At 39.2% G+C, this 72,089-nt stretch overlaps 1 non-coding gene across 1 annotated transcript; it reads left to right on the top strand.

Annotated features, from left to right (window-relative positions):
• Positions 1–38,002: 38,002 nt before the first annotated feature.
• On the top strand, positions 38,003–38,109 carry LOC133807836 (small nucleolar RNA R71). The gene has a single exon (XR_009879726.1). It is a non-coding gene; the product is annotated as a small nucleolar RNA R71 (small nucleolar RNA).
• Positions 38,110–72,089: the final 33,980 nt, after the last annotated feature.

Genomic DNA, 72,089 nt, shown 5'->3' with positions numbered 1-72,089 from the left:
GTAATGGGACAGGGCATTGATAATGCTGAGTTGAGACCCTATAGTTTTTCCAAGTTTTGGAAAGGAATTAGAGAACGAAGAGAACAGAGTGGGAATCTGAAGTTACTGATTGATTGCAGATAGGATAGCAATCTGAGGGCTTAACAGTTATGTTAAGGGATTGGGCGTTGAGTGTGTAAACATTTGGGATATTAAGGAAAGTGTAATCTTTGATGAGACAGTCACGGTGTTGAATGCTGAAGTACAGCTAAGGTGACACGACATAGGGCTTGATAGGATAAAAAGCAAGGAGTGCTATGTAGAGTAAGAAGTGAAAGATAGTGGATACTACGGTTTAGTATTAGCTTAGAGGGAAAACCAAGAGATTGTTGGAATTCTTAAAGCAGGAGTGTCTACCTATCTAAAAGGACATAGGAAATTGTAAATTGTTAACTTTGGAATACAAAGTTCCAGAATCAAAGATTTGTATCTCTCCAATTAACTGCAGACAAGGAAAAGTATGTTATTCAAGGAAAGAAAGGGGAGTTCTGACTCCCGATTTGACAGGAAATCTGAAGTTGTACCAAGGGTTAGGCCGGGGGCCTATAAGCTAATCTCTCCCTGGTAAGGGTGATGATTCATAGGTATTTTTGGTATCAATGATAAGACAACGAAGTGATCGTTGTGAACTAAACCGACCCAAAAGTTTCAGCAGGGTTGTGGTGCAAGCGGAGGTTAAAGAAAGTATAGTTACCAAACAAGAACTTGTGGAACAAGATTGTTACTCACGTTTGAGTGTTATCGAAGATTAAGAGTAACGACGCTGGACCTTTGGAATTATAGCCAGAGGTACGAGTAAATTTCGAGGACGAAATTATTATAAGGAGGGGATAGTTGTAACGACCCAAAATTACTAATAAGGCTTAAGGGCCTTGATTAGTGTGCCAGTAGGTCATAATTGGAAGTTATGTGAATTAATGGTGAGAATGCATGATTATGTGATATGCATGATCCCATGATTATATGAATATGTGGAATGCATGTTTATGAGTATTAGATAAGCATGCAGGCCCTATTTAGCTTGTAAGGGCATAATTGTAATTTTGGCCCATTAGGGAATAAATGTGATAAACTGTTGAGACCACATTATTATGTGGATATATATATACATATATATATATATATATTTGCAGCATTCAGCACTAGGCGATCCTAGGGAGCAAATAGCGGGAAAGTCACAACGGGACCCGGTACTTGACTCATGGTGAGTCAAGGGGTATTTTGGGAAATGGATATTTATTTGGGTTATTGAGTTATGAAAATAAATAATTGGAGACATATTTGAGGTTAGGAAGCCTAGGTGGGAATACTGGGTGTTTACCCAAAAACGGCTGCTTATGACGTGACAAGGATTTCTCGCACATGGATGACACATGGCAGAGTCGAAATAAGGCGGTGTTGTTCGATTATCAACCAGCTATACATTGCTTCATCAAGCCTGGCTATTAGATACGGCTAGGCTGGTTGTATGATTCGGTTTATTTCCTTCTAAGATTGTAATCTTGCAATAATTACATTGATTATTTCATCTTTATTGCCTTGATGCACGGATATTAAAGAGAGTTAAGGCCCATTGGCCCATGTAACCCCCCTTGAGCCTATAAATATGCATGAAATAGCTCAAGGAGGGGACTTTTGATCTTGGAAGATTTTTTCTGAATATTGAAAGAGAGAGCATATAGTGCAATTATCTATCGTCTTGTTGTAGTTCTCCCAAGGTTTGTGAAACTCAAGAACCCTAGTTCCTTGATCACGACATTGGGACTCAATATTAATAATAGCACTAAGTGGACGTAGGTCATTACCATTCATTGGGGCCGAACCACTATAAATCGTTTATGTTTATTCTTTACCATTAGATTAAACTCTTAATTGTCATCTCATTTCCTGTCGTATTTTTGACTCCGTTTCGTTGGCCAAATCAAGGGCCAACATTCTGGTGCTTTGATTGAGGGATTGATCAAAAAACTGTAAGAAAATTTAATGGCAAAGACATCCAAGAAAGCTGGACAGACCGCTGGCGCTGCATCATCCCAACCTCCTCGCCCAAATGTGGCTGAGAATGAACAACATTTAGAGTTTGAAGAGGAGGAGTTAGATTCGGAAATGCTGAGGGAAACACTGGGGGTATTGCAGGACGAGTTGGCTAATCTGAGGGCCAATCAAGAGAATGCTGCAGAGACAATGGCGCTGCAACAGAGAGAAATTGAACGTCAGCGCTAGGAGTTGAGTGAGCAACAGGCGGACATGGACCGTCTGCAGAGGGATGCCATGGATGCTCTCGAAGCTGCCATCCAATTGGCTTGAAGTCAGGCTGCACCGGCCTCTTAGCCAGATCAGCCACCGAGTGCGCCGCCTCAGAGAGCCCTCAATCCTAGTCCTCTGCTCCAATCAGCAAGCCCTCAAAGGCCGGAGCAGCTACCTGTGGTTCAGGATGATGTCCCAGCTAGGGATTCTGAGCAGCAGCCTCCATCTCAGGTTGGTTGAGGCAATCCCTAGTACCAAAGGAAAAATAAGGCCGGGCAACCACCCCGCAGCCCTAGATGCCCAGGGGACGAAGAGCCAAATCCACCGAGCATGGGACAACGTCCTTCTGCCAATAGAAGGAACAACGAGTCAGGCTCTGTGGTCAGGGGCCCCCCACGGCATAACAATGCACGGGGACCCAATGACCATTGCAGGCCTCCCCCTGACGCTCGGGAAATTCCAGCCCGAGGAGAAAATAGCATGAACAGTCGGTCACGTCGTAGTCGGTCCCAATTTAGAGACAACTACGATTATAATGAAGCTAACTCTGACAGAGGGAATGTTGGTCGAAGGAATGAGGAAAGAGGTGGAGGCAGAAGCCCCCCACCTAGAGAAAATACGCTAGCTAGCCATAACTCTGGGGGCAACCCAAGCAGCAGAACGTCTCTAATCGGCTAGGAGTTAGTGAGCAGAAACGCAGGGATGATGATTTAAGGGATGTACTCAACGACCATCATGAGAGGCATGATGAGTACGCTCCCGTAGAACCGGTCACCCAAGCAGTCCCAAAAGCGGTTCAGGCTCAGATGATGCCCTGAACCAGGCAGTACAACAGCTGGTCAGGGGACGAACATCCCACATAGAGTACGATTGATGAAGGGGCACTCTATTTGTGCAAAGGATTGTTGTGGCTGAAACCCCCAGTAAATTCAAGATGCCGACACTGCCAAACTTTGATGGATACAGAGACCCAGTATCTCACATTAACAAATTTGAGATACAAATGGATATACAGAAAGTGTCAGAAGATGCCTGCTGCAGGATCTTCCCCGTGACACTATCTGACACCGCCCAGGAGTGGTTCTTTAAGTTCCCTCCTGCTAGTATAGTATCTTTGGAGATGTTCGTGAAGAAATTTTACGGACAATTTTATGCGGGTCACGTGCACCCCACAGAGGCCAACCAGCGGGTCGAGATACGCCAGAAGGAGGGTGAGCCCCTAAAGGAGTATGTCCAGCATTTCATGTGAGCAGCAGCTGGAGCCAAGACAGTGGGTGATGAAATCAAGATGATGGCCCTAACTGCTGGGGTTAGGCGCCATTCACCCGTCTGGAGTAGCTTAAGAAAGAATGGGGTAAGAAGTACGCAAGAGTTTTTGGATCGAGCTGATCGATATATCAAGCTCGAGGACGCGATTGCCAATGAGGGGAAATCACCAATGAAGGACAAGGGCCAAAGGAAGAGCCCACCAAGGCCGCCAATGGGTCGGAGAAACCCAATGGCAACGACAAAGGCAACGGGAATGGCAATGGTAGTAATGGTGGAAAATGGGCAAGCAATGAACCCTCAACTTCTGAGAATAAACGCCCCAAAGGAAATCGATACGAGCTGAGATTCACCCACTACATGGCACTTGTCGAAAGTCGAGCGGAAGTCTACCAAGCGACCAGCTCAAACGTGCCTTATAAACGACCCGCACCTATAAGGAAGGATATCTCTAAGAGAGATACGATGAAATTTTGTCGTTTTCATAATGACTATGGCCCACACCTTGCAGGGGATAGTGGGAAGGCAAGGGAACGATACGCTTGAACCCTACGCCACGACCAGGACAACGAGATGATGAGTGTGGAGGATCGAGCAGCAAAGAAGGCTCGAACAGACGAGGAATTGATAAGCTTCTCTGAAGACAATGCCCAACACGTACGATTCCCACACTCTGATCCGCTAGTTGTTGATGAACAAATTGCCAACATGATGGTGAAGAGGGTGTTGGTTGACACAAGAAGTTCAGTCAACATCCTATACAAGTCTTCACTGGAGAGAATGAAGTTGTCCATCAAGGACCTGGAGCCATGCAACCAAACCATCTATGGTTTTTTTGGCGAAGGGCTCGCCCCAACTGGGTCGATTAGGCTTTCAATTACAACAGGCACTGCACCTGCTAACAGGACATTACTCACTACTTTCATAGTAGTTGATTGTCCTTCGGCATATAATGCTGTAATTGGGAGGCCAATTCTGGTCGACCTACGAGCCGTCACTTCAATATGGACCCTTTCCATGAAATTCCCAACAGACGCAGGGGTAGGATGCGTATTGGGAAATCAACGGGAAGCAAGGGAATGCTACAATGCCTCGATAACTAAAGCGAAGAAAGGTGTATCGAGGGAAGTTCCCAGAAAAGAGTTGCAAATGGCAGATGATGTACAGGCCCAATCAGGTGATAATGTCACCAAATAGGGTGTTTCCCAAAGTGAGGATAGAAACTTAGATCCTCGCTTTGGGGATTTTGAGGAAGAGATAGGACCCATCGAGGACCTTGAAGAGGTCCAACTCAATGAAGAAAATCCGACCAGGGTTGTGAAAGTCGGTAAAAACTTAGAGACAACAACAAAACAAGCGCTGGTGGAATTTTTGAAGAAAAACCAGGAGGTCTTTGCCCGGTCGCATAAAGACATGGTTGGAATAGAACCTCCAGTCATTAGCCATGACCTTAATATAAACAAAAAATTTCCACCAGTGCAACAAAAAAGGAGGCTGATCGACAAAGATAGATGAAAGGCCTTAAAAGAAGAAGTCAAGAAGCTCAAGGAGAATGGATTGATTAGGGTAGCGTTTTATCCATCGTGGGTCTCTAATCCCATGTTAGTTCCCAAGCCAAATGGCAAATGGCGAACGTGCGTGGATTTCATAGACCTCAATAAAGCCTGCCTTAAGGATTGTTTCCCACTCCCTAGGATCGACCAACTGGTCGATGCCACTGCAGGGCACGAGATTTTCTCTTTCATGGATGCATACTCCGGGTATAATAAGATTAGTATGCATCCTCCTGATGAGGATCACACTAGCTTTCGGACTGACACCGGGCTTTACTATTACAAAGTAATGCCCTTCGGTTTGAAAAATGCTGGTGCACTGGTCAACCACATGTTTAGGGGGCTGATCAGCACAAACATGGAGGTCTACATCGATGACATGCTGGTTAAGTCGAAGAAGGTAGAAGGGCATATAGAGGATTTGTAAGAGTGCTACAACGTCTTGAACAAATATCAGATGAAGCTGAATCCCCTCAAATGCTCCTTCGGGGTAGGACCAGGGAAGTTCTTGGGATTTATAGTTAACTCGAGAGGAATTGAGGCCAATCCCGAGAAGATCAAAGCCCTGGTCGATATGAAATCGCCAGCAAAGATCAAGGATGTTCAAAGTTTGACCGGAAGAATTGCTACTCTGAGTAGATTTATTTCCAAATCAACAGACAAGTGCGTCCCATTTTTTAATCTACTTAGAGGCAATAAGAAATTCGAATGGACGGAGCAGTGCAAGTAGGCTTTCCAAGCATAGAAGACTCACATGGCGCAACCACCCATTCTATCGAAGCCGGTCGATGAGGAAACTTTGTTTGTCTACTTGGCGATTACAAAATACGCTGGTAGTGTTGTCCTAATTGGAGCGGAGCTGTGGTACCCACCTAGTTAAAAGTTAGCCTATTACTTAATTATGGCCTCTAGGAAGCCGCGGCCTCACTTTCAAGCTCATCCAATCATGGTTTTGACTGACCAGCCTCTACGGCAAGTTCTGCAAAAGCCAAAGATCGCGGGCAGATTATTGAAATGGGCAGTCGAACTTGGACAGTTCGATATCTCTTACTTGCCGCGAGCAGAGATAAAAGGGCAAGCCCTGGCTGATTTTATTACAGAGTTCACTGGAATTCCAATTAACGAGCAGCTCGAAGAGCCTGAGTCTCAAAACCGAGCTCCCTCATGGAAGTTATTTACAGACGGCTCCTCTAATGAGCATCACGCAGGGGCAGGTGTGATTCTGATTATGCCTGAGGAGCATCGATTTCACTGCACAATCAAGTTTGACTTCACTGCTTCTAACAATGAGGCTGAGTATGAAGCGTTGCTCACTGGGTTACGATTGGCCAGGGACATGAATATAAAGGTACTTGACATCTACAGTGACTCTCAGCTAGTGGTAAATCAAGTCATGGAAGAATACCAAGCCCGAGGTTTAAAGATGGTTGCTTACTTAAACAAAACAAAAGATCTATTGGCGCAGTTTGACAAGTACACCCTTCAGCAAGTACCTCGCGACCAGAATTCAAACGCTGATGCTTTGCCTTAGTAATAACATGGAAGTTTATGTTGACAACATGCTAGTTAAGTCTAAACATAACGATAACCATGTGGATGACCTCGAAGAATGCTTTGCCTTATTACAAAAATACAACATGAAACTCAACCCACAAAAATGCTCTTTCGGAGTATCATCAGGAAAGTTTCTCGGTTTTATAGTAAATGTGCAAGGGATAGAGGTTAATCCTGACAAGATCTTGGCATTAATCAATATGCCTTCACCTCAAAAGCATAAAGATGTCCAGAGTCTAACTGGACAGATGGCGGCATTAAGTAGGTTTGTTTCAAAATCTACAGACCATTGTCTTCCATTCTTCAACATTTTGAGAGGAGGCAAAAAGTTCAAGTGGACAGATGAATGCAAGCTCGCATTCCAAGATTTAAAGAAGCACCTAACGGAACCTCCGATCTTGTCAAAACCTATCACAAGAGAAGTCTTATATTTGTATGTCGCTACTACCGAGCACGCCATTAGTGCTATGCTCGTTCGAGAAGACAAAAAGGTACAAAAACCAGTATACTATGTCAGCAAAAGGTTACTGGGGGCAGAATCGAGATACCCTTTAATGGAAAAACTGGCTCTCAGCCTGATCCACTCATCTCGAAAGCTCCGGCCTTATTTCCAAGCACACCCTATCCATGTGTTGACTGACCAACCACTGCAACAAGTCTTGTCCAAACCAGAGGCCTCGGGTAGATTATTAAAATGGGTAGTCGAACTCAAACAGTTCGAAATCACTAATCACCTAAGAACGACCATTAAGGGACAAGTCGTGGCAGATTTCATCGTAGAATGTACTGGTGTGTCTGACGACGAGGTTATAACCCCAACCCGCGAGCTGTGGAAAATTTACATCAACGGTTCTTCCAACGAAAATGGATCGGGGGCAGAAATCATACTAATCACTCCAGCAGGAAATCGATTTCATTCGGCCTTGTTGTTAAACTTTGAAGCATCTAATAACGAGGCTGAGTATGAAGCACTGTTGGCAAGACATCGAATAGCCAAGGAACTCAAGGCAAAGGAAATACACTACTACAGTGATTCACAGTTGGTGGTTAACCAAATTTTAGGGGAATGTCAAACTCGCGGCATAAGGATGGCTGCTTACTTAGAAAAAGCCAAGGCTACACTCGAACAATTCAAGTTTTATGCCATACAGCAGGTTCCCCAAGAACAAAACACAAATGTGAATGCCTAAGCCAGGCTCGCTACGTCCAACGAGGTCGACACACTGAACGTAGTCCCAATAGAGTTCCTATCGGCCCCCAGTATCAACGAGCCTGAGGAGGAAGACGTACAAATAATTGACTCCAAACCAACCTGGATGACCCCAATAGTTGATTACCTCGAAACCGGCATTCTCCCAGCAGAACAGAAGAAGGCTCAGAAATTGATGTATAAGATTCCAAGGTACACTATTGTGGAAGGAAGGTTATATCAGAGAGGATATTCTATGCCACTACTCCAATGTGTGACCCCACCCGTGGCAAAGAAAATACTAGAAGAAATTCATGAAGGATTTGGTGGAGACCACACTGGGGGGGCATAGTTTGTCGAAGAAAATTATAAGACAAGGATACGTCTGGCCTACTGTCAAAGCAGATGCATTCGAATATGTCAAGAAATGTGATAAATGCCACCGATTCGCTACAATTCCGCGAGCTCCACCATCCGAGCTAACCATGATGACCTCCCCATGGCCATTTGCGGTATAGGGAATCGATCTTATAGGCTCGTTACCAATCGGCAAAGGTGGAGTAAAGTATGTCGTGGTCATGGTTGATTATTTTACAAAATGGACCGAGGCTGAACCCCTGGCAACGATTACCTCGAAATTTTTTTGGACTTTGTGGTAAAAAACATCATCTGTCGATACGGAATGCCCAGGATAATAGTATCAGATAACGGTACTCAATTCGACAGTGAATTATTTACCCATTTTTGTGAAAAAAATGGAATAATAATAAGTTTTTCCTCCATTGCCCATCCCAAAGAAAATGGCCAAGTCGAAGCAGTCAACAAAACCCTCAAAAGCTCAATGAAGAAGAGGTTGGAGGAGGCTAAAGGAAAATGGCCCGAGGAGTTACCTTAAGTTTTATGGGTGTATCGAACCACAACTCGCACTTCAACAGGGCACACCCCTTTCTCCCTGGCATATGGATGTGAGGCCATGTTACCAATTGAGGTTGAAATACCTACAATTCGAAGCCATGCTTACGATCAAGCCTCGAACCAATCCCAGCTCGAAGTAAGTCAAGACCTAATTGAAGAAAGGCGAGATGAAGATCAGCTGAAGAATTCGGCATATCAGCAACGAGCCACTCGATAATTCAATAAAAAGGTCAGGATAGAAAGTTCAGATTGGGAGACTTATTGACGTGTATTCCTAGCTACATGGGACCCGTCTTCTGGCGTACTCGGACCTAATTAGGAAGGACCTTAACAAATCGAGTCCATTATTTGACTTGGAGTATATAAATTGGCCAGATTAAATGGAGAATTGGTACCGCGAGTTTAGAATGGCGAGCATCTATGACCTTACTATCAATAATGTAGGAATGATGTCTCATTGTAACCAAGTGTGTTTGTTTTTACAGAATTTTTATTAATAAAATGTTCAATTTTGATCAGAGGTCATTTTCTTTATTTAATGTTGTATTTTTTGCAAACTCTCTTAATTCAATAACCTATGATCACACTCATAGGATATTAAGGGGGCATCAGTGGTATACAATGATACCATGAGTTTAAAAAAAAAAATAACATAAAATAAAAATGTATGGATGGTTAACCCAACACGAAAATGTTGTATACACGAAAACTAGCAAATGTCTGGATCATTAACCCGACATAAAGGTTATAAGTGTGTGCACGAACTAAGATGATCTGGGCCATAACCGGATTATTAAAGTTATAAGTGTTTGGATATAACCAGATACGCGAGCTAAGATGATCTGGACACAACCAGATTATTTAAAAAAAAATAAACAAATAAATACAAGTGTATGTATTACAAACCAAACACGACCTAAATAGGTTTGGAACAAACTAGCTAAAACTAATCGACGAAAGTTGGAGTGTAAATAAACCTACTTCGAGCTAAGTCAAGATCGAGGCTGGAATATTTTGCAAAAAAATAGTTTCGACCTCATAACCTTAAGAAGTTATTCGAGGAAGAGGAACGTGACTAGAAAAAGCAAGATATAACTAAACTACCTATCTTACATGCCACATAAAAACTTTCGAGTGCATGGTAAAAGTAAGGTACGACCTTGACAAATAACGAGATCGCACATGGATATATCGAGCAAACTGTGTATAAATGCATTGAAACTCAAGATTAAATCAAATAGATGTTTGTATGAATAAGCAAACATAAAGGAAAAAATTTAATATAAGTTACTCAAAATATTTCGACCTAGGAATGTGAAGCAAAAATATTAAAGTAAAATCTGAACATAAAATTAAAGATATCAAATGTAAAAGTTTGAACAAACAAAAAATAACTCATATACGAGCTGTAAATTGTTTTTGCCCCAGGGGCATAAAACAGAAAAATCAACTATTTCAAAAAATTTAATGGGACGCAGCCCATGATCTCGCTTCTAGGAAGCAGGAGTATCCCCCCGGCGGCATCTGGCATCTCCTTAGCCTTTTCAGCCTCCTCCTCAACTTCCTCTGCCCCCAATCGAGCTTGCCACCTTGCCAAGAACTCATCCTCGAAGGTATCCAGGAAGCTTGTATCGAGGTCGACATTGTTAGCCCAAATCCTGTACATGGCTATGTCTACTGCGCGATCCTTCTTTTGCTTGAATTCCTCGAGGAGGCGAGCCTTTTCACCCTCCATTATGTCGAAGGTGGCCTTTTTCTCCTCCTCGAGCTTAGCATTTAAGTTTTCAAGCTCCTTGACTCTTGAGTTCTCCTCCTCAAGCTCTTTGATTCTCGAGTTCTTCTCTTCGAGCTCGGCCTCCAGCTACGACTTGGCAGCTTTGAACTTGTCAATGAGCTTGAGCTGGAGATTCTTCGACTCTTGAGCATAGGACATGCTCGAATGAACCTCATTGTTCAGCTTGTAATTCAGCTGAGCAAATGCAGCAAAGGCCTATACACAAACAACTTTGTTCAGAGCATATGCCAAGTAAAACCCAAACAAATAACAACAAAGTAAGAGAAAAATTACTGAGGAGATGAGATCGGTACCCTTGTCATAAAGGGCACTGGAGTCTCGCACGTTGGTCAAGAACTGCCACTGAGGAGCCCCGAGATTGCTAAATTTTTTACCCACTCGAGACAGAACGTCTGATCCTAGAGTGGATCCATGGGTCCCCGCAGCATTTTCGATAACATACTCATCAGAATGTGTCGAAATTGATAACAAGCGCTCCCGAGTGGGAACTGGCTTCTTCGGAGCTAGTGTGGTCGTCTGAAGGATTCGGGTGGCAAGAGGTAGAGAAGGAGCAACTTCGGTAGGTACCCCGACCTGGGGGTTTGTGGTCACAACTTGGTTTGAGCCTTAGGGACCCGGAGGAGGAGGAGTCACCTCAGCACTTTTTGGGACCTTAGCTGGTCATCCCATTTTTTGTGACGCCCTCGGGCGTTTTCTTTGTTTGGCTCACGAACGGCGATTGAGCATGTTATCGAGGTTAGAGTCCATATCGCCTGCATAAATGAATCACACGTTAGTATACGAGCTCAAAATACTAAAGTAAATGTGAAGCAAGCATTTATTGGAAACAAAGATTCAACTGACGAGAAACCTAACTGGAACTCTCCCTCAAGCTCGTGCTCGGCGACCAAGTAATCCCCCTATCTTCAGAGGAGGCTGGAGGAGTCCCTTCCCTACATGTGTAAGTTAACCTTGAAAGGTCTCTATAATCGTTTGTTCCGTATTGAACGGCTACCCCATCCCAAACTTCATTTAAACTATACATAGTTTGGTATTTCCCTAGCCAACTATCGAATCTATGAACCCTATCGTCTACCCAAGACCATACATGGAAATTATCCCTGGAATCCGGTAATAGAATCAGGGTGTTGAGTTTATATTGTAGTAGGGAAAGAGACCATAAGGCCGAGCTGAGAATGACTTCACCGCTGTCACTCGAGCTCGAAGCCTCGTCGTTTGCATCATTTCCCGAGCACGGACTCTTGTGGCGACGAACTGGGGATCGGGCCCTCGAGCTCCTTAACCTCTACCTCAAAGGAAGCTTGTCAGTAGGGAGTGGTACGTGCTCCCACATAGTGTATTTTCGGTAGGTGGCGTCGTCTGTTGACTGATCCCACTCCAAAAGGTCGCAGGCTCGAAGCTTATCTTCATGAAGAAGATAAGATAGAAAACGCCTACCGTACGGAAGCTGGAGCAAAGCTTCCTTGTGCTCCCTCATTGATTCTGTAGGAGTAGGGCAGTGATAGTTGGCTGAAGAAACAGATGCATATCAATTAGATCGAGCCTAAACATTAATTGAGCATGAAAAGAAGGGAGGATATGTACTTAAGAATTCGTTGGAACGAATAGAACTTTGAAGGAGCCAGGCCTATCCAAAAGAAGGCCAGTTTGAAGTTGGGGGGATGGTTGGGCATGTCATCAAAAAATTTCTTCTCCTTGGGATAGCTTGATAAGTAGTAGAAGTCGTCTCCTCCTCGAGCCCGGGAGGGGTTGCTTTTCAGGCAAAAGAGATACAGGACCTATTTTGGTGAAGGTCCTTCCCACATTAATTTATTTTACAATGACCTTAGAACTGACAAGACTCTGTATGAATTGGTTTGGAGTTGGAAGGGCGCGAGCCCAACAAAATCGATAAAATCCTTAAAAAAGGATTTCAAGGACAGTAGAGCCTCTGCCTTCATATGCTCGTGACTCCAGGCCGCGAGCTTAAGTTTATTGTCAGGACAACCATCACCCGGGCGTAGCAGCTTCGTTCGTTGGAGGTAGGAGCTCGACACCTTAGTGAGCTTGACAATCCTAGGCCGCGGCGAGCTAGGATGTCAGAGATTTTTCCTTATGAAGTAACCGAGCTCCAGTAATGCTCGGCCTCAAAAAATTCCTCCCTGGAGGTAGGAATAGCAGCAGATCGTGAGGTGGACGGGCGGTTAGATGAATCCTCCATCAGCGAGAAAGTAACATCACCAGGCTTGTAGGCAACAGTTACTTTGAGCGTGGGGTCGAGAGGGACTGGTCTAAGCTCGGGGTCTAGGTCTGGGTCTGGATAGATTGTGACCCGAAGTTTCCTCCTTTTCCTCCCCTCGACCTTGTCGATTTGATGCCGGAAGTGAGTTCAACAATTTCTTGTTCGCACCTCACTTTATGTTTGAAAGTAGCAATTGGTTTCGAGTGAAGGGCGATTCTAGACTTGGAGTTGTTGGGGAATAAGGAACTGCGAGCATTGACCCCCACCGTTTTTTAGAATTCTGCGACATCTAGCAAGAAAGAAAATATGAGGGCCAAGTGCACAAGAAATCAGAGTAAAATTTTAAGTGATTCGAGCTCGAATGCCCGAAATCACGAAATAAGTTCGATCGAGACCGAAATCTCGAAAGAATGGGTCGGACTCGAGGAAAAACCCCGAGCCATTGTAAGGTTTGGGCTTCGAGCGTGTATTTGATGTGAAGGAGGGAAAGTGGATCCATTTTAAGAATCCCAAATTTCCAGGGAAAAAGTTGACGGTTACTCAAAAAGGTGATAATTTTGGGAAACGTGCAATACAAGAGTGATACAATGAAACTTACACATTGAAGCTTGCAGATACATGAAACTTACACACTGAAGCTTGTGGATACAATGAAATTGATGACTGAAGGAGTGGTTACAAGAGTGATCTCATGGAGTCGAACAGGCCAAGATTGTTTTGTTTTCTCGATTTAGAAAATATGCAAAGAGGAAAAAGGATTTTTTGGCTCTGGTTTATTTTTCTGAAACTTAAAATGTTAAAATGAAGAAGAAGGGGACGACACCGTTATATATAAGTGTCCCAAGAGGAGATCAAGGGTCAAGCTAATATGGGCCTTTGGCTAGATTTGGTATTTGATCCAACGGTCAAGTGCGAATGTAGCAATGGCGACAAAAAACTAAAACGTGAAAGGACGTGGGTGTGCTGAAAAAGTACTCAAGTACTCTGATTGAGCAACCTGTGGCTGACACGTGTCCACACTCATGGGATTTGAACTGATACTTTTGAGGGGGCAAAATGTTACACCCAGATTTTGAGAATGAGAACTTTGACCTCAAAATTCAGGTTCGTAATGTGTAAGCTCGAAATAAGCAAGGTCATTATGAGGTCCACCAGTCAGAGATCTCATGAGCTTGAATAGTATGTAGCCTCGAAGGTGTTTCGAGCCTATAAAGTGAACTCGCAACTCACAATAAGTAAGGGTTTGACACTTGTATAAGTTTCTTGATGCATCTCTTGCCCTCAAACATGATGGTTCGAGCTCGAGAGGAGTAAGCTCGAAGGTGACGGCTTTGTCAATGATTACTTGTTGGGAGCATAGGCCAAGTGAGATGATGAGCTCGTAATAGACAAACGGTCTCGAAGACACATGGATCCAGCATCCGAACACGTCAGCTGAGTATGAATGAATTTATTATTATAAATTCCCAATATTTAAGGGATCTAATGTAATATTGTTATTAAATCCCACATTTTATGGGATATTACTTTGTGTATAGCAAATAATGCATTTATTGGGATTATTTTATTTAATTTACAGAATATCTTCCCGAAATATGTGGGAACGAATTCTGAAACCTTCTCTATAAATAGAGATGTAAACTTCATTTGTAAAGGACCGAAATATTAAGATTTGGAGAGAAAACTCTGGGCAACTATTCTCTGAAATTTTCTAGAAGACTCCAAAGAGCTAATAATATAGACTCGTGGACTAGACAGATTTTTAACTGCTGAACCACGTAAAAAGATCTTGTTTTCATTATTTCTATTCATTTCCTCAGGTATATTCTTGTTTAATTGCTCTCCTTTTTTAAGTTGACGAAAAACGACGCCAACAGTATTCATCTATTATTCTTCATTTTTTAAAGATGTTTCTTCAAACATCTTAAAAAAGTGGGGAGCACTAGATGTCTGCTTACAATCTTGAAGGGATCCACTAGGTCGGAATAGGGTATGGTGGAGTTCAGAATAAAGTTTTATGAAGAAATATATGTGTATAAAAATGTATAATATATTGTCAATGTTCTGGGAATTTTTTGAATGTCACTTGCAGGCTTTTAAATTTTTGGAATAGCTTAGAATATAGACGTTATGCTGCCAAAATTTGGATAGAGTTAGGGGACTAAATAAATAATTAAATAATGAATAAACAAATTTAATATTGAAAATTTTAATTTAATATTAACAAATTTTAAAATAAATTAAAAAATTAGAGGAATAATTTAAAAATAAATCATTAATTAATTAAGACAAACTACAATCTCCCCCTGGTAGCGCATGGAAGATGAGAATTTTATGCTAACTCTCCATATTCCTGGGCCAAAATCACCGGGTAAAGACATGGATGTATTTCGAATACCCTCGGTGGATGAGTCAAAACAATTGTGGATTAACGGGGTCCACACAAGAGATGGCACAAGGAATGAATTGTGCAAGATGCGTGCAACCCTTCTGCGGACAATTAAAGATTTCCCTACTCGTAGTAGCTTGTTTGGTTGGAGCGGGTAGGGATACAAAGCATGTCCAACCTGTAATGAAGACACCACTTCCATCCGAGTATTTGGTAAGACACCTTATGTTGGTCATAGGTGATTCTTGCAGAGAAATCATAAGAATAGAAGGGACAAAGGATTTGATGGCAAAGTTGAGAAAATAAATCCTGCACAACAATTTACTTGTCAACAAATCTCAGATCAAGTCAATGGTTTACTGCTTCAAGTGCCTGGTAAACATGACAGATTTAGGGGGTGAAGCGCAAGCAAGGTGCAGAGGAGAGTAACTAGATGAAAAAAAGTACTTTTTATGAACTTGAATATTGGATTTCAAACCAGTTAAAACACAACCTAGATGTGATGCGTGTCAAGAAGAATGTGTGCGACAGTCTCCTTGGGACTTTGTTGGATAATGGTAAATCTAGGGACACAACTAATGCAAGACATGATTTAAAGAATACGGGGGTTAGGAAATCATTGTGGATTTACGAGGATGCCAATAAAAGGTTAATGAAAACGCATGCTCCATACTTGTTCACTCCTTAACAGAGGCGAGATTTTCGTCAATTTTTTAAAGGAGTAAAGTTGCCCGATGGTTTTTGTTCTAATCTGAAGAAAAAAAAATCACATACAACGACTCAAACATTGTTGGCTTGAAGTCCCATGATTGTCATGTGATAATGGAACAATTACTTGCAGTAAGTGTTCGGAAGTTTTTACCAGAATCTATATCCACTACCATTACATAATTGTGTAATTTCTTCAAACAATTGTGCTATAGGACACTGAACTTTTATGATATGGAGAAAGCTAAGGAAGACTTGATTATAATTTTATGCAAGATGGAGTTGATTTTCCCTCCAGCATTCTTTGACATAATAATCCATCTAGTTTTGCACTTGCCTAATGAAGCTATATTGGGAGGACCCGTATTTATGAGGTCGATGTATCCTTTTGAAAGATACATGAAAAAATTAAAAAACTATGTGAGGAATAAAATACATTATATTAACAATATGGATATTTGTTATCTTCATTAAACTTATGGATAGGTTCATTTTGATAAGAGATTAAATGGGGACCATGGATCCATGAACTCAAGCTCCAATAAGTTACCGTGATTTTATTTATAAAAAATAATCTCACTACCTTATTAATTCATCGTGACTCCACTATAGACTCAGAATTGCACTCTTGAATTCATAGAACGCTTTACACTAAATGTAAATATGGTATCTGTTTTCCATATTTTCCACCATGGACACATTGCATGGAAAAACGGGTTCCATTGGCTCTCAAGAGAGACCCGGGCCAAACCAAGGCCCAGTGAACAATGAGCAACCAAACCCTATCGGTCCAGACCATGCCGAGCCCAATAACTCGCGAGTACCACGAGCATAGTAAAGGGACCGGAATTGAGATGCAGGTCTGAACCACCTTCCTGGGCACACCTAATCTCTATCCTCCGGAATGTAAATTATGGTGGCAGATGATCCATTCCGAGAGACAGATCCTATCGAGTGGGATCCAGGTGAGGTCTCCGAGATATAATATATATAGGTGCACACACACATATATATATATATATCTAAAAAAAAACTAAATATATATACATATAAACAGATATATAAACAACGCACTATATATATTTATAAATAAATAAAACACTAATAAATATATATAATCTTTCTATTAAAAATAACTTACTGTAAATATATATAGGTAGAGGCGGTGGTGTGGTCCTCTCGGGATGGTGGCGTGGTGGTGGAGGTGCAGGCGTTGTCGGCGTGGTGGTACTCCTCCCAGTGTGGCGTGGTGGTGGTTAGATTTTGTGAGGGAGAGAAAGAAATGCTAAGGGAGATAGAGAGAGAGAGAGAGAGAGAGAGAGAGAAGGGATAATGGTAAGAAGATAAAGAGAGAGAGAGAGAGAGAGAGAGAGGATAATTTTGAGAGATTTGTGATAAAGAAATGGATTTGAGAGAGAGGGATTTTTTGGTTGTGAGGAAGAGGGTGTCCGTGTAGAGAAGAAGAAATGAGGAAGAAATTGTAGGACTTGGTTATATAACCTGTTATCCCCAAAAATGGAGATTGATGACGTGGCAATAGAGGTGACAAATGGCAGTACATGGTCCGTAAAAGACACATTAAATAGTCAATAAATACATTGACTCCTCAGAGTTGTGATAAAGTGACCCGGTAGACTGATGAAGAGTTTTGACTGCTTGAGAGGTGTCATGTCCAAGCCAAGTGCACAAGTGCACCCGAGGAGAGTACTTGGGCTAGGGTGTGCCCGGTCGGATTTTGGTCTGAAGAAAGCCCAAGGTGTGATCGGACCTTGGTCCGAGGAGAGCCAAGAGGTGTGGTCGGACCTTGGTCCGAGGAGACCCCAAGAATTTGGTCCGAGGAGACCCCAAGGGTGTGGTCCGAGGAGACCCCAAGGGTGTGGTCCGAGGAGAGCCCAAGAATTTGGTCCGAGGAAACCCCAAGAATTTGGTCCGAGGAGACCCCAAGGGTGTGGTCCGAGGAGACCCCAAGAATTTGGTCCGAGGAGACCCCAAGGGTGTGGTCCGAGGAGACCCCAAGGGTGTGGTCCGAGGAGAGCCCAAGAATTTGGTCCGAGGAAACCCCAAGAATTTGGTCCGAGGAGACCCCAAGGGTGTGGTCCGAGGAGACCCCATGGGTGTGGTCCGAGGGGAGCCCAAGAATTTGGTCCGAGGAGAGTCCAAAAGGTCTGGTCCTTATGCATATGTCCAGCAAGTGCATGGTTGTCCAAAGAGAGAAATTACATGCTAGAGGAGAGTGCCATGTTAGAGGAGAGACATGGCATGCTAAGAGGAGAGTGCCATGTTAGAGGAGAGGAGTGCATGTCCTACCAGCATGCACATGTCCGACCAGCAAATGCATGAGTGGTCAGTAGGAGATATGGGTCGACCAGATAGAGGAGGACTAAGTCAAGATTCCCAGAAACGGCTTCAACAAGAACCGGTCTTGGCACACGCGGGAATCTCTCATTCTTCCCACAAATTGGGGGTTTTGTTACATTTTGAATGTTTTTTGTAATTTTAATATAATAAATATAATGAAATATCCCGATTCTAGGGGATATCAGATGTATGATCCTAAGCCTATAAATATATGGCTGATGAGATCAGATGGGGGCTTCTTCCTCTTTTGAGACTTTTGGGGAAATTTTGGGTCTGAGTTTTCTAGAGAGAGAAAGTGCTTGTATCATAAAGAATTCTTGTATTTTTGCAATCTGTACTGAAGAAACTCAGTTAGCACAGTTCATCTGATCTTGAGTACAGATCTATAAATCACAATCTCTAAGTGGATTAGGCTATTACCGACTGATCGGGGCTGAACCACTATAAAATCTTGTGTGTTATTTACGTTTCTTGATTAAACTGTCTGTGTCGTTTAAATTCTCTTGAAGGTTTATCATTTTTGACGTTCTCACGTCGTTGGCTAAAAACACAGTCAACATAACCTTTTGAGGGGAGACACGTGTGAATAATAGGGTCGACGTGTCGCCACTAATACAAAAATGCACAGTTTTGGAAAAAATTTCACAAAATAAGACCGCATATATTTTCCCTCTGAGGTGCGCTCAAAATTAGTCAACTATCTGGGGCAACGATATTTTATATCAGGGGTGACATGTCACCACCCCTGATATTGTTTTCCAATATTAGAGGTGACTGACAACATGTCGCCTCTAATAATCCCAATCTTAGGGGTGACATATAATCGCTTCCAAAACGGGTTTTTCTTGTAGTGACATGATATAATTAGCTAACTTCAAAAGCTAAAACTTAGAAAATAAAGGTATCAAGTTTCATTTGGTTTGATATTTAGAATGTCGTTGTGAGAGAATTAAGGAGTTCATCAATTGTATTTGTGAATTTGTAGTCCTTTTGGGTGCCATCTCGAGTACATTTAGCTTGAATCAAACATTCTTCATGCAACTTTGATGAGATTCTATGACAAGGAAACTTCTGTTAATGTGGATTAGTCTTGAAGTGTATGATATATAATTCCCCATATCTCGCATCATTACCTTTGACTATGAAGCTTTTCATTATCAATACTTGGGGTTTGAGCTACGAAATCAAAAGGATTAGAATTTTGAACAATCATTATTTTTCTTGTAGTATTGTTTGAGCATTGAAAAAAAAAACAAAAAAACTCTATGTACAGTCCTAATAAAAGTTGCGTAAATGTAAAAAATTATGTGAAAACAAGATATTGAAGTTAGAGTTATTTAACATTAGGATTTGAGAAATAAATAATATTCCCTTCTTTTTTTCCTAATATATATATATATATATATATATAAATCTATTTATGAAATCCGTAAATGTGGATGGATCGCCGAATATATCATCAATGCAATAAAATTAATGAAATATTAGTACGCATTTCTGAATTTCAAATGAATATAATTCACAGGCCAAATATAGCTTTTACAAACTATTAGTATTAACCATTAATATCATTAATTATAATAATTACAAACCATTAAAAGTAATTATATATATGAAAAAAATAACTATTGATGTGGTTTGGGTATTTATAAATAATAATGATAAAAAAACAAAAAGGACACTGTTTGTATCATATACGTAGTTGTTGTCCCCTAATTTTAGCTAGAGTCCTTCATTCAGCTTGGGTACAGCTGGCAAATAAATACACGAAGAAATAACTAAGGAAATGATTTATTTATAATCTACATAAGCAACTCCTGTGTTAGGCGTCCTGGGTTTAACTTGAGCTACAGACATGAAGGTTGTGAAGTACGAGCTCGGAGATGATATCCAGCTCATGATAATTCGAATATATTGCGTACTCGCGGATCCCCAAAGACTCGGGTACTTTTATACGATTATTTATGACCAGCCTGTCATATTTAATGTCCCAGATATTAGGAGACTATTTATTTTGTGATCAAATCATATCCCAGTATAAATGAGAATTGTTTGTATTAAATGTAATAAATATGTAAATCTGTGATTGACTCACGCGGTTACCCAAACCTGTCCATGAAATTTCTCTATAAATACTGAGAATATTGGACAGGGAAAGGGACGGTTATTCTGTAATACTGAAACTCTGCCACAATAGAGAGAGAAACAACAATAATATAGACTCGTGGACAAAGTGGATTTTAACCACTGAACCACGTAAAAAGATTTGTGTTCTTGTGAATTCATTTCATATTTTCAGTTTATTATTAAACACTAATTCAACCTTATTATTTCTTCAATACACTGTTGGCGAAAAACTGTGTCAACAGTAATTAACAAATATTTTAAACAGTCTTTATTACTCCTATTTATTACATATTAACGTAAACAATAAAAATAAAAAAGTATGAATACATTTTGACTATTTGAAATTCTTGAGTCTAAATTCTTGAAAGATACAATAAAATACTATGGGAATCACCAGATTAGGAAATTGAAGAAGAAAAATTGTAAAAGTAAATTTGTAGCACGTCATTGCACCAAAGCGTCCGCTTTGCTACAGTATACTCTCAAGAGCAATGAGTGGCGTAGCGTTTGAGCTAAAGGGTAGACATTGTAGTCCCTACCTAGGCCAGCAAGTCCGCAGCAAGCGGGGTCGTGTCCTGCCCCAATTTAGGCCGAAACCCAATCTCGTCTATTAGCCGATCCACGATCTACTAGGGGGCGTTGAAGCCTCTAAACGTTCGAAAAACTCCACCTTCTGACGGAAGATCAAGGACCGGGCTACCTCGTCCCATTTATCGCGCCCCTCTTCCTAGGCCCAGGACACCATCTTCATCCTCTCCTCCAGGATGATAGATTCCTCTTCCTCAGGAAGGGCCAGGTTGGTGGGAAGCTCGGGAGCCTCTAGGAGCTTCGGCATAATAATAAGGCTTTCATCAGAGGATTGTTCCTCGGTGACGGTGATGTCCTTTGTCTTGGCCTTCTTAGCCCACTTCGCGGACTCCCCGTCGACTGAGTCCGTCTTCCTTTTGATTGTCCCACCTCCTTCCGAAGGCACCTGCTCCAAGTTAATAGTCTGGAGAGGAGCAGAGTGGGACAGATGTTGCTCAAAAAGCGTCATCGGGACCGAGGCTGCAGTTTGAACTCCCTCGGAAGCCCCCAGGTCCAGTTCTGAGTCCCCGAGTATCATATCAATGATCTTCTTCTTGGTTTGTCCTCTAGCAGCTTTCTTTGCTGAGGCCTTGGCCGCAGCAGCCCTGGCCTCAATCATTTCCTTCATCTTGTCCACGAGATTAGACTTGTCTGGTTCACCTGAGATAGGAATAAAAAATGGATTAGTAACGTAAGGAAATGGGAATGACAGACAAATACAAAGGAAACATGCAAGTCTAAGTCCTCCAGGACAGACCCTTATCTACAGAATTAGCCTGACTTAACTCTCCTACTACAAAAGCACGAATTTGATCCCCCATGTTATCCCAGTCCAAAAAGCTACCATACTGAAGGAACTAGGAAAAATGCATGAGAGTCAGTGTGTCCATGACAATGGGGCATGGAAGCCCCACGTTGCTAATAGTCGCGGTCAAATAATCCCGATACCGTTGCCTATTCCTAACAAAGCCCTCAGTATGAGGGGGCGTAAGTTAAAATTGGAGACATTTTACCGAGAGCTACAGTGTTGGGTTGCCTCCTCTTGAGAAGGGCATCCAACTCTTCAAATTCGGCCCGCTCCATACAACACGCCTTCTCTGTTTTCAATCTCTCTGCGTTCTCCTTGATCGCGGCCTCCACTGCCTCGATATGGATGAGGGCCAACTCCTCTCTCAAAACAGGATCCCTGTCACATTGCAGTCCCTGGAGGTTAGGGGCGTCTATCGATTGATGGCCGGCAATCAGCCTGACCAATCGAAGGTTCTCCATAGTCACGAACCCCCCCACGTCCAACTCCTCGGCACTGAGGGTGGCATAAAACTTTTTACAATCCAGGATTGACTTAGTGAGCCGAGTTTGAGCGTACGGACCTGTTCATAGGAACGTGAATGTCCAATAAACAAAACAAAGGACGAGAAGAAGGATGAAGAATTATAACTTACCCATACACTGAAAGTCCAACACCAGAGCGGAATTCTTCTCTAGATGGAACCCGAATGTCATGTACAGTAGTGTCTGACATCCGGTGGATGTTTCCAAAAGTTGTATGGAGCCGAACTGACGCCACGGTTCTTCAACCAATAAAATCCATCCCATGTCTTGTCTTTGGAGTTCAGTTGCGGCTCCAATCGATAATAGTACAGCACCTCTGCAGGGGTGGGTGTCACGATCTCATGCGAGGTGCAAAATATAAGCCATCCCGCAAGCAACTTGTACGCCTGGGGCAGAAGCTAGAAAGGCGCGATCCCCACAAACTCTAGGAACCGCGTGAAGTAGTCATGGAGCGGGAGAATCGCTCCCGCATTGATATGGCCTGCACTCCAAGCCTCGAATGTGGCCACTCCAGTGTGATCCTTCTCTTCTCTCTGGGCAGCCTGTTGTAGAAGAGCCCTGGAGTCGATTCTAACCAGAAGGCTTTTTCCAGCGCGTTCAACATCCGATAGTTCCGAAACTTGTTGGGCTTCGCGTCCATTTCCCATGTGTTGTCAATGGGATGCTTATGCCCCTCCAGGACAACGGGGCCCGCATACACTACATTTTCCGCATAGAGAGTGACACCACGACCCATGATCGAAGACCTGGACACGACAAGAAAAGAGAGAACCAAGCAGCTAGCACCAAAACTGAAGAAAATGGGTTATGGTACAAGGATTCTCCTAAAACTATTTGGAGAGGTCCCCTCCGGACCCAAATTCGGGAACATTTAAAGTCCGAGGAACATAAGTCGAGAACTAAAGGCCAAGGGTATTTGCAAACAAACTAATTCACCTAAACAGTTTTGAGACATCCGGGTTCAATGATTGATGAACCCAAAATGTGTATGTTTTAAATATTTATATCGCAAGTGCATGAATCGAACATATAGAATAGTTATCGTGTAAGCAAGGATTTCGAACCCAAAGGAGTTGTCTAAAATAAAAAAGAAAACTATTTTAAACAAAAATTAATAAATTCTAACCTAGCTCCAAAGATTGATGAGATTTTTGTATCAAGAAAATAAAATAAAAGATAATAATAAAGATATTAAAGACAATATACATAACTAAATTAATAATTGCAAACAAGATGGTAGAAGAAAGATTATTAAGATAATAGAATCCACAAAAATAAGTTCAATAATATTTATAAGCACATTGATTCTCAAGTTTTAGTAATAGTAGAAATTAATCAAACCATCACTTATTCAAATTAGATATTTTATTTAAGTACAAGTTATTTTAGAAATATAGGATTTATCTTCACTTTTTAAGTTATAATTTCAAAGTATTTAGTGTGAATCAATCTAAAGAAACAACAAATAAATCAATTAATATTATTTATAAGGCAAAACATAATATTTTTGTTCTAAGCATTTGACGTGCACAATTTAATGGCACACCTCAATCAAAGAATATTATGATTTTGCACTAATGAAGAACAAAGTGTAAATATGCGCTAACAATAAAAAATAAATGATATTTAAGATGAAAGAAGATATTGAAGAAGAAAAATCCATAAACTTTGTTGCACAAATGGGAAATCAACATACAAAATATATACTATCTAGTTACATATCGTTTCATCATCACCTTAATAATTATAAAAAGATTGAAAACTCATAACTAGAATAAAAATTACAAAATAAAGAGAATTCATACTTGAAAAATACTCTTGAAAAACACTAAAATGGAGGAGAAAATAGTAGAAAAGATGATGGTAACCAAAAAATTAACCCCCTAAAATGGTCTTGAAATTACATATTTATAGCCAAAATGAGAATATTAAAATAATCAATTTAAATTAATTAAATTGATTAAATTAACTAAATAAGGTAAATATGGCATGTAGAAGTAAATTTTAGGTGTAATGATGATTTTGGGGTAAAATTTGTAGAAAAATTGGGTAAAAAATTGACATTTTTTGACAAAGGGACAATTTATGGGCTCAAGAGACGAGGTAGCTCGGTTTGGTGGTGGTTGTTGGCTGTTGGCCCATGGGGTGCAAGGGGGCAGGCGGCTGGACCTGGGCCGAGTGGAGGCTATGGCAGTTGGGTCGAATGGCTGAGGCGGAGGTGGGCCGAAGGAAGAGCTGGCAGGCGGGTCCTGGTGAATTTGGAGCAGCAGGCCCAGGTGAATTTGGAGTAGCAGGCAGGCCTAGGTGGAGCTGTGAGGTGGCGTGGGCCTGGCGTCTGGGCAGAGAAGGAAACGGCTGGGCTGGGTTTTGCTTCAAAATCACCATTTTGTCTTTCTTTTCTTTCAAAACAAACACATTTCTTTTCTTTTCTCTTCTTTATTTTCAAGCATAACAAAAATGCAAAGTACATCCTACAAAATAAGTAAACATTAAATTATAATAAAATATTTTCAATTATAAAATAAATCATATTAAGTCCATGAAAATATTAATTAAAATTTAATTTACTTTGGCAATTAAGTTTAATAAATTCACATTTTTAACTTTTAATCTAACAACACTAATTTCAAATAATTACAATAATAAAATATTGTAATTTAGTCTTATTATAATCTAACATATTATAATAAAATATCTATAAAAACACACAAAAATCTATAAAATTACAATAAGACTAATAAATTAAAAATTACTTTTAAAAACTTAATAAATTAATTAAAAACTCAAAGATTAAGCAACAATTAACATAAATAATGTGGTAAAATAACTCTATTTTGTAGAGTTATCAATGATTCAGAGCAACACAACCCGCTGCATCAATCAAGTTATCAACTTGATGGAGTATCACCAAGAAAGTTCCCTACTGTTCACCTCTACCACTATCACTACCTAGAACCACCCTACACGGTGGACGTGGCCCTAACGGATACATGGTCGCGAAAACAATGTGGGAAAAAAATGACGAAAAGAAATGACCAGAAAACTTACTGAGTAAATGTGGATCTGTAACGCGTTGAGGTACAAGCAACAACGCCGACAAAAATTTAGCCTTGATCTTGAGGAAGCGATACATCAGTTCACCGACGCTCTTCGAAGGATCAGCCGGGACAAGGTTGTCTTATTGATAAATGAAGGAGGGCTTCGTTGGAAATAGACGGGCATGAAAATGCACTAATCATCGAAAAAGTTCATCGACAACTTTCAGACATTCAGGGTTATAGCTCTCTGCTCTCTATTTTTAAAAAAATTTATCAGTAAAAGTGTGGAAGGGAGCCTACAGAGGTAATTATAGGAAAAAAAGGTCATGTTCAATCCAACGGTCCACGATGAGAATCCCAAGGTAATCTTCATCCGACAGTCCCGGACGACACAATGGCATTAACTAGCCAAATCAAGTGCTAAATCGTGGATTCGTCAATCCACGATCCGTGCCTCCCTCATCCAATGATCCACATTGAAAAATACCAAGACAATCCCCATCCGACAGCTCTGGATAATGTAGAAGCATCAAACAACCCACTCGAGTGCTCAAAGATCCTTTTCATATAGACGAGATGCTTTCGGAAATGCGCTGACATCCATCAGTCACCTAGGACATCAAAAGATATTCCCTGGATTTTTTGGGCGCGCATGGCATAGATATACCATCTACCTAGAGACACGTATCCAGGATAGTAGGAATTCAAAAGGATGAGGATTGACCAGTTGGACCCTAAGTAAATGAACCTGGATTTAGGTGAATGAACTCGAGTCTTGATAAATGAACTAGGACTTAGGTAAACGAATTGGGATACAGGTGATGTATTTGGGATGAAGAAGGAAAGTCTCCACCGTGTGAACGCGGATGAAAACTTGAGGGGTAAATGTTATCCATATTTTCCACTATGGACATGTGGCATGGCCAAACGGGTTCCATGGGCTCTCAGGAGAGGCCCGGGCCCAACTAGGGCCCAGTGAACAATGAGCAACCAACCCCTGTTGGCCCAGACCATGCCGAGCCCAATCACTGGCGAGTAGCACGAGCATAGTAAAGGGGCCAGAGTTGAGATGCAGGCCCGAACCAACTTCCCGGGCACACCTAATCACTATCCTCCGGGATCCATTCCTGGAGACAGATCCCATCGAGTGGGATCCAGGTGAGGTCTCTTGGTCCATTGCTAATGCTCGAACCTGCCATCAAGATGTGCACCCTGGTACATGAACATGGGTCTTTGTAAACGAACCTGGACATCAGTAAATGAACCCGAACCACATATCCGGGTAGACTAAGCCCAATTTTTCCTACAGCTGACATGTCCCCGAGAAATCTGGTAGTTGGTCTCCCTGACTAACTTGTAGAATGGGGTATGCATGGAACGTATAATGTTTCTAGGAAATGGTACTACCACTACTATAACACATCCTGTCCCCAGGATCCCCTTGGTAGCCCATGCAGATCAGTTTGTGCCAACATACAAAGGGCAATTGTAAGGCTCTACCATGCCTAAATCGACCCAACGGGCCTAGATTAACAACCTTTAATCACATTACTTTCTTGTATTATGGATCTGTTAGTGAGCACTTACAATTATATCCTTATTGGGTCTTGATTAGTCCGACCCAAGTTATATGACTGCCTATAAATAGGGTCATTCGTGCATTGTAGCAAGGATGTCTGATTTTCTCTTGTATGCAAAAACTTGCAAAAAAACCTCCATTTTTAAAGTCTCTAAAGCCTAATTCTAGTAACTCGTGGACAAATGCTCATTAAAGCCTCAACCACGTAAAAACTATGATTTTATTCATTTCTTAGCCTTTCTTCTAAGCTCTTATTTCTCAATATATTTATAGTTTCCAAAAAATATGGTAAACATTATCCATTGTTATAACCATAATCATCATTCAATCCTCTATAGATGATGTACAATTTAGACGGGTGCAAATTACCTTTTTACCCCTCATTGGTGTTTTATTCTTATCTCCCACTAAGTTCCTTGTAAATAATATTTCCGTAAACTTAATTATAGAAATGAGTACTCTATCATTTAACACTTGAACCAAGCTATAAGGAAATCATTGTTTCATTTCTTAATTTGAAGCTATAGATTTTATGTCTATGATAAATACTCTCACTCAATTATACTATCAAATCTCCAATATGTAAGTATGAGTTTGTTCGTAGGGTAAGCTGGTAATGAACAAATGAAAAAAATATAATAATACAATTAAAAGAATATTAATCACACAAAATTAAGATGTCAGCATTGTGATATGATTAGATTAGATAATCATGATACTTACTTATCTTATCAATAATCAATATCGGTCTAGTCCAATGTAACAAAATACATCCAATCATATCTACTTGGTGAATGTCTTGGATAAGACATCACACTTCAAATGTGTAAGTAGATCATATCATAGATTACCAGATCAGTAAAAATCAAACGCACTGACTTAATCTTAGGACTCATTCTTTTGAACATATAATTGCAATTATAATTTATTGTGACCTAGTCACTATAATTGTTATTAATTATATGTTCGGAATTTTATAAATGTTTGTATTATTCCAATAATCATGTAATAAAACAAGCAAGCAACACGGTTGTCAAACTAAATGATTTCTACTTCTTTTATTGACAAAATAAAATTGTGCTACATGTCCGACATGACTTTATAAGGGCATTAAACCAAACAGTGACATGATAATTTGTATAGTACATGATTATTGCTATTAGTATTTTCAATTATTTCAGTATTGTTCTTTCTCAGATTATGTAATAGACAACAAAAAGGAAATTATTAAACATAATGGCAAAGAGAATAAAAGACGCACAAAACTGAACAATATACCCCAACTGATTTCTGGAAAGAAAAAAAAAAGTTTGGTTTTAAAAGATTAAACTACTCTACGTATGAAAAGCTCAAATTGACCTGTGCCACTAAATACACAAAAAATTTCAAATGCTAACTATTAACTCAAACGAAATTAGAGTATACCTGTCAAGAGCTGCTGCAAATACTCATTTGGATGCTCTTCTACAGGACTGAGAAAGAAAAGCAACTTCTTCGTTGATATTCACATAAATATCCCAAACTCAGAGACGTAGAGATGAGAAGAGAGTTTCTCCAAAAGAGGGATGAAGAGCTTCGGTGTGGGTTAGGGGCATCAACAGTCACTTTCTCACAACTACAAAAGAGTAAGTTTCCTTCTTTTTTTTTCCTTATTTTATTTGAAGAAAAAAGTGAGATTTTTTTTGTTTGAAAAAGGGTACAGCAAGAACAACAACAACATAATTATTAAAATAGTGAAAAGATTCCGTCCACTAAAACAAAATGTCATAATTATTAAAAAAAATGGTCATAACATAAAAACATCCATTTTTTATACAATACTCACAATAAATTAAATTAAATTATCTTAATATAAAGACATATGTTTCTTATACAATATTGTAATAAAATAGATTAAATAGAAATGAATTTATTAGAAAATAATAATGAAAATCTCACAAAAAAAAAAAAAAATGGATTGAAAAACATAATGAAAGTCACCTCATCTATCCTTAGCTCAGCTTTATATAATTATATATATATATATATATACTATAAAAGTAATAGTATTTATTCAAAAAATATTATATCCTTAAAAAGAATGTTAATTAAATTTTATTTTATATAAAAAATAAATTTTACTATAATCATTAAATTGTTTCTAAAAATTAAATGTTTTTAACTCAAATATCAATTTAGTTTTTTTTTTCAATTTTGATTCATAATTTATTTTTTATTTTTTTATACTTGAGTTCTTTCACATAACAATTTTGAAATATAGATCCTTAACAAATTATTTACATGTTATTATTTATTTAAATTTTAATATTAGAAATACAATATTTAATAATCTATGCACAACTAATTTTTTTTGAAGTAAAATAGTATCTTTGTATATAGATTTCATAGTTGGTTATGGTATTGCAAGTTATTATATAAGAATTGATGATATGGATTAAATTGTTAGACAATAATTGAATATAGAACATTAACGATTAATAGAGACCGATGTGTTTGTTTTGTGAAATAATACATCCAAATATTGCTACAAACGATAAGAGATTTTTGAATTCTTAATAAAAAGAAAATTATAGAGCATATGCAAGAACATAATTTAAAAAATAAATATTTTGTTGAATATTTAAATTATAACTAAAGTGTTAAAAATTAAATAATTTAGAGATTTTACTTATAAAAATATCAATAAATTAATTTTGTACTTTTGATGTTATAATCTTAATTATTACAAATAAATACTGATTTAATTTTATATTTTGAAATTCATTTTTAATTCTAAAATTAAAATTTAAAAATAGAAATTTATATATTGATGATCTATTAAAATTTTCAATAAAAGGGCGCAGTGGCGCGGTGCCTGGGCGCGCGGCAGGGAGCATGTCTGGAGGCACACAGGCGCGAGCTGGCAACAGGCATGCGCATAGGTAGGTTCACGGATCGGGGCTCGGCTTGAGGCTAAGGGCTCAGGCTCGGGCCACAACATAATTTAACCCAAATTTTTTAAAATAAATTACAAAATTCCGATGCCTCAAAATTGGCTAACATATTTCATCTAGAAATTTTAAGAACAATTCCTAAACCAAAAGACACCATTATAAACAACCCTTAAGAATCTATCATCATGAAAATAAATATACATCCATTCAAATATATATCACATTAATATAAAAATGCATATAATCCCACACAACAATTAACAATATGCATAGATTAATGACCTGCTCTGATACCAATTGTTGGAAAAACATTCAGAGCACGCCGAGGAATAAGTGTAGTGGGCCCATTGTGTAGAAAAACAAGAAAACATCCAGACAAAAACATTAACATGCAATATTATTAATCATGCAACATATATATAAATATACAATATATTTATATATAACATATAAACACATAAACATATGAATATTCAAGAACATAAGCATTTACCTCTTGAAGCCTATCAAGTATCCTTGAGTTTTTTCGTATATTTATCGTTCTTCCTATCCAGTGCTTTAAATACTCAAACCACAATCTTCCGGAGTGCTCTCTATACCTCAAGGTGTGTGTAAGCACATAGAGAACATGGGTTTGCAATTTAGGAATCATAAGTATTTCTCAACACATGAGTACTTGGATTAAGGTGTGAGAAATGTTAGAATAAAGAAGAAGAAGATGAACTTTTTGTCTGATAAAAAATTCTTAAACCTATTTTGAATTGTATCTTATTTGTTTCTTCTTGTATTGACATTTTCTTCTTTTTATTCTATATCATATATATATATATAGATAATTTCATTACCTTATTATTCCTAATAATAATAGTAATATAATTATATCATCATAATGATGATAGGAATTGATTTAGGTAAATATCTAATTTACTAAATTTGAATAAATATTTTCAAACTACTAATTAATTAAATAAATAAAATAAAAACAACAATGATACAATATCATTATAGCAGTACACGCATAGCACAGTCTTTGGACTGTGTCATGCGTGAACTGTTATTTCCGTTTTAAGGGATATTATATTTTTCTTTTATTTATTTATTTAATTAAAATCAATCTTCCATAAAATAAGGTATTAATCTTTTTATGGAAAAGATGACAACCATATTTCAAAATTTAAATTTTAAATTCAAAATTCAAAATTCAAATTGATGATCATCATTATCATCATCTTTTAAAATTCAATAAACCAAAAACTTTTTTTCGATTTACCAATTTTATTTTCTCCCATTCAAATAAAATAATTAATTTCAAAAATTAATTAATTTATTTATATATATGAATTTCAAAAATTATATATTTAAATTAATAAATATATTTTTGAAAATTAATAATTAATTCACTAAAGTATTAACAAATCACATCTGGTCAAGTTCTATATATCACTATATATAAAGTACATTCACTGAAGTTTCCTACTACACTAGTGACCTGGATCTAGGTCACTTGTATTCATAATACTAGCGAACGGTACAAGCAGTAAATAATCTAAAGATTCCATAACTTTATTTTAAATGCGAACTGTTTTAAGTTTATTATCTTAATCTCGATCCTCTCATACCAATATGAGATTAAAACCACATAGATAAACTTTGGAATTTTCTGATATTAACTTAATATTATCAATATAATATCAGACATAGTCTATATATATAATAATAATAATTCAATTCAATTATTTATTTCATTTAAAACATTTGTCAACTACCATTGCTTTAAGGGCACTATTCCCAACAATCTCCCACTTGCCCTAACGAAGATTGAGACATCTCTTTCAACATGTCAATCATATTTTCCTGACCGAATTTGTCTAACAAAGTCTTTGTAACAGTTTTGTAAGAAACTGTTTTTATGTTATCTTCAAGATCATTACATCAATTATGTAAAATTGTCTTGTATTAAATGATACTTCATTTCTTGTACTTTACCCTCTCATGATTTCTAGTTTTTCTAGAATAGTTGTGTCTCCATTGTTTTCGCAATGAGATACTAGTTGTTTATTCTAGTTTGAAACCCTTTCCAGAATGACAAAAAACTCAACTAAATCAAGTAGCCTATTTAACTACTCATAGCTGTTACATTTCGGCTTTTGTGGTGAAACATACGAATCTGAAATGTCTAATACATTTACAAATTAATGTGTCTCCTCCACAGTTATGGAAGCTGATTTTGATATCAATATTTGAAGATTTTAAATCAGTTCATCATTTGGGATTTTAGGTCTCTGCCTAAATGCACATACATATAATCTCTATTATATTTAAGATACTCAAAATTAAGTCCTTATAATTATTCAATGACTCAATCCATCATTGGATTGACAACTACTAACTATTCCCACCGTTTTAACAAATGTCAAAACATAACATTCGATATATTAAAAAATTTATCACTGAGTTGTATGAATAATTGTCTTATGTTTTTCTTTTCTAGTAAAAGAATAAATGGACATTATTATAAAGATAATACATCCTCCTTACTGGGAAGGAAAAAAGCCTTTCTTGGATTTTTATAAACTAAAGCATTTAAGCTTCTTATCCAGAAGTCGCTTGAGACAGTGTCAGATGATTGTTCTTTCAATCTCTATAGACTTGAATGTATAGAACATTCTTGGCTTTTCTAAATCTAATATTTAGAAACATTCAGCTGACCATTTCTTTTCAATTGACGATTTCTCTATGTCATTCCCAATGATTACAACATTGTCAATATTAAGAATAAGAATCACAGCAGAATCTTTCTGGTCAAGATCTTCAAATGATTTTTTGTCATGTCAGCCATTCAGTAAAGACTACTTAGACATCCATTTAAATTAATCTCATAATCCATGCATAAAGCAGTGGATAAGAGTATGTAAACAGATTTAAATTTGGTTACAGTAGAAGATATTTATTTAAGTAATAAATTCTTCTTTCTGTTTATAGCCTTAGACTATTAACCTAACTTTGAAAGTCTGTACTTTCCTCTGTTCTCCTTTTTATCTTGAATATCCTCCTTCAAAATGAAGTTTAATGAACTTTAGTTGGATGTTCAAGAATCCAGATTTCATAGAATTCCAAATTCCATTTCCAGATTCATGGTGTTTCAACCATTGTTTTCTGTTAAAACTTTTTCATTTCATATACTAGTATGTGAATGAAGTATAGTTAGATTGTGTTGCACACCATTTAGCTATCTTTGTATTTGTAATGGAGTAGTTACTAACTAACGCTCCCACTATAACAATGCTTTACAAAATTTGTGATATTCTTTGGTTTTATCATTGTTAATTATCAGTAACTTGCTTACTTGACTTGCATTCATTATTTCTAGTACAATTTAACTAGAAAATATAGTAATTATAATAATCATGCTTCATTAAAGTAGCATTAAGGAGATACAAACTCTTTTGTAATCTTTTATGATTATTAAATTTTTCCACTAAATGACTCCATGGAAATTTTTTAATTTTTTCACATAACCACTTGTGAATCCCAACTTCTAAGTCTTTGATGTTGTACAATCAAACATGTACAGAGTATATAACAAGTGTTAAAATTATAGAAATAATAAAGATGATAATGATTACTCATCATGAATATAATCTTATCTAATAAGATTATATTCTTATCTAATAAGATTATATTTCATTTCCAAAATACTAATTTCTCTTAGCATTCTAGTTGTATGTGGGTTGGGTTTGAGTTCCAAGTTTACATGCAAATTACTTGAATTCTAGATTCGAGTTTTAGACTTCCTTTTGATCAGATCAAACAAGTCTTTAAGTGATTTTACTTTGAATGTTGCATGAAAATTTCTAGAAATTTTCTTTGCATTTAATCAAAGTTAAATATATCTTAAATAAATGTCAATCAATATTGACTTACTATCTATTATCTTTTTTAGCTTTGAACATTAAAAGGTTCAACATACATTTCTATGTATTAGCTAAACGATTATGTGATTTTTGAGCCTTTATTAGAGAAAGGTCTTTTGGTTAATTTTAATTAACAGACTATATAAACAGGGAGATAACCATTGAATGGTTACAATAAAAGGCTGTCTTTTATTTGGTTTATGTGTCTAATTAATTACAAGTCAATCTAAAAAATAATTCACATTCATGTTTCACTTAATTGTGATTGAAATAAGATGTCTTATTAAATCTATGATTTGCACAATAATGAACCATTCATAATTATTATTTATACTCATTGATGAAATAGTTGGAACAAGTATATTTTAAAAATAACAACAAAATTTATTATTCAAAAGAAATATTAAACTTGTTCATTCATCAAAGAAAGGAATTTGAAAAACATAGTTTCTAAAAAGAATTTTAGAACTACTTTAAAGAAAAAAGACTTAATACAAAGCTGAAAATGAAAAAACTAATTCCCATGTTAGTTTTCTCTTGGTCTACCATTCTGCAATCATTTTATTTTTTCTCTTTCGCATTCTTTTCTTTCCTTGATAATACGTTCCTGAAAACAAGACAAAAATATTGTGGCATAAAAATTTGAATCAACTATTCAAATATATTAAAAGGAGATGAGCAAATCATATTTACCCTTTCTTCTTGCAAACTTCTTAGGTGATCAAAAGAATCTCTTTTGATCCTTTCCCATATCTCGTATGTAGATCAAAGGTTCACATATCTCGATTTAATATCGATAGGCACAGTCTTTAGAATGTAATGACGGGCCAAATAATCAAATCTCATCCAATCCGCATATTTTTTATGAATATCATAATCAGATAAAGTTGATTGGTCATCTCGAGGAACATCAATGATTGCATCATACAATTTTAGTTCACTCAGAATTATGTGTATGTTTCTGTTCCAAAAATCAAGATTGTTAAAGTCTAAATGAAAAGTACTTAGGTAGCTATCACGAGGATTCACTGGTTCTTTCACATTTTGAAGTTCTTGATCAGGATTAAGAGAATTAACCATTGTTGCTTGAAATAAATAAATAAAGTATAATGAATTAAAACGTATAATAAATATAAGATTTTATTTGCAAAAGTAAACAAGATGCATGAATGTAACATATAAAAACACATAAAAATATATACTAATCCACGACAAATTAATTTGAAAATCAATGGACCACCTTGGGGTAGGTCAGACTAACTCCTAATTAATTTTGAGAAAAATCTCAATTTCATAAGTGAAAACTTAAAAACGTCGTTTTCTCTTTTGACTTATGAACTACCGCTAGTTTGGTCAAGATGCATTAGTCGTGCTTGAAAGCCTAGATACACTTTTGGAGTGTAACCCATTATTTTCAATCAATGACTTAATTCTAGAGTGTGCCTTAGCGTCGGTCAAACTTGAAATACATCACTAATTATATTCTCATAAGAGAAGTTAACCTTGAGATAAAATAAACATATTTGGAAGTCTTTCCTTAGGGAGGCCGCAAACGGAGGCGACACGAGGCCCTTCCTATGCCTCTCGGTGTTCAACTAATAATGGAGATCATGAGACTTATTGTCATAACTCCCTCTCCCACTCACTATTTTGGAAAAGTGTGTTTTTCACAAAATCAATATTTTTTAATTTAGTTGTAAAAATAAATTTAATTATTTTTACCAAATGATATTCTAATAATTACTAATTCAATTAAGCAAAAAAAAAATATTGTACCCTTAATTCTAATTCTATTTTTGCTTTAATTAAGAAAATATCATTTTTATTTTAATAAAAAAAATTATTAAAACAACAAATTAAACAACTTTAATTTTGATTTACCATCTTAACTAATTAAGACTGAATTTATTATTATATGATTTATCATATATAAGCATATAACAAAATATAGGACATTCCTAATAGTATATTTCTACACGAATGTAATGCATGCTAATTGCATATTGTGTGGGTATATGAATGGCATGTTATAATGCATGACAAAATATTAAACATTTTAATCACATTCAAACATTCATAATAAGAAAATAAAAGCGGGTATGGAAACTTTTGGGTATTTCTAGAAAAATTACAACACTTGCTAAAAATACATGAAAATGTAACCTAGACTAAGGCCTTATTAGGAGCACTTTGATCTCCAACCTTGTTTAAAATAATTAAACTTTGGGTTTTAATACCCAAAAGTTTCTAAGGCCCAATTTGAATTTGGGTAATTTAATTCAAAAATAAAATTACATAATTTAATTTTAATAAATTAAAATTCAAGATAATTTTAATTTTGGATATTTTTAATTAAAACAATTTTCATTATGGAAGGCAGCAATTAAAACATTTTTAATTAGGGAAAATAATCAACATTATTTCAATTAAAGAAATTTCTAAATTAAAACCATTTTAATTTAATTTTATGATTTTTAATTAAATGAATAGTTAAGATAATTATGGTAACAACACACTAGGGTTTGTAAAAGACAAGCCCTAGGTTGTACCAAGAATGGGCCGCGACTGGAGGGAGTTCCGCGGTGGAGGAGGCTCGGCTGGACGCAGGGGCGCGGTGCCTGGGCGTGCAAGGGCGCGAGGTGGGGTTCACGACTAGAGGTGCACGGGCGCGGGCTGGCAAGTGCGCAGGCAGGTGCACAGCTCGGGGCTTGGCTTGAGGCTCGGGGCTCGGGCTTGGGCCACAATAGAATTTTATCCAGGATTTTAAAATAAATTATAAAATTCCTATGCCCTAAAATTTTCTTACATATTGCATCTATAAATTTTAAGAACAATTTCTAAACCCAAAACACCATTATAAACCCTTAAGAACCCATCATCATGAAAATAAACATCCATCCATTCAAACTTATATCACATCTAATATAAAAATGCATATAATCTCACACATCAATTAATAATATGCATAGATTAATGACCTGCTCTGGTACCAATTGTTGGAAAAACATTCAGATCACGCAGGGGAATAGGCGTGGTGGGCCCATTGTGTAGAACAACAAAAAAATTTCATAATTCTTATAAATAGTTTATATGAACAAGAAAACATCGAGACAGAAACATTAAAATGCAATATTATTAATCATGCAACATATATATAAATATACAATATATTTATATATACATATAAACACATAAACATATGAATATTAAAGAACATAAGCATTTACCTCTTGAAGCCTATCAAGTGTCCTTGAATATTTTCGTATATTTGTCAATCTTCCTATCCAATGCTTTGATCACTCAATTCACGATCTTCCACAATGTTCTCTACACCTCAAGAAGTGTGTGGGCACATAGAGAACATGAGTTTGGAATTTAGGAATCACAAGGATTTCTCAATACATGAGAACTCGAATTATGTCTGACAAAAAATTCTGAAACCTAATTTGAATTGTATCTGATTTGTTTCGTCTTGTATCGTCTTTTTCTTCTCTTTATTCTATATCATATATATAGAGATAATTCTATTACCTTATTATTCCTAATAACAATAGTAATATAATTATATTATCATAATGATGATAGGAATTGATTTAGGTAAATATCTAACTTGCCAAATTTGAAAAACTATTTTCAAATTATTAATTAATTAAATAAATAAAATAAAAACAACACTAATACAATATCATTGTAGCAGTACACGCATGGCACAATCCTTGGATTGTTTCATGCGTGAACTACTATTTTCCTTTTAATGGACATTGCATTTATCTTTTATTTATTTATATAATTAAAATTAATCTTCTATAAAAGAAGATATTAATCTTTTTAAGAAAAATATGACAACCATATTTCAAAATTTACACTTTAAATTCAAAATTCTAAGTTCAAATTGATGATCATTAACATCATCTTTTAAAATTCAATAAGCCAAAAACTATTTTTAACTTACTAATTTTATTTTATCCAAAAACTTGTCCCATAGTAGCTGATTGTACCATTCCCCCCATACTCATGTTCTTGAGAAGGTTAGTCATTGAAGAAACTTGAGTGGTCAAAGCTGTCAATGCATCCACTTCAAGTATACTAGCCACTTTTTGACTTGTTGAGGCTCTAACATTGGACCATTGATAATTGTTGCTAGCTATCATCTCCAAAAGCTCATAGGCTTCATTATAGGACTTAGAGAGAATAGCCCCATTAGCTTAAGCATCTAACACCATGCGAGTGGAAGAATTGAGCCCATTATAGAATGTTTCCATTTGTATACAATGCAGGATCCCATGGTGTGGGCACTTTCTCAATAACTCTTTGAATCTCTCCCAAGCTTCACAAAATGATTCATCTTCCAACTGCTGAAATGACATAATTTCATTGCGAAACTTGGCATTTTTGGTGACAGGAAAGTACTTCATCAAGAATTTTTCAGCCAACTCATTCCATGTAGTCACCAAGTCGGGATGAAGGGTGTTGAGCCAAGCTCTAGCTCGATCCCTCAAAGAGAAAGGGAACAATTTCAACCTTAGGGCCTCGTCACTCACTCCTTGGAGCTTGAATGAACCACTTACCTCCAAAAATGAATGAAGATGAAGATGAGGATCCTTAGTAGGCAACCCACTAAATTGACCCACTGTTTGCAACATTTGGAATATAACAGGCTTTAACTCGAATTGGGGTGCTTGAATTTCAGGCCTAACAATGCTTGGATTGAGCTCATTAAACATGGGGGCACCATACTCCCTTATGGCTCTCTCTCTATCATCAGCCATAGCAATTGTGTTAGTGACATTATTAGCACCCGCAACTCCTTCAACCTCTTCAGCCATATTAAGGCGATTTTGAGCCCGTTGTTCCCTTAGTCTTCTTCTAATTGTTCTTTCAATTTCAGGGTCAATAGGATCTAGTTCAATGTATTCTTGCTCATTCATACAGTAAATCACCTGAGAAAACACAAGAGCAAGCAAACAAAGTCAGCTAAAAAAATAATAATAAATTGCAAGTAATTGATATTACAAAAATTTCTAATTCCAATCCCCGGCAACAGCGCCAAAAACCTGTTGTGATAAATTTAATGTTTGATTTTAAATGCGCAAGTGCACGTAGTCACACAAGTAATACAATGATAAGTAAATCATCTCCATAGGGATTGCAAAATAGAAAAATAAGCAAAACAATTACTAAACAACTTATAATTACTAAAAATCAAATGTGTTGCTTTTAGGCTAAACAAAATATTGAAAAGAGGGAAATACTGAAATTAAAAACTGAATTGAACAAGAAAATTGAGAGAAATATATGGATTGCAAAAATGGACTTGAATTATTGAATTCACCTATATTAATCATCCTGAACAAATTGCGGACAGATTGTGGCAACAATATTCTAGCAAAACTCCCAGGTTAACAAGAATTCATTTAAACACTCATAAAACTTTCCCAAATTTTATGACATTAATTCTTTTACCTAATTAAACATATTCCTATGCAAAATCATATTTAAGAATGCAATTCAAAGTTTAATTCTCAAAAGTTACACAAGGAAAATAACATATCTCTATGTTACTTACTAACATAACCTAACCTAGATTATGACTTGTGTCATCCAAGTTCTTCCCATTACATTTAATCTTTCCAGCATTAAACATAATTAAATAACTTGCCATTGCTGGCCAAACAATAACAAGAAATTAATATAAGCACACTTGAATGAACAAAAGAGATTTTACTAAAATAAAGTGCAAGAAATTGATAGACTATAACATAGGGTTCATCAACAATTCAAGCCACCTAAAAATTAGTTTATGGCTAAGTTCATAAACATTAATCCACAATCAAAACAGCCCATAATATTCAGATTCAGCAATCACTAAGAAAATGTAAAAATGGAGTTTAGAAATAGAAAGAAGAACAAATCCAAAGTGACGCTTGAGCTAGCTTCTTCCTTCTCCTTCTTCTTGATGATTTTTGGTTCTCCTTGTTTCTTCTTCTGGTCTTTTCTTTCCCAAAATGGTTGCTTGCTCCTCTATTTCGGTTGATGCCTCATTAAGTTCAATCTAGGTTTCCTCCTTTAGCCCCCCCAAAAGTCCAATTTTGCCCTTCCTTAAAAATCTGCATTTTTCACATTTCTAGACATATCCTACGGTCGCGGGAATGCTCTAGAAATGCCAAAACTCTTCTGGAATTGCAGCCACAAGACACCCTTCCTGCGGTCGTAGGAAGTGCTCTGAAACACTGTTTTCCACAAATTTTTGTCTTTTTGTCGGTTCTTCCACTATGTTTCCACACCTAAGTCACCTAAGCTCTTCGACACCTGAAAACATACAAAAACAAGCGTAAAATAGAACAAAACAAAACAAATTCCTAATACTTTACCGAAAAAACACATAGATAAACAAGTCTAACACTCGTTTATCACTACCTTTAACCCATTAGCTATTAAAAACTACAAAAATAATTAAACTTAAGTAAGATCATAAAAACACCAAAGTTAGCTACAAAAGCTAAAAATAAACTAACATCACCCATGATTTTTCCACAATTATAAGTTCAAAAGGACATGCAATAACTATTTATTCAAGAGTTATCAGCCACCCTGGGGACCTATGGACCTATAATATCGAGCTCTAATAAATATTAGATTATTAGTTAAAGCTCTTTTATTAAAGAATCATATTTTTTAATCTCTTGATTACTCCACTATAAATATGAGATTGAACTGTTGATAATTATAGACATATATTTACTGAGTACTTTATTAAAGAATAAATTGTCTATTTATATAATCATTACTTACAACTGTAATCCTCTATTAATAGTTCATAATTAAAAGGGAATACAATTACCGTTTTACCCTTTTTGGCTATATCTTGTTCCTAGAGTAGGATTGACTTTACTAGTGAAGGTTGTGTCACAAAAAGTTTGCGACGTGAGCACTCATAACATTTTCAGTTCCAAAAGTCAACCTAATAGGGAACCATTATTCAATCTATAAGAAAGTATAGATTCCATATCTGTTAAACTATGTTCCCAGCCATATACATCATTGAGTCCCCAAAACAATTGTTCTTATCCTGATCATTCTGACAAACCTTAACGCATGAATCAAATGATCATATGACATTTATAGGAGTTCATAGCAACCTCAGGATTAAGATTATCATGTATATGATCATCGTTTGATGTGTTTGATTAATACTATGAAACAATGTTTAAACAAGTATTAACAAATCACATATGGTCCAGTTCTGTATATCACTATATATAAAGTAACTTCACTAAGGTGTCCTACTACACTAGTGACCTGGATCTAGGTCACTTGTATTCATAATACTAGCAAACCATACTAGCAGTAATTAATCTAAATATTTCATTACTATATTTTACTGCGAATTTTTTTAAGTTTATTATCTTAATCTTGATCCTCTCATACCAATATGAGATTAAGACCACGTAGATAAACTTTAGAATTTTCTGATATTAACTTAATATTATCAATATAATATTGAACATAGTCTATATATATATAATAATTCAATTCAATTATTTATTTCATTTAAAACATTTGTCAACATTATTCTATTGCAGAGTCCCTGGGGCAGTTTCTTTAGACTATTCTCCAAGTTTAATTAAATGATCTTGGTTCTGATTATCCAAATATTCTCCACCCCTATCAAATCGCAAGATCATTAATGTTTTACCTAATTTGGTTTTAAATCCATAGCAATGAATTCTTTGAACTTCTTAACAAATTCTTAGAATTCCTATGCTTTAGGTAATTACATGAGTAGAGCAATCGTCAATGAAGGTGGCGAAATACTCATAACCACCCATCGCTTGAACATTCACTTGTCCCCAGACATCTGAATATACTAGCCCTAGTGGTTCTTTGGCTCTTTCTCCTATCACAGAGAATGGACGCTTTGTCATTTTGCCCGCGAGACTAGATTCACAAACCAGTAGGTCACCCTAGGTGAGTTCCCTCAAAGACCCAGCTTTTATCTTGGAATCCTGTCAAAGCAAATATGACCAAAGTGAAGATGTCAAATGTACGTCATTTATAACGTTATTGACCTTTTGACGTTTAACGGTCCTAGGTTTAGCTATCTTAAACAACGGGTTCATTTGGTTGCAGTAGATATAGCCCGTTTTTCATACATCCACCCAACAATTCACATCCATTTAAAGAAATATGATTTTATTACTAGTGAAAGTAACTACAAATTGTTGTTGATGTAATAAGGAAAATTTGAAATTAAAATTTCCACTAAAAATCGGAATAAAATAAACATTGTCTTAAAACAATATATTTATTTCCAAAATTCCTTCAAGCTTATTATTTTTCCTTGGCGGATATGAACAACCCTTGTCAGATTCCAAGCTTTAGCTTTTCATCCTTCACGACTTTCCTAATGCTAAAAAGTTGTAAAAAGGTGTATTCATGTTTAGTAGATCCTGATCCAACGATCTAAAACCAAAGAATCATTCTCTAAAATCACATGCATCTAATACAAATATTTCATTATCTTGGGTTTCATATGCCTTAAGTACCAAGAAATCTTATCCCAATTCCCAGTCTCCTTGTAGTTGGAAACACTCTCCTTTTTGTACTTATAATGAGGCCTTGCTCCAAGATGCTTTGCATCATTTGATGCCTTGCCAGTGGGATTCTTGTTCTTTTTTGTTTGAATTTCTTCCTCATTTTCTCTTCGAAGAAGAAGCTTAAGGCAACTTCTCCTTGAGCATGTTTGGTAGTCTTAGCTTTCTTTCCTTTGCTCGGTCCACCTTCAACAATCCTCTTTGAAGGATTTGGTGATCGTTGCATAGGAAAAATAAGAATATCTTTGATTATCACAAACTCGATGTTGTCCATAATCAACCCCATATTGATGTTGGAGAAACATTTCCTAAGGATCTCATCATAGAGTAACCTTTTAGAGATTAGAGAGAGTATGGGGTGGGAAGCCTAGAGCTACGATTATCAACTAAGTAGAAATTAATGCATGGCTTGACAAATATTTATTCATCAAATTTTTAGAAATAACATAACATACAAAATGTCTTGAGATAAGTAAAATACTAAAACACTAATTTTATATTTCTTAGGTACTTTAACTAGCCATGAACCCATGTGTCCCAGTAGGCGAAAGTCACAAATATTCACTTATTTAAATAGAGAAACATCTCAATTAATAAAACATCCTATACTTTAATTAACTACTTATCCATTCGATCAAAGTAACGAAAACCCATGTGTCCTGGTAGGCGAGAGTCACAAATATTTATTACTTTATGAGTTTGACCCACAGTTTCGATTATTATAGACTTAATTCAATTAGTCACCGTAGGGATGAGTCTATAGAAGGTCCATCTATAACCATTTATCCTAAGAAATTTAACCATGTTAAGAAGTATAGTGAGCACATTTCGTAGGGAGACGAAATCAAAGCGCTATGAGGCCCCACTGAATTCTAACCTTGTTAAATCAACGATGGAGATCGAATTAAGATTTTAAAAACTTATTATAAAACCTTTTAGTATTTTATTCTTTTGAAAATTATCAACTTAGGTTTGTCAAATCATTAAAATAATTAATAGACCACAGTTTTATAATTTTCCCATTAATTATAAAATTACCATTGAAAATTAATCCAAAAATTAGAATTAATTTGTTTATAATCAATTATTTGGTCTAACTAAAAAGATAAACCTAATACAATTAAGTCCAACTTAGGTAAATGTGCCTTAACAATTCGAGCTTGCACGAAGGAGGGATGGGTTCAATATGTTTTACCCACTTCTGAGGCTCCCTAACTTCCACACAAAGCCCCAAAAGACAAGAACTTGAATCTTTGTTTTATTAATTGTTATTTAATTTATTAGGCACAAGCTATTAATGCAAAGCAAATGGGTCTTCACAAGTGGAACCACCCACAAGAGAGAAATTAAAACTTTACATGTTCAATTGGGCCCAAATAAAACCTATCAAGAATATAACCCATTTTATTTGATCTTTTCACATTATCTAAAATAATGGGTCATCACTATAAGTCCTTCATCTAAGCACAAATTTGCAAAAATGACAATTATAATGATGCATGACATGTTAATTAGATGGGTCTCACATACAATATATATGGAATGTTATTAATTTATGCATGTGCACATTTATTACCAAAATAAATGAATGGCTAAAAAAAAGTAATCAATCAATTTCATGAAAGCAATCAATTAATTAATCATAATTAATTTTAATTCAATTAATCTTCAAAATATTAATTAAATAAAAATTAATTCAATTGTTCCCATTTGACAAAAATATATATTTATTCTCTTTTAAGGAAAAAAAATACCAAAAAGATATTTACTTGCACAAAAAATATGCCATTTATTAAAGAATTAAAGATACAATTCCAAAATAAATTATTTTTTTAATGCCTCACATATATAATAATATGTTAATTGTTTACCCTAAAATATTTTCTTGATGACGTGGCACGAACGAGGCGCACATGAACTGCACAAGATTGTTTATTGATGAAAGTCTGATCGACCAACGACCAGGAGATTAAAAGGAAATTAAGATGCCCGATAGGCGCGAGGGACATGCTGAGTAACAGGAAGTTGATGCGCTGACATATGCGACCAGATTTGCTCATAGGACCAAAGTCGAAATTCAAATACGGGTATGAGTTAGATATTTCTAGGATATTTGATTCTCTTTATATGTAAATATCATTATTTATGTTATTATTTATATATGCTTGTACTACAAGTACAACACGACCCATATGTACATTCTAGGACTTGTGGGATTCATTTAAGGATACGCAATAATTTGTATTTAGAGAGAACAAGTGCTTTTATAAACAATTTTGTATTCCACTTTGTAGCTGGTGAAACTTAGTGAACCGTAGTTTGCTGATTGCAGGTTTTAGAGTTTACATCAATAAAATCACTAATTGGACGTAGGTTATTACCAATCTCTGGGGCCGAACCACTATAAAATATCAGTGTCATCTTAGTTCTTGCATTCGATTTATTAATTCTGATCGTTTTTGGTGACTCCGTGTCATTGACTAAATTAAGGGTCAACATTTTGGTGCTTTCGTTGAGAACCGAACTCAAGAGCTCTGGAACTTCAAGATAACAATGGCAATGAACTCCAGAAGAGCGAGTCAAAGTGGGCAGATGTCTGAAAGTATACCAAATCCACCTCCTCCACAAGATGTAGCAGAGGATGAGCCACAAGTGGAATTGGAAGAGGAAGAGATGGACGCTGAAACCTTGCAAATAACTTTGATAGTGTTGCAAGAAGAGTTAGCTACTCTGAAACCTAACCAGGAGAATGTGGCTGAAACTATGGTGATGCAACAGATGGAGATCGATCGGCAACACTGAGAGCTAAACGAGCGACAGGCCGACATGGATCGTCGGTAGAGAGATGCTACAACGGCTTTAGAGGCAGCCATTCAGTTGGCTTGAGGACAACCTGTTCCTACTTCACCAACCTCTCAGCCTGCTCAGCCACCAAACTCTCACCCTCCTCAAAATCTGCAGTCAGATCACTCCCAGTGTCATCAAAATCCACCACACACAAGGAGTCTGCAAAGACCAGAACAACCTCTGGCTGCTCAGCAGGAAAGGCAAACCCAAAATCCTGACAGAAACAACCAGCAGTAGCCACCCCGTCGTGCTAGTCGAGATAACATTCAGTAGCACAGACAAAATAGGGATGAGCAGTGTCCCAAGAACCCAATACAACAAGAAGCTGGAGAACAGAACCCTACTGGTAGGGGACAACGTCCCTTAGGAAGCATGAGGCAAGTGGACTCAGGCTCTCTGGTTTAGGACCCCCCACGACAGAGTAATGTCAGGGGACCCAAAGACCATTGCAGGCCCTCACCTGTTTACAAAGAAGGACCAAGGAAAAGAGAGGGAAACAGTGTGTACAGCAGGTCGCACACTCACACATCATAATTTAGAGACGGACATGACTACAATAAGGTAGACTCTGGTAGGAGGAATAATGGTCGGTAGCAAGAGGGACGAAAAATGGAATCCTCCCCCAATGGATAACCGACCAACAAGCCAAAATGCTGAGGGGGGCAAACTAGACAACCTAATGTCTTTGAACAACTAGGTGCAAACGAGCAGAGACGTAGGGATGAATATTTGAGGGATGTACTCAATGACCGAATGGAGAGACACGACGAGTATTTCTCCCCCAGCTCAAGCCGCTCCTGCAATACCAGATGTTGTTCAGGCTCAGATAGATGCCCTGAACCAAGCGTGTAGCAACTGGTCGAGAATAAAATGTCCCACGTAGAGTATGATCGAAGAAAGGGCACCTCGTTCGTTAACAGAATTGTTGTGGCAGAAATCCCAAGAAAATTCAAAATGCTAGTTCTACCCAATTTCATTGGAAGGGAAGATCCTGTGTCTCATGTGAACAAATTTGAGATACAAATGGACATCCAGAAGGTGTATGAAGATGCTCGGTGCAAGATTTTTCCTGCCACCTTGTCTGACTCTGCTCAGGAGTGGTACTTCAAATTTCCATTGGCAAGCATAATTTAATGGGAGATGTTTGTATTGGAGTTTTACAGACAGTTTTATGTTGGTCGGATACATCCAACATAAGCTAAAACTCTTAAGGAAAAACTCTAAATAGTATATACAACGGTTCATGAGAGCAGCTACTTGGGCCAAAACTATTGGGGACAAGGGAATGATGATGGCTATCAAAGCTGGACTGCAACGCCAATCTCCCATCTGGAGTAGTTGCGAAAGAATGGAGTCAAGAGCACTCAAAATTTTTTGGATCGAGCAGACAAGTATATCAAGCTGGAGGAGGATATAGCCAATGAAGGAAAGTCCCCAAAGGTCGACCAGTGTAAGAAGGAAACTCGACAAAAGTCGTCAGTGCGTCTTGTAAACCCAAATACAACAAAAAAGGTAACAATAAGAATGGAGGAAAAAGGGCAAATACTAAACCAATGACATCTGATAATAAGCACCCTAAACTAAATAGATACAAGCCAAGGTTCACCAATTACACAGCCCTGGTCAATGGGCGCGATGAAGTGTATCGGGCCAGCCATACCACCGTTCTCTTTATGCGACTAGCCCCGATCAGGAAAGACATATCCAAAAGGGACACAACTAAGTTTCTTCATTTTCAGAACGACTATGGCCATGATACCAATGAGTGTAACCAGCTTAAGGAAGAGATCGAGTTCCTTATTCGACAAGGACATAGATATGTATGAGTAGGGGAAATTCCTAGCAGGAGGCTCACAGAGGCAACGAGCATGCACCTGTATGCCAATGCTTGCCTACTCTGCAGCCATCTCATGTTGCTAGTACATTGCTAACTATCTGCGAGGGGACCACTTATATCTATTGACAGTTATAAGGCAAGGGAGAGATATGTTAGAAACCTATGTCACAATCAGGACATAGAAATGCTAAACATCGAGGAGTGAACTCCCAAAAAAGCTCGAACAAGGGAAGAATTGATAACTTTCTCTGAGCTGGACGAACAGCATGTCCGATTCCCCCACTCAGATCCTCTGGTCATGGATGTCGAAATCGCCAACATGATGGTGAAACAAGTGTTTGTGGATACATGAAGCTCGGTCAACATTTTATACAAATCTTCACTAGAAAGAATGAAATTACTAGTGTAAGATTTAGAAACATGCAACCAAACCATCTATGGTTTTTCTGGCAAGGGGCTAGCACCAACAGGGTGAATCAGACTCCCAGTTATAGTAGGAACTGCACCCGTGAACAAGACATTGTCGCTACTTTTATAGTAGTTGATTTTTCACCTGCATATAATGCTGTGATCGGAAGACCCATACTCGTCGATCTTCGAGCCGTAACTTTGGTCTGACATTTGGCCATGAAGTTTCCAGCCGGTGCATGTGTTGGGTGCATATTGGGAAATTAGCAAGAGGCCAGAGAATGTTATAACTCCTCGATCACGAAGGCAAGAAAAGGTGGATCGAGGACCACAACAGAGAAAAGGTTGCTAGTGGTAAATGAAACACAAGCCCAACCAGGTGAATAAGTTACCAAATAGGGCGTTGCCCAAAGTGAGGATAGGGACTTAGATTCTCGCTTTGGGGATTTAGAAGAAAACGCTGGGCTCGTTGAGGACCTTGAGGAGGTCCAACTAGAAGAGAAAGATCTTACCAGGGTTATGAAAGTCGGTAAAAATTTAGAGACAACAATAAAAAAAGAACTGGTGGAGCTTTTGAAGAGGAACCAGGAGGTCTTTGCATGGTCACATAAAGACATAGTTGGGATAGACCCATTAGTTATTAGCCATGTCTTGAATATAGACAAAAGCACCCACCAGTGCAACAAAAAAAAGGAGGCTACTCCACAAGGATAGGTCTAAAGCCTTAAAAGAAGAAGTCGAGAAGCTGAAGGAAAATGGATTCATTAGGGTAGCATTTTATCCATCTTGGGTCTCTAATCCCGTGCTAGTTCCTAAATAAAATGGTAAGTGGAGGACGTGGGTGGATTTGACAGACCTTAATAAAGCATGCCCGGACGATTGTTTCCCACTTCCAAGAATTGACCAGCTGGTCGATGCTACATCGGGACATGAAGTTTTGTCACTCATGGATGAATATTCCGATTATAATCAAATTAGTATGCATCCACCTGATGAAGAGCACACTAGATTTCGAACAGATACTGGGCTTTACTGCTACAAAGTAATGCCCTTCAGTTTGAAAAACGTTGGTGCAACTTACCAGTGACTAGTCAACCACATGTTTAAAGAGCAGATCGATAATAACATGGAGGTTTACATCAATGATATGCTGGTCAAGTCGAGAAAGCCTGGTGAACACATCAAGGACTTGCAGGAATGCTTGAACATCTTGAACAAATATCAAATGAAGCTTAACCCTCTCAAGTGTTCCTTTGGTGTTGGATAAAGAAATATTTTGGAATTCATATTAAACTTGCGAAGAATCAAAGCCATTCCCGAAAGGATTCGAGCACTAATCGAGATGCAATCACCAGCCAAAGTTAAAGATGTACAAATCCTGACAGGGAGGATCGCGGCTCTGAGTAGATTCATATCTAAGTCTACCGACAAGTGCGTTCCATTTTTTAATCTACTCAAAGGAAACAAAAAGTTCGAGTAGACAGAAGAATGCGAACATGCTTTTCAGCAACTTAAGTCCCATATGTCGCAGCTGCCCATTTTGTCCAAGCTGGTCGAAGGAGAGACTTTGTACATCTACTTAGCCATAATAGAGTATGTTGCCAGTGCTGTTTTAATCTGGGAGGAACACAATTGTAACGCCCTGGCTAGCCAAGACCGTCACACTGTGTACTTTAAATAGTGCTTAACTCACTCAACTAGTCATTAGGCCATAAACATGCATCTAAGTGTTATTAATGGCTAGGGTTAAATTTCGGTCAAAGGGAATGAATATTTTATTAAAAATGTTAAATTGAGCATGGGATCCCATAAAAGTGTCTACAAAGTTTTTTATAATCCAAAATGGTCATTACAATTCAAGAGTTACAATCCCGCCGACCTAAGCGGCAAAAATAGGGCTAAACCGTAGTTCCCCTGAAACATCTTGGCCGTGGTGGTCAAGCTGCCGCATATGTACACGTCGCCACCTAAGCTCTCCACTCAAGGCTGGGTAAGATTTTCTTTCCCTTTACCTGCACCACATAGCACCCGTGAGGCAAGGCGCAGCAAGAAAACTTATTATTGCATGTATACAAGTATTAATAAATCATGAAATCATTCTGGGGCTTGCAGCCCTAATCATATGATGACTGTTAAGTCATTCTGGGGTCCTGCGCCCTAGATTAATGACTATTAAGTCATTCTAGGGTCCTGCACCCTGAACATATGACTATTAAGTCATTTTGGGGTCCTGCGCCCTGAATAGATGATAATATATCATCCTGGGGTCCTGCGCCCTAAGCCATCTGACCATCAATTAACCTGAGCCTTTTAGCCCTAGCTTTGAGTAACTACCCATAGACTAGCCAACCACTTTAGTTTTCTTCATCCAATAGGTCGGACGAGCATATAATGCTTTTGTTGATTAGATCTAATCATATCAACTAGCATTCAATGTGTTATTGCTGCTCTTAACTCATAAGTCAATTCCATACGACCAGCGCTCAATACTATTATCGATCCTGACTGATAAGTCAGAGCTTCACGACCAGCACTTAACACCATTGCCATTTATGACTAATAAGTCAATGCGTTACTCAGATAAACAATGCATTCAAGCATTCATAATGAAACAGATATCCAAATATAGAGCAATTAACATGCTTCAACAATAATCATGTATGTCACATAATGGGTGCAGTTTTCTTACCTCACGCTTGAGCGTAAAATAAGTTAAGAACGACCCATGAAAACGATCATGTCCTTAGGCCCTTAGTAGTAACCTAATCATAACCAAAAAGGAAATCCCATCAATAAAATGAGTAATAAAAGATTCATGAACAAAGTCCTAGACCCCGGGACCTCGAATCCTACTAAAACAGTTAGTAGATTCGGTCCCGAGCCTTAAGGTTAGAAAACCCACACTTAAAACTAAGTAAAACCATGTCTGGCTCAAAAAGAATAAGCGGGTCATGACTTGCCCCCAAGGGCCGTGGCGCGCCTCCCAAACAGACAGCCCCCCTGTCTTGGTGCTAGGAGCGGGCCGAAATTTTCCCTTGAGGGCCGCGGCGTGCTTTCCAGACAGAGCCCAGTGAAGGCTCTGGGGTTCGCTCAAGTCGCGACGCCCAAGAACACGGTCGCAACTTGACCCCGTGAACCCAGCTCCCCTAAATTTTCCTCAATTCAAACTCAGCAAAAAACACAACCCAACAATCCCAATATCAAAACCAAACCCGAACACAACATTATCACCAATCTAATTATAAAACCCAAGCTTCATAACACTCAAAACACCACCAAATATCCAATTCTATGATCAAACTTCCAAGCTTATAAAATACACAAAAACAGAGTAAAAACTTCAAAGTTCAAGCTTAAAATCATTACATCAATCACAGAATTATCCATAAGCTTTGCTCAATCAAGAACCTAACACAAATAGCTTTAATTCTCCTAAAATTCAAGCTTCAAAAGTCAACCCAAGAGAGAGAGTATAATCGAGAGAGAGAAGAAGAAGAAGAAAGCCCATGTTTTCTGTGGTTCCTACCACGTTTTCCTTAGCTGAGTATATCTATAAGCCTGTATGACAAAAATGCCCCTAGGGCCATCCTAATCCCTCAAAGCCACCCAAGGGTAATTTCATCATTTTCACCTAACCCATTAATCATAATTAACGTCCTCCAATTCTCATTACTCCCAATATCCTCAAATAAATTCCAAATCATTTCTCATTACCCACTCATTCCCGGTATTATACTAAGCACCAAATTGCCCCTAGGCTCACCCCGAGCCCGATAATTAACCCCATTAAGACCAAACCGCTAACTTGCTTCCTAGGATCGTCTCATGCTGAATAGCTCAAACATAATCATATAATAATGTGATCTAACCCATATATCACATACATGCACATAAATATACAAATACAACCATATAATAATACAATGCACATAATCAGGCATATAATCATATAATAACGCATTAAATCAATTATGGCCCTCCTGCCCCCTAGTCCAAGCACTAAGCCACATTATGGAATTTGGGACATTACAACTATCCCCTCCTGACAGAAATTTCATCGTCGAAATTTACCTAAATAGCTCGGGATACTAACTCTCCATATCTGACTCCAGCTCCCAAGTCGCTTCCTCGACCTTGCTGGTTTTCCATAATACCGTAACCAAAGGTATTGTTTTATTCCTCAGGACCTTGTCCTTTCTGTCTAGTATCTGGGCTGGATATTCCTCATAAGTGAGATCTTCCTTAAGCTCTAGATCCTCGTAACTCAACACATGAGTCACATTTGACACATACTTTCGAAGAGCTAAAATGTGAAATGCTTTATGCACGCCCGACAATGTCGGAGGTAAGGCCAACCTATAGGCCACCTTACCAATCCTCTCCAAGATCTCATATGGACCTACAAATCTAAGGCTCAACTTGCCATTCTTCCTAAATCTTCTCACCCCTTTCCATGGAAAGACTCTAAGAAAGACATAGTCTCCCACTTGGAACTCCACGTTCCTGCGTTTGGGATCATCATAACTTTTCTGTCTGCTTTGAGAAGTGAGCAGCCGAGCTCTAATCTTTTCAATGGCCTCATTGGTCCTCTGAACTGCCTCAGGACACAAGTATCTTCTTTCTCATGTCTCATCCTAATGAATGAGAGATATGAATTTCCTACCATACAACGTCTCATAAGGAGCCACCCCAATGGTCGACTGATAGATGTTGTTGTAGGAAAACTCTATCAAAGGTAGATACTTACTCCAAGACCCACCAAAGTCCAGCACACATGCTCGCAACATGTTTTCTAATATCTGGATTGTTCTCTCAGATTGTCCATCTATTTGAGGATGATAAGCAGTACTGAACTTCAACTATGTACCCATGGCCCTCTACAAACTTCCCCAAAACTTAGAAGTGAATGTGGGGTCCCGATCTGACACGATCGACCTCAGTGCCCGATGAAGGCAAACAACCTCTTTCACCTAGAGATCTGCGTATTGTTCAACTGTATAAGTTGTCCTCACTGGTAAGAAGTGAGCTGACTTGGTATATCGATCCAGGATAACCCACACTGAATCATGTTGACCTACAACCCTGGGTAACCCCACCACGAAATCCATCGTGATGTCCTCCCATTTCAACTATGGGATGTCCAGAGGCTGTAATAGTCCTGCTGGCCTCTGATGCTCAGCCTTGACCTGTTGACATGTCGAGCACTTAGCCACATATTCTGCTACATCCATCTTCATCCCAGGCCACCAATACAGTGATCTCACATCCTGATACATCTTCATGATCCCTGGATGCAAAGAGTAAGGAGTAGTATGAGATTCATCCAGAATCTCCCGCCTCATAGCAGTGTCCATCGAAAAACATATCCGACCCTTGTATCTCAACAAGCCCATAACTGACACTGTATAATCTTTGGATACTCTAGCTAGAACATCCTCTCTAATCTTTGTAAGTTGTGGATCACCCAACTGACCTTCCTTTATCCTTTCCAACAGCGTAGACTTTAGCGTAATGTTGGCTAACTGGCCTACCAACAACTCTATGCCAGCTCTGGTCATATCCTCTGCTAACTCTCTAGATACAGTCTCCCACTGAAAATCTGTTCCGGACCATTCCAGCTTAGAGCACCTGCTACCACGTTGGCCTTTCCTGGGTGATACAAGATCTCACAATCATAATCTTTCACTAACTCCAGCCAATGCCTTTGTCTCATGTTCAGGTCTTTCTATGTGAAAAAGTACTTTAGGCTTTTGTGGTCAGTATAAATCTCACATTTCTACCCATAAAGATAATGTCTCCATACCTTTAATTCAAAGACCACTGCTGCCAACTCTAAATCATGAGTGGGGTATCTCTGTTCATACTCTTTCAACTAGTGTGAGGCATAAGCAATCACCTTCCATGACTGCATTAGAACACAACCCAAACCCTGATGTGAGGCATCATAGCATATCACAAACTTCTCTTGATCTATCGAAGGACTCAGAACTGGAGATGTAATCAACCTCTGCTTCAGTTCCTGGAAGTTGCTCTCACACTTGTCTGACCACACAAACTTCTGATTCTTGCATGTTAGTTTAGTGAATGAAATGGCAATCTTTGAGAACCCTTCCACCAAACGCCTGTAATAACCTGCCAACTCAAGGAAGCTCCTAACCTCTGAAGCATTCTTTTCCCTTGGCCAATCTTTGACCGCCTCAATCTTGGCTGGATCCACCTTGATCCCCTCCTTACTGACAATATGACCAAGGAAAGTTACCTGAGATAACCAGAAATCACATTTCTTGAACTTGTCAAACAACCTATGTTCCCTAAGTCTCTGTAGAACCAACCTCAGATGTTGCTCATGTTCTGACTCTGACTGAGAATAAACAAGAATATCATCGATGAAGACGATCACAAACTGGTCCAAATAATCCTTGAATACTATGTTCATCAAATCCATGAAATCGGCTGAGGTATTAGTCAACCCAAAGGACATGACTAAGAACTCATAATGCCTATATCTAGTGCGAAAGACAGTCTTCGATATATCTCCCTCCTTGATCCTCAGCTGATGACAACCAGATCGAAGGTCTATCTTTGAGAATACCCTTTTACCTTGCAACTGATCAAACAGATCGAATATCCTTGGGACAGGATACTTGTTCTTAATTGTTAACTTATTCAGTTCTTTGTGATCAATACACATCCTCAGAGACCCATCCTTCTTTTTCACAAACAGGACTGGTGCACCCCATGGTGAGAAACTAGGTCTGATAAAACCCAAATCTAATAACTCCTACAACTGTACCTTCATTTATTTTAATTCTGCTGGGGCCATTCTGTAAGGTTCCCTCGACACTGGCTCCATCCCTGGTGCCAATTTAATCACAAATTCAATCTCTTTGTGTGGTGGCAACCCTGGTAAATATTCTGGAAACACATCCAGAAACTCACAGACTAGTTTAGTCTTTTCTGGTCTTGCTGACATGACCCGAGTGGTATCAACCACACTGGCTAAGAATCCTATGCAACCTCCTTGCAATAGATCTCTAGCCCTTAATATAGATATCATGGGTATATGGGATCCATGTACTGTGCCAACAAACAAAAAAGGATCTTCTCCTTCAGGTTCAACGGTTACCATCTTCCTTCTGCAATCTATGGTTTCCCCATACTTCACCAACTAGTCCATACCCAAAATCATGTCAAAGTCGGTCATAACCAATTCTATTAAATCTACTAATAACTCTCTGCCCTTCACTGTCACTCGCAATGATCTGACCCATCTTCTCGATACTACTAACTTCCCAGTGATAATAAGGTTCCGAACCCCACATCATAATAATCACATGGTCTACACAATCTATCAATAATTCTACTACCAACAAAAGAATGTGTAGCATCAATCAAAACAATATAAGGGGTTCCAGCACTAAAATGTTGATCTGTAACTACTGAGGGACAAGCCTTAGCTTCAACTTGAGTTAATGCGAACACTCGAGCTGGGGTTGAGTTGTCCACCTTTCTTGGCCCTTCCTTCCTTGCTCTCAGGAAATCTTTCCTCAAATGCCCCACTACCCCGCATAAGAAGCAGGCTCTTGCTTGACACTCCCCTAGATGGCGCCTCTTGCATCTAGGGCACTTAGGAAAAGTCCTCCAAACCTCATTGCCACTCTAGCGGCCCATTGTAATACCACGTGGTCTAATGTTAGGGCCTGGAGCAGGGAAGGCATCATGAGCCTTTCTTTTCTAATCACTGGGGCCTCTGCCCCTACCTGAACCTATAAATGGAGGTCCCACCCTCCTAACGTCTCTCAATTATGAGCTCCTTCTCAACCACCTGTGCATAAGTAGTCACTCCTGACGCAGTGGTAATATGAACATCATGGGCTATCCTAGGTTGTAGGCCCTGTTGAAACCTCTCCCTTTTGGTCCCATCAGTGGGCACCAATTCTATTGCAATCTTTGTCGATCTGTCAAACTTTAAAGCATATTCAATCACTACCAAACTTCCCTAAAATAGCTTGCCGAATTCTTCAGCTTTTGCAGGCCTGATGGCATCATTATAGTACGTTTCATTGAACAGAGTCTGAAACTCTTCCCAACTCAGGGCATTGACATTTCTGGTCTATGATATCACTTCCCACAAAATTCGAGCATCCTCCCAAAACATATATGTGGCACAAGCCACCATCTCATTACCAGACACCCTCATAAAGTCTAAGATGGTGGTAACCATGCTCATCCAATGCTCGGCCTTAGCTGGATCTGAACGACCCTAAAAAATTGGAGGGTGTTGTTTCCTGAACCTTTCATAAAGAGGTTTCCATTTATTCCCAGCCTCTGACGACTGCTCAGCTGTTGGCACCGCTACAGGTGATGCCTATGGTAAAATGTTCCCTGCAAGAACCTACTGTTGTCTCAGGAGGCAGAGTTCTTCTTCCTGCCTCATTACTCTGGCTTGCAAATCAGCAAGCAACTACTGCCAATTTTTAGGAGCTGGCTGTGGGTTCTGACCCTGCCTAGTCATTATCGTGACCCTGCCTATCATTCTGGCCCTGATTTTCCTAGCCAGCTGACGAATTTACTTGTCTTGGAAGCATACTTTCAACTTATTCCTTGGTGTAATAATCAATGCGGCCAGTTAGGTAGTGATAACTAGACCTCTTGCCGCCTCACGGTCCAAGATCAAGCAGAAACTCATCCAAGTTCAACAGTCATGCTAATAAGCATGTCGAATCATAAACATGACATTTAAGATTTAACACTTAGCAATTAACAACTAATGATGCTAATAAGCACGTTCAAGCAATATCCGTGCTAATAAGCACATTCTTAATTATCATGCAGAAATCAAGGGCCAGCCCTATTAGTGTTTCTCATGCATGCAAATAAAGCATTTATATTCTATTTAAGCAGTTAAACACATAACCACATAAATAGTTACCGAACCATGAGTTGAGCTTGTCTTCAGTGGCGAGTATAAATGCCCAGCCAGTCTATAGGAACCTTAAACCTTAGCAAGTTATAACGCCCTGGTTTGCCAAGACAATCACACTATATACTTTAAATAGTGCTTAACTCGCTAAATGAGCCATTGAGCCATAAACGTGTGCCTAAGTGTTATTAATGGCCAGGGTTAAAATTTCGGTCAAAAGGAATGGATATTTTATTAAAAATGTTAAATTGTACATAGGATCCAATAAAAGTGTTTACAAAGTTGTTTATAATCCAAAATGGCCATTACAATTCAAAAGTTACATGTCGCCGACCTAAACGGAAAAAATAGGGTTAAACCCTAGTTCCCCTGAAACACCTTGGTCGTGGTGGTCAAGCGGCTGCATATGTACACGTCACCACCTACGCTCTTCACTCAAGGCTAGGTAAGCATTTCTTTCCCTTTACCTGAACCACATAGCACCCGTGAGCCAAGGCTCAGCAAGAAAACTTATTCTGCATGTATACAAGTATTAATAAATCATGAAATCATTATGGGGCTTGCAGCCCTAATCAGATGATGACTGTTAAGTCATTCTGAGGTCCTACGCCATGAATAGATGACTATTAAGTCGTTCTGGGGTCCTGCGCCCTGAATAGATGACTAATAAGACATGCTGGGGTCATGCGCCCTAAGCAATGTGACCATGAAGTCACTTGAGCCTTTTAGCCTTGGCTTTGAGTAAATAGCCATAGACTAGCCAAGCATTTTAGTTTTCTTCGACCAATATGTCAGACAAGCATATATTTCTTTTGTTGATTAGAACTAATCATATTGACTAGCGTTTAATGCGCTATTTCCGCTCTTCACTCATAAGTCAATTCCATATGACCAGTGCTCAATACTATTGTCGATAAGTCAGAGCTACACGACCAGCACTTAACACAATTGTCATTTCTGACTAATAAGTCAGTGCGTTGCTCAAATAAATAATGCATTCAAGCATTCATAATGAAACATATATCCAAATATAGAGCAATCAACATGCTTCAACAATAATCATGTATGTCACATAATGGGTGCAATTTTCTTACCTCAGGCTTGAGCATAAAATAAGTTCAGAATGACCATTGAAAACGATCTTATCCTTAGGCCCTAGCGGTAACGTAATCATAACCAAATATGAGATCCTTCAATAAAATGAGTAATAAAATATTCCCAGACAAAGTCCTAGCCCCCGCGACCTCGAATCCTACTAAAACAGTTAGTAGATTCGATCTCGAACCTTAAGGTTCGAAAACCCGCAATTAAAACTAAGTAAAACCATGCCTGGCTCAAAAAGAATAGGCGGGCCGCGACCTGCCCCCAAGGGCCGCGGCGCGCCTCCCAAACAGATGGCCCCCTGTCTGGGTGCCCGGGGTAGCCCGCGACTTGCCCTTGAGGGTCGCGGCGCGCCTGCTAGACAGAGCCCGAAGAAGGCTCTGGGGTTCGCTCAAGTCGCGGCGCCCAAGAACACGGTCACGACTTGCCCTGCAAACCTAGCTCCCCTGCATTTTCCTCAATTCAAACTCAGCCAAAAACACAACCCAACAATCCCAATATCAAAACCAAACCCCAACACAACATTATCACCAATCTAACTATAAAACCCAAGCTTCATAACACTTAAAACACCACCAAATACCCAATTCTATGATCAAACTTGCAAGCTTATAAACAACACAAAAATAGAGTAAAAACTTAAAAGTTCAAGCTTAAAATCATTACCTCAATCACAGAATTATCCGTAAGCTTTGCTCAATCAAGAACCTAGCCTAAATGGCTTCAATTCTCCTAAACTTCAAGCTTCAAAAATCAACCCAATAGAGAGAGTATAATTGAGAGAGAGAAGAAGAAAAAATCCCCTATTTTCTATGGTTCCTTCCACGTTTTCCTTGGCTGAGTATATCTATAAGCCTAAAGGACAAAAATGCCCCTAGGACCGTCCTAATCCCTCAAAGACACCCAAGGGAGATTTCGTCATTTTCACCGACCCTGTTAATCATAATTAACGTCCTCCAATTCTCGTTACTCCCAATATCCTCGAATATTTACCAAATCATTTCTCATTACCTGCTCAATCCCGGTATTATACTAAACACCAAATTACCCCTAGGCTCACCCCGAGCCTAATAATTAACCCTGTTATGACCAAACCGCTAACTTGCTTCCTAGGATCGTCTCATGCCGAATAGCTCAAACATAATCACATAATAATGTGATCTCACCCATATATCACATACATGCACATAAATATACAAATACAACCATATAATAATACAATGCACATAATGATGCATATAATCATATAATAACACATTAAATCAATTATGGTCATCCTGGCCCCCTAATCCAGGCACTAAGCCATATTAGGAAATTTGGGATATTACAACAACATTCCAAAGGCAGTATACTACATAAGTAAAAGGCTAGTGGGAGAAAAATTACGATATCTAGTTATAGAGAAATTGGCTTACTGCTTGATACTGGCGTCTAGAAAATTGTGACCCTACTTTCAAGCTCACCCCATAATAGTTCTTACTGACCAGCCACTAAGGCAAGTCTTTATAGAAACCAGAAGCCGCTAGTCGACTATTAAAATGGACAGTTGAGCTGGGGCAGTTTGAAATTTCCTATGCACCCTGAGCAGCCATAAAGGGACAAGCCTTAGTGAATTTCGTAGCTGAAGTCACCAGACTCCCTGTCAGTGACCCGATTATAGAGACAGATGATCAGGACCAAACACCTGCCTGGAGACTATTCGTAGATGGGTCATCTAACAACCACAACGCAGGAGCGAGGTTAATCTTAATCACCCCCAAGGGACATTGGTTTCACTTTGCAATTAGGCACTGCTCGCAGGTTTGAGACTTGCTAGGGAGTTGAATTAAAGTCAATAGAAATTATAGTAGCAGTAGCAATAGCAATAGCAGTAGCAGTAGCAGTAGTAGTAGCAGTAGGAGTAGGAGTAGTTAGTAGTATGTTAGTTACTGTGGATTTTGGTTCATGTCAGGACTTATTTGGAAATTCATAGCAACAGTTATGGATTTTATAAGTTTAACCTATAGTTTAAGAATATTAATTATAACATAAGGTTTGATTAATATTGCTGGTCATAGATATATATATTTATTATAACCTATGGTTTAGATAGAGCTAATACGATTGTGACACTTGTCATAGTTATGATTATTAAGGAATTAAGTATTTTTGATGGATAGTTTTAATAAAAGAAAGATATAGAAGCTCTACAACCTTCTAGCAGCTGTTAGGATCGTATTATGACTCAGTCAAAGCTGTTTATCCAATTCAAATTATGCTAAAAAATTGCAAATACGTGTTTGATATATCAACGTATGCCAATATATCGCAGCATAGGGGCCGATATATCGCCTACGGAAAATACAGAAAACACGTCGACTTTGCACAGACGATCGAACGAGGCTCGGGAATACAGGGGGAGGCGATATATCGTGTATAGGGGCGATATATCGGCTCCATGTATGTATTTTTGAAAGTTTGATTTTTGAATTTTAAAAATACCCCTAACCACTTAGACTTGCCTTTGAACGATTTTGACCGAGTTCTAGGCATCAGTTGAACGAAAATTAAAATATTTTTCATTTTATAATCATTTATTTATTCAAATTAAAAGGGGTTAGTTTCACTCCTTGAACTCTATAAATAGGACCTAGTGCTCAGCCATTTTCTTCATTCTTCAAGCATTTGATCAGAGCCTCCAAGGTCCTAGTGCTACTATAGAGAGATACACTTGGGTTTTGGGTTAAAGTTTTATCATTCTAAGCTTTTATAAACACTTGGGAAGTGAGAAATAGTGTGATTTTGGTATTGAGGTTTAGACCAATCCATAAGGTCATTCAAGGTATTTCTATTCCTAAGTACAGTTCTATATGGTTCTTTAGTTTTCTTTATTCAGATCCTAACTCTTGTTTATGATTCTTGATTAGGTATTTAAGTTCTTGAAACTTAAGGTTCTTCTTGGTAAGTTTCTTCTTGATGGTTTAGTTCTCATTTCATCTTTATTCTTTAGAGATTCTCACCATTATACTGTTGGTTTATAGGAGTTTCTAATCCCGTTCTTGTTCCCAAATATCTCGGCTTTTGGTAAGGAAAATAGGATAGATTTTATGTGCTTATATGTTATGATATGTTTATGCTATGGTATGTATATGTATGATATGTTTTTAGTCGCTTGGGCATATGACTTGCTTATATAGCAAGCCCCAAGATTATTTATCATTTCATCGGTTAGAGTTATGATTTACCCTACCTTGACTAGTAGAGGACCCAGATGGGTTATCATATACTACCATGTGATCTACCTACCTCGATTAGTAGACAGAGGACCTAGATGGTTTATCACATGCCATGTTAATGAGTTAATGGCCATTAATATTGTAGTCCTATATGATATATGTTTTTATAGTCATATGTTTTCTAGTATATGTTTATGATATATTTTTATGCTTATATGTGTTAGTAGATTTTCCTTGCTGGGCATTAGGCTCACTCCTTTATTTTTAGTGTGATGCAGGAAAATGATTATGGAGGTGAAAGGATTCTTGGTAGCTTGACTTGTGTTTTAAGGATGAATAGATTCAATGGACAGTGTGTTGATCGAGGACGATGTTATTTATTATATGTCTTTTAAAAAATATTTTGATGTAATTCTACTATTAGTATTTAAAGTTATGTTTTATGTTTTATTAAACAATGGGTATCCATACCATATTTTACATCTTATTCTGTAACTTGCACAATAATTATTTTGGGGTTTTAATAAAGTTATGATTATTTTCTTATGTATGTTTTCTCAAAAATAGTAGCTATGTCTAGTAGTTTTAATGGTCCAAGGTCTTAGAAATAGTTGGGTCATTACAGAAATATACAGTGACTCCCAACTAGTTGTTAATCAGATTATTGGAGAATATCAGGCTAGGGGCCTTAAGATGGTTGTGTATCTAAACAAGGCGAAGGACTTACTAGCACAGTTCGAGAAGTATACTCTTCAACAAGTACTTCGCAGCCAAAACTCAAATGTCGATGCCTTAGCCAAGTTGGCAAGCGCCAAAGATGCCAACACTTTAAGCATAGTACCGGTCGAACACTTATCAGCACCCAACATTCAAGTGGAAGAATCCTCCCTAGTAATACAAGTGTCCGACATATGGATGACTCCCATCGTTCAATATCTGGAACAAGGATTGTTACTAGCAGATAGGAATAAGGCGAGGACACTACAAAGGCAGTCAGCTCGATTTATCGTACTCGGTGGAATCCTATATCTATGAGGATATTCAATGCCTTTATTTAGATGTATCTCCAAGGAAAAATCTAAAGAATTGATGAAATAAGTATATGAAGGATTATGTGGAGATCATGCTGGGGGGAAAAAAATTTCAAAGAAGATTCTCTGACAAGGGTATTTGTGGCCTACGATGATCGAGGATTCCATGGAATTTTGAAGAAGTGTGATAAATTCAAATGATTCTCCAAGATACCTTAAGCATCCCCAAATGAGCTTAAACAGATGCAAAGCCCATGGCCATTCGCAGTCTGGGGAATAGATCTGATCGGATCTTTGCCCAGAGGAAAGGGGAATGTCAAGTATGCAGTAGTTGTTGTCGGCTACTTTACTAAGTGGGCTGAAGCTGAACCACTCACAAAAATCATGACCAAGAAAGTGGGATATCGATATGGATTGCCGAAATAGATTGTATCAGATAACGAAACACAATTTGATAGCGATTTGTTTACCGATTTCTGCAAGTGGCATGGCATAACAAAGAGCTTTTCATCAGTTACCCATAGCCAACAGACAGATAGAAGATGTGAACAAAACTCTGAAGGAAAAACTGAAGAAAAGGCTCGAAGAAGCAAATGGAGCGTGGCTAGAAGAATTTCCAAAAGTACTCAGGTCGTATAGAACATCTCACCGAATAGCAACAAGCCATACTCCATTTTCCTTAGCCTATGGGTATGAAGCCATGTTACCTCTTGAGTTAGGTCTACCATCACATAGAAGGATGACATACAACCAGAATACGAATAACTAGTTATTAATGGAGTCATTGGACTTGGTCAACGAAAGGCGCGAGCAGGCTTAACTACGAGTGGTAGCTTATCAACAAAAGATCGCTCGATATTTTAACTCCAAAGTACGCAAGAGAAAGTTTGATGTGGGAGATTTGGTATGTAGAAGATTTTTTCTCAAAACTCGCGATCAAGCTGCTGGAGTAATCAGACCAAACTGGGAGGGTCCGTATCAAATTGAAGAAATTCTTCAACAAGGCACCTACAAACTTGCTATCTCAAATGGATATCTCGTTCCTCGTTATTGGAATGGAGAACATCTGCGCAAGTACTATCAATGAACATTTCTTTTTAAAGATTTAGCTTGTATTAATTTTACTTTTTACAGGTTTTTGAACAAGGGCTGGCCAATTAGATGGTTGGTCACTTATAAGTGTAAGATCAATGTTTGCTAACTCGTACAGACACAAATTTTGTCCATTTTATTACAAGAAATAAAAGGAACTGCGCACAGTTATTCTTGCCAATTATTGTATTTGTTAGAAGTATTTGCTTATTACGTGTGTTGTTTTGCTATATTATCATTAATTATTTATATGTACGCGGGCAGTAATGTTCAAACAGGAATTGGTTAGTGGAAAGTGACGCAGAACCTTAAACTCCTCGATCACTTGGGGGGCATACAAGATACTGAGTGAGCGAAGCATATCATAAACAAATGTAAACACACAAGAAAAAATAAGGGGAAGCATACTACGACACTTAGAGTATTTTTCATAATTTTTAGTTAATTTTGTAAAATCATAGTAAAGTGTTATGCTAAGTTCGGTCATACGAGCAGATGTTATAATAGCAATAGTAGTGTGCAACTATTATAATATCAATATGAAATGTCTTTACACCGCGAGCAATTGCAGCTCAGATGTAATTAAAAATGTTAAAAGCAAATAACATTGCCTTAGGCCGCAAATTGTCTAATCACCACGAACAATCTGTTCGGGTGTTTTAATTACATAAACAAGAACATTTACTATGCAGGTGAAGGGGGTTCTGCTGAGGCTGTTGATCGACTAAAGGGTCGGCTTCTTCCTCGGTACCGTCGATGCCTATCGCCAAGGAAATTTCAGGAGACTTTGGGGCATATTTCTCCTTTGCTAAGCGAGCAGAGCATTTGGCGAGTTCGGCTTGTTTTACCTACTCAGGAAGATAGTCAAAGTTTGCCTCTGGGTTATTCTTCTAGAACATGTAAAAGCAGGTGAATGCAACTCCTCAGAACTTCTCCAGGTTTTGGGCATTTTGTTCTTCGTGCAGCTTCACTCGATCCTCTAGGTTGTTCGCTTCTTTCATGCTTGCCTCTAGATTCTCTTGCAGCTTGGTTGCTTCTTTGAAGTTGGTTTCAGAGGCTTCTTTGAATTTCTCCTTCACAGCAACAGCCTTAGCCGAATCTTCTTGGCTCTTTTTTAAATCCTCAGTCAAAGTGGCATCTTTGTCATCGGCTGCCTTGACTTTGTCTTCCCAGGCCATGACCTCCTTGGCATGTTTTGTGATAATCTCCTCGGTTTGGCGCCAACTTATGGTAAGAATACCCTGCGAGTAGAAGAAAGATACAGTCATCAGAATTTATAAAAAAGCGAGGGTGTTCAAGTACAACTAAATACTAAGAGCTTACACTGAGGATTTCATTTAACCCCCGATAAAGGATTTGGTTAGGTTTCAGGGAGGAGAAAGAAACAAAAGCTTCATGGCTGCGACGATGCTTGATTATCTTTTGAAGTCTATCGTTAGTTGAGCAATAGACATTGCGCAATGACTCCGCCGCCAAAGATGCCTGGTCGCTAGAGGGCACGACGCGAGGAAAAGTGAGAGGTGTAGTGGTTCTGGAAGGAGTATGTGCTGGAGGATCGTCTAATCGTGTCCTTTTCCTCGAAGGTTCACCGCTGACATCTCTAGTGTTTTTTCTGCTCGATTTCTTCAAGATGTCTAGTTTGCCTCCAAAAATATAAATGTCGAACGCGTCATCAGTCTGCATGACTACAAGACAAACAAACGAATAGATAAGTTAAGATATAGTTTTGCATGATAAGGAAACAAACTAAAAGGAATTCTAAGTGATATACTCGAACTACAATTACTGGTCGCTACATTATTTAAAGAACTACTACTACACTCACTATCTGCCTCGCAGAAGTCCAAGATAAATCTACTGGTTGTAAATTTAAAGTTGTCATCCCTATCAAACAAATGATAAGGGAAGGGTAGTTTATCTAAGAGTGAGAAATCTATATCGCTCTCTTCAGAGGATTCGAGTATAGGACCAGCATATTCATATAATTTGTGTTTTCCCCTCCTATGTTGGGGAGGGGTACTGGCCGGACGAGTGTTGGGGCTTGGCTCTCGAATGGTCACTCTCGTTGGTCGATGCCTTTGGGGTTGCGATACATCCTGTTGTTGCTTGGGGTTTTCTTGTCCTTCAATGCCCTCTCTAGTGGCACTCCCCGTAGCTGATTCCCTCACTTCCTGGTGAGGTTCTGAAAAGCCGACCAACCTCAAATTGCTCTTTGTGACCAGCTCCTTGATGCTTTTTCTATATTTGTCATGCTGTCCAGGGCTACGACTCTTATCTCCATTTTCTAGAGTAGGGTCTAGCCAGTACAATGGACCTAGATACAATGCAAATCAACTAAGGACAAGGAAAATATTAAAAATGATTAGTTGAATGTCGAACAAATATTAAGAATTTACCTCCTCGCGTGAAGGCCATGTTGTCAGCGACCAGGTCGGTCATCAGGAAGTACTCCTAGAAGTACTTTCCCACGTTGGACTTATAAGTTATGTCACTCAGGAATGTGCGAGCGGATTCTTGGTAATAGAAGTGGAAAAACCCCGTGTTGCTTTGATTGGGGTTGGATTTGAGATCAAATAGATAGTTGATCTCATGAGGAGTAGACACAGGCCATTTTTTGTGGTTGTATAGGATATAGAATGCTGAAAGTACTCTATATCCATTTGGATCTATTTGGAAAGGGGCGACCTCGAAGTAATTGGCCACCTCTCAGAAAAAGTCATGCATGGGCAAGATTGCCCCTGTTTCTATATGGTACCTCAAACAAGAACTGTAGGCACCTCCGAGCACGTTTTCCCTCTGGTCGGGTGTAGATTTGTATAAGGTAATCCCAAGAAGCATGTACTTATTTGGATACTTAGCCACTATTCTGGTTGATATGATGCTCGAAGGGGCTATTTACTAGGCTACCTTTGCTCGGGGGCCATCAAGTGGATGGGCCTTGGGCTGAATATCTGGTGGTGCAAAATTTAAGTGTTGAAGTTTGTTTGAGGGACCCTCGGTATGGGATACAGGCTGGCTGGTAGGTGTGTTTTGGGGTTTTCATTTTCTGTGAGCGATGTATTTGACACGACCCATATTCGGTTGGTTCTGTGAAAGATTGTGAGAAGGACTGGTCGTAGGGTTTGGGTGTGATGCTGGAATTTCTGGAAAAGACAAAAAAATTGTTCTTGATCCTCGAACAGCAAAGTGAGACGATTGTCTTCTATTGGTCTCTCACCTCCCAAGGGATCATCCATGAATATCTGAGAAGAGCAAAGGGGAAGTGAGAATCTACGACAAATAGATAGAAGAAAGAGAAAAGCAAGGATAACGCTGCTCGTATATAAAAGTTAAGCTTTCATTCGACCAGCAACATCCTGATAAAAAACCAATAAACATGCACGCAAGGTGGAAAAATGGATCAAAAAGAGAATTTGAAAAGTATTTTTGAAAAAACTTTTCAACTTTAAAAAGTAGGTGGGAAAAACCCAGTTTTCCCGAAACACTCAAAATCGAATTTTCACTTCGATTCTGGACCCGAAGTCAGTGTAAATATACTCCTTTTTTCTTTTTAAACATTTTCTTGTACATTATACTGCCTAAAATCCCTATTCTTGTATAGTTATTCTATGTATTTTTGCCTAAACTCGATTACCCAAAAAACTTTCCAAGAACAGCGTGAACCCAATTATGGAAACAGGCAAATCAAGACCAAAATACGTAAAAATTACTACAAAAGTAAGATGATGAACTCTAAAACTTACTTGAAGTATGGATTTGTTGAAAACACGAAGATGGTGCTTGAAGTTGATTGTAGATGCCTCGAATCAAACTAAAGACGTTGGTTTTCTTGAGGGTTTTTTCGAGTGTTCTTGAGGAGAGAGAAGGTTCGGGTAAAAAGTGAAAAGAAGTGAGAAGGCTTATATTTATACTGATAGGGGCCTTAATGCAAAGTAATGATGTGATTAGAGTTTCGAGGCATGGGGAATTACAATAACTGTCAGAACGTGCCTGGGTAACCGAAAGGGTGATGATTACTTATTTTTTCAAAAAAATAAGTACTGACAGATGTGACAGGTCAGTTGGATTGCTGGTCGAGTAAGTTTATTAAATGCTGATCGCATTAAAATAAACTTGGGGGGCAAATGATTACTGTTTACCGAGTTTTTCGGAAACGAATACGAACGAAATAATAAAAAGATAAGAACTGTAGAAGTGCAGAAATGTAAATAAACAAACAGTGTTTTTACGTGGTTCAGGCGTTAACGAGCCCTAGTCCACGAGTCGATGTTATTATACTTGTAGAGAATAACAGTAAAACAGCTGGTGTACAAGAAACTCACAACCTCACAGTGTTTCTCTCGGGTTCTCTTGGAGAAGATGAAGCTAGAGAGATTTTAGTAGAGTTCTTGCTATGTGATTTGTTGGTCGTCCCCACTATCGTAAAATGAGGGGGTCTTTATAGCTAGGGTTTTGGATTAGGGTTTTTCTCTACTCACATGAGTCTTAATTACACCAGCCATAAATAGGGGATACAATTACCGTAGTCGCTTGGCTACCAGGCTCTATGTGGGTATATTTACGTGAAAGTATGGGGAATGCACAAAGGCAGCCGTCTTTTCCAAGTTGTCAGCGGAACAGTAGGCGAAATGGTACTTTTAGGCGTGCTGGGATGTCTGCATCCTTGACCTGTCGGGCGTGTCAGGCGAGATTCTGTGTCAGGCGGATATCATTCCAACTATGCCTCCTCCATGACTCGACCGCTTGGTCTTGTTCCGTGCGAGGCACGGAACTGTTTCCGCGAAGGCAACCTAAAGAGCTTCTCCTGGAAGGAGCTTTCCCAAAGGATATCCCTTCGGGAGTCCGGGAGAGTTGACGAGCTTCCGTGTCGCGTTTGCTTGAAAGAGTAAGCCAGACACTAAACGGGAGAGGCGAAGCCTTTCTGTCCATCCGCGAGCTCTGGTCATCTACCGTGAAAGACTTTGATAATTCTGCTTCCCCGAGGATATCCATCTAAACGCTATCCGGAAATCTGGATAACATTTACCCCCCAAGGTCACGGAGCTTTGAGAGATCCGGGAGCTTGTACACTCCTCCGGGTATTCTGGTTTCTAGATTAGGCGAGGGGTCACCTCCTGTGTTCCTGGAAGGGTTCCTTTTTCCCGCCTGAGTGTTAGTATGAAAAAGAAAGGAAATTTCTTCTGTTTGAACTCAAGTACTCAAGTGTGGCAAGGGCCATGCGTCATGCCGGGAATGGCTCTGTGACCAAGACGTGTGCGTGAGGCGACTGGCTGAGTATGCGTGCGTCAGGCATCTGAGTAATGATTTGACGGTTTTTAATGGTACACCGGGCCCGAGGTGGTATAATGATGGGAAATAAATACTTTATTCCCATCCGAGGAGTCATAAATAGGATCGGCGCTTCATCTCCAGCCGTCGAATCTGATGCATGCGGTATGGGAAGATCAAGACCGTCCATTTGTAGGATTCGAAAGGACTTCACTCCTGCTATAAAAACCAGGGAACGGACCTTTCTTCCTCTTTACGCTCTCAAATTCTCTATCTTTCGGATTTTCAGATTCCCAAACCTTCGAAATTTCAGGCTTCCAAGCTTCCATTCCTTCGAACTTGCCACTTCTTTTGGTAAGGAATCTAGAAACTTTTCTTTTGATTTGGCAGTGGGTTTGTTCGCCGAAGTTCAGGGTTTGAATCGCCGTTTGTCTTTGCAGCTTTTACTTCTCGCGATCGTGCTGTGCAGTGATCCGGTTACTCCTTCAATCTTCAACTACCCGAATACCAGTAAGTATTTCTACTTTGCTCTTTCCTCCCAAACCTTAGGTTGTTGGTAGTTGTTAGAGTTGAGTTTTCTGCTAGTATCGCCTATGTGCATGCGTGAATAGGGCTTTGATAGGCATGCGATTGATGTGAGTCGATAAGTAATCTCTTTGCATGCTTTTACGATTTGCGTTTGGAAAGTCGTTCCTCGTCTTGCTTGTGCTGTTTTGGTTTGCTGTTTTAGGGCATAAGCGTGAGCGCCTTTAGGGTGTCTTCCTCTGGGAAAACACTTCTCTTGGCGGGCTTAGGCTCGGAGTTTGAGTTTGGCTCCTTGCTGTCCTTCGGGTGGCATGGTGTCAACCCCTCGGCAAGCTCGGTGGGAGCCTCTCCAAGCAGTTTTCGGGGAGGGTCTCCCCGACGCCTTTGATACCGTTAGGGTATGACAAGGGTGCTGACTGCTTAGAGTGTTTTCTTCTTTGTTTCTCTTGTTCAGTGACGAACACCTCAAAGGAACAAATCCTTGCCGCGGTAGAGGCTGAATCTGCCCAGGAGCAAGGTTCCCCTGTCGCTGGCGCAATGGGGAAAGGAAAGACTAAAGTGGTCGCGGCTAGCCTCCCGACTATCAACAGTTCAATCTGGGAGATGGACCAGAAGCCGAACCTGCTCAGGAAATACGGCATGCTGGAGCTGTACTCCTCAGAAGCAGGCCTGAAGAACATCCCAGGCCTGATGTGGCACCGTCTGTCAGTGCTGGGTGAGTCTGCTAGCCAGAGTCATGAGGGCTTTGGTGCCTGGAGCTGGGCACACATAGTGTGTGGGGCGCACTTGCCCCTAAGAAGTTATTTTGCCAATTTCTGTGTGAAGGCGGGGATTGCCCCCTTCTAGTTGATTCCCCCCAGCTACAAGCTCCTAGCGGGGTGGTACATCTTTTGCAAGTCCCGGGACCTGGAGGCCCCTACCCCGGAGGAGGTGTTATACTTCTACGGGCTGAAGTCTCAACCCATGAGAGGTCATCCAGACAAGGTGGGGTTTTACAGGCTGGAGAGGTACCCGGACGTGATGTGTCCTACCTGCCATACCGCAAGGGTTCCAGACCTCCGGGAGTACTGGTTCCTGACGACCGGCTTCCCATTGAAGAGGGTGCCAGCCCTATCTTTGGACTTCAAAGTCCCTGGTAAGTGCTCCTTCCTCTCCTTTTTAACTTTGTTTCTTTACGTTTGATTTGCCTTTCGGGAGGATCTCTAATGCTCGTATTTGGATTTTGCAGAAGTCGTTCCGCGGACACCTCGCTGTGCGGAGATGATAAGGAGGTCAAAATTCTACGAAGGGCTCTCGGAGGAAGAGCTGAAAGTGGAAGGACTTGTGACCTCCGAATCTTTGAGGGAGTATGGGCTACTCGCCTCTTTCCAAAACATTGAGCCAGTGAGTGGCAGGGGGCAAAGTCAGGTGTCAGCTGACATCCGGGAGCAGATTGCCCTGGAGCTGTCCAAGGTGATCTGCCAAGCGGCCCGGGACGAGAATACTTTATCCCCTAGTTGGGCGGAGAGGTTCCCCGACCCCCAGCCGGAGGAAGAGGAGATCGAGGCTCGCCACGCCGCAGCTTACCCCAACGAAGGGACTCCGGGGGCTGGTACCTCCGGGAGAGGTAAGACTAGTTTTCGATTGATCCACACCCCCAGCCTATCTGAGGTTTCCTGGACCTCTCAGATGGGGTTCGATCCCCGCTTCCTTAGGCTAGATCTGCGCAGGATACCCTTTGACAGATATTGCGATAGGGTAGATGAGCTCCTCGGATATTTGGATGACGGTAGTCTGCAAGAAGGTGTCACCATGGTTGACCCTTCTTCCCTCAGCATGTCATTCCCGGACTTCAAGGAGTACGGGAGCTTCCTGGAGCAGGAAGCGGTGTCTTGTTTCGCTCGGGGAAGGCCATCCACGTTTCTCGTGCATGGTCGTCCCTCTCAAACGTCTCTCTTTTTTGTTCCTTGTTCCCTGCTGGCGGACTTGCTTGTGCTTTTATGTTGTTGATTGTCTTGTCCTCTGCTTATCTTCTTTCACATTGCTTGCTGGTTCGTTAACCTTGCTTCGTACGTTTCTTGCAGAATATCCCGAAGCCAAGATGTTGGGGAGAGTTACCTTACTCATCAAGAAAGCCGCCACCAGCCAAGATCCGTCCAAGGGGAAAGGATGAAAAGCCAGAGCCGGTAGGGGAGGTAAAGCTGCCACATCCAAGAAAACAGGTGGCTAGGCGCAAGTGTCTCCGGCGGTGGAGAGATCTCCTGCCAAGGGGCCTTCCGAGACCATGGCGACCTCGAGTAGTAGCAGCGACGGGGAAGGGCTTGTGTTCCCCGTGAAGACGACTGGGGTGAGCAAGCGTCCCGGAGGAGATGCTGAGGGCGCCAAGAAGAAATGCCTTAGACACTCTTCTCCCGGTCGAAGGCAACAACAACAACAACAACAACAACCACAACAACAACAACAGCAACAACAACAGCAACAGAGACAATCACCACCGCCACAGCAGCAGCAACAACAACAGCCAAACCAGCAGCAACAACAAAGGCAATTACTTCCGCCGCTGCAGCAGCAAAAGCAACAGCAACAACAAAGGCAGTCACCTCCGCCACCGCAGCAGCAAAAACAACAGCAACACCAGCAACAACAACAGACCGGGGCGGTAGTGTCTTCCCTACCATCCTTAACACCCCGTCTGCCTCCTCCTCCAGCCCAAAGGGAGTCCACCCTTTCGGGGTCTCCTTCTTCCCAGCAAACAAACCTTCCCCTGCCTGGCCTGAAGTTCCACTTCCCTCAGAAACCAACCCGTTTCCCCGCTGCCCTCCTGGAGGGTGTAAGATGGGCCGATAAATTTTTGAAGAGGTGGTTGGAGGCTGAGAAGGCTGTTACTCAGGGAAGGGCAGACAACTTGTCTGCCGTGAAGAGAGCTGAGCTGGCCGAGGGGGTGAGATCCCTTCACCCAGCTGGAGTGGTTTTGGATGGCCCAGCCTTGGAGAAGAGGCTGGTGCCTAGGCTCGGACGTGCATTGGCGCCGTTCGGAGCGGAGATGATGGAGGACATGGCCCTGAGCTTGTGCGAGCTCAATTCTGAGAAATGGGCCATCAGTAGCAGTAAGGATCCGCTGCTGCTGACACATGCCGTGAAGCAGCAATTGTCTGGGGTAAGCCGTCAGTTGTTGTGTTTTGGGATCATCTTTCTTAGCACATTTGGTTCTGCTTAACTCATTCTGTTGTCTTTCCTTGCAGGCCTCTCTGATCGCGGAACGCTCGTTCCGGGAGGTGGGTGCAGTTCTGGTTCAGCTGGAGGAGAGTCAGGTGGCTCGCCAGGCCTTGGAGGCGGAGAAGCAGAAACTGACCCAACAGGTCGAGAGCATAAGGGGGGAGGCTTCGGAGAAGATTGACCAGGCCCGGCGCACGGCTGAGGAAGAGGCGGACAAGAAATATCTTGCCAAATATCGAGAGTACCGGGCCAGCGCAGAGAATGAGTTCAAACAGCGGTCAGATGACTTGAAGGCCGAAAACTCCAAGCTCCGGGAAGAGCTATCCCAA

Source organism: Humulus lupulus, chromosome X, assembly GCF_963169125.1.
Source record: "Humulus lupulus chromosome X, drHumLupu1.1, whole genome shotgun sequence".
Classification (NCBI taxonomy): Eukaryota; Viridiplantae; Streptophyta; class Magnoliopsida; order Rosales; family Cannabaceae; genus Humulus; species Humulus lupulus.
This window is presented reverse-complemented; position numbering and strand designations above follow the sequence as displayed.